General features: G+C 50.5%; 3 protein-coding genes across 6 annotated transcripts; 1 reads left to right on the top strand and 2 right to left on the bottom strand.

Annotated features, from left to right (window-relative positions):
* Positions 1-4,810: 4,810 nt before the first annotated feature.
* On the top strand, positions 4,811-11,794 carry Rab17 (RAB17, member RAS oncogene family). Its single transcript, XM_035439270.1, has 5 exons — positions 4,811-4,967; positions 8,736-8,887; positions 9,824-9,949; positions 11,388-11,481; positions 11,638-11,794. The coding sequence occupies exons 1-5, from the start codon at positions 4,811-4,813 to the stop codon at positions 11,745-11,747; spliced, it is 639 nt and encodes a 212-aa protein (XP_035295161.1). The 3' UTR covers positions 11,748-11,794.
* Positions 11,795-15,916: 4,122 nt separating this feature from the next.
* Positions 15,917-18,148, bottom strand: Prlh (prolactin releasing hormone). Its single transcript, XM_027397538.2, has 3 exons — positions 18,010-18,148; positions 16,683-16,839; positions 15,917-16,206 (listed from the first exon to the last, which is right to left on the bottom strand). The coding sequence occupies exons 2-3, from the start codon at positions 16,780-16,782 to the stop codon at positions 16,043-16,045; spliced, it is 264 nt and encodes an 87-aa protein (XP_027253339.1). The 5' UTR covers positions 16,783-16,839; positions 18,010-18,148; the 3' UTR covers positions 15,917-16,042.
* Positions 18,075-67,385, bottom strand: Mlph (melanophilin). Of its 4 annotated transcripts, XM_027397534.2 has the most exons (17): positions 67,211-67,385; positions 63,499-63,547; positions 54,420-54,553; positions 44,100-44,321; positions 43,873-43,985; positions 41,737-41,840; positions 40,243-40,365; positions 38,792-38,996; positions 37,444-37,583; positions 35,124-35,207; positions 33,048-33,200; positions 32,688-32,843; positions 30,790-30,882; positions 29,135-29,221; positions 27,687-27,738; positions 25,540-25,640; positions 18,075-18,213 (listed from the first exon to the last, which is right to left on the bottom strand). In XM_027397534.2, the coding sequence occupies exons 3-17, from the start codon at positions 54,527-54,529 to the stop codon at positions 18,175-18,177; spliced, it is 1,782 nt and encodes a 593-aa protein (XP_027253335.1). In that variant the 5' UTR covers positions 54,530-54,553; positions 63,499-63,547; positions 67,211-67,385; the 3' UTR covers positions 18,075-18,174. The 4 variants fall into 4 exon arrangements, with proteins under 4 accessions (XP_027253335.1, XP_027253334.1, XP_035297011.1 ...); XM_027397533.2 differs by lacking the exon at positions 63,499-63,547; XM_035441120.1 differs by lacking the exons at positions 18,075-18,213; positions 63,499-63,547 and adding an exon at positions 21,548-22,278 and having other exon boundaries at positions 25,553-25,640.
* Positions 67,386-70,007: the final 2,622 nt, after the last annotated feature.

The raw sequence follows: 70,007 nt of genomic DNA, 5'->3' as shown, positions 1-70,007 counted from the left end.
CTTGGAGAAGCTGCTGGGCCTTTGTCCCATGGCGGTTGTGCCAGGCTCTTAGACTTCCTCCTCATCTTTGGCAGGTGTCTTTGTGCGGGATCAGATGGGCTCAGAGAACATATCCACCCTCTTTCTCTCTGGAGGGCCCTGGCAGCTACACCCTCATCAGCCTTATCTGAGCTATGTACGGGTTGGTCCCACAGTGACCTGTGAAGGTTCTTCAGTGCCTGATGGCAGCTCTGTGTTCCTTTCTGCAAGTACACCAGGCACTCGTCCAACAAGCATCTGCAATGGGCATATGACTGGCATGGGAGCCCAGGGCAGAAAGTGCATCAATCCAGTGAGACTCTGAGGAGCCATTTCTGGGTTCGTTCAGGAGAGTGTGAGCACCTGTTGTTCCCTCAGTGGCTTCAGCTCCCCCAGTGGCTGTGACAGGCTCATTAAAGACATTCCAGCTTCAGGGTGGTGGTCACAACCCAGTGAGAAACCTGAGCCACTGATGAGATAGGTATGCTTATTTACGTGCCGCAATCACTTCAACCAAGGGGTTTGGGAGTGTGGCTCTGTGATGGCGGGCCTGTGTCTATGTCGTTGGTTGTTGGAGATGGAGACATGGTGGAGGAGGAGCTAGGGTGGCAGGTATGACATCAGGCAGGGGCTGTTACTGCTGAGAGTTGCACTGACTCTGGTGACAGTGAGCAGGACCAGAGCTTTAGTGAGGAAGATCTCTGATCTGTTTGGTGTGGAGCTGACAAATGGCTCCTGGCAGAGCCTGAACTCCAAGACAGCATGTCCCTCCTGGTCCCTAGTCAGGATTCTGGACTCTGGCTTGCCATTAGGCTCAAAGGGTACAGTTTCTGGGTGGAGGCTGTACATATCACTCCGTGAGGCTGACTGATCTCTCTGTCTCTGTGTCTCTCTCAGTTCAGTCACATATTTCAAAACATAGGTAGTGGGTAAAATATTCATCCTGTCCATCCACCCTTTAGTCAACCGATTCATCCATCCATCCTCTCCAACCAATCACCCACCAACTTACCCGCCTACTCTCCCACCTGTCTATCCAGCTATCAATTTACCCATCCACCCATCCACCCACCCACCCATCCATCCACCCATCCACCCATCATCCACCCACCCATCCATCTATCTATCTATCCATCCAACCATCTACCCACCCATCTGTCTGTCTGTCTGTCTGTCTGTCTATCTATCTATCTATCTATCCATCCATCTACTCACTCACCTCCATCCATGCAACTATATATACAGCCATCTTTCCAGATATCATTTGTCCATCTACCCACCTGTGTATTCACTCACTCTTGCATCCATCAACTCACCCACATATCCACTCACTACAAACATGCATGCATACATGCATGCATCCATCCATCCATCCATCCATCCATCCATCTATCCATCCATCCATCCATCCCTTAGGTGTGTGTTGAGCACCTACTATGTACTAGGCATTGTTGCCAAACTTGAAAGAAGCAAAGGCAATTCTAGAAGTGGCTCTTGGACTTGGCTTCAGGCTTTGGTCATCTGTATTTTAATTTTAAGTTAATTTTTGAGATGCTGGGTTGTCTTAGTTAGGGTTTTATTGCTGTGAAGAGACACCATGACCATGGCAATGCTTCTAAAGGAAAACATTTAATTGGGACTGGCTTACAGTTCAGAAGTTTAGTCCATTATCGTCATGGCAGGAAGCATGTGGCACGCAGGCAGCTGTGGTGCTGGAGAAGGAGCTGAGGGTTCTACATCTGGATCAGCAGGCAGCAGGAACAAACAGTGAGCCACTCACTAGGCCTGGCTTGAGCTTCTGAGACCTCAAAGTCTGCTCCCACGGTGACACATTTCCTCCGATGAGGCCACACCTACTTCAACAAGGTCACATTTCCTAATAGTACCACTCCATATGGGCCTATGGGGGCCATTTTTATTCAGACCACCACATGGGTGAATAGGGTTTTAAAAGCCTTAAACAGACTACTTAGTTGTTTCTGATCCTGCCCTGAAACTAATGCATGGGGAAACTTTAGAGGTCCCCTGGGATGGGTCCCAAGCTGCTATGATGCTGGTCACTGCTGTGCTGCTGGCCTGAGTTCCTCCCAGTGGCAGAGGAAGCCTGAAGCCTTCTCTCTTGGACTCCAGCTATTTTTCTCTGCAACTGCTCCTTGGAATTAGGATTCTTTGAGACCTAGTATCTGTGCTATGCTCTTTTCTTCTGTCACCACAGTCTCACCTGGTCTGTGTTGTGCTTCCTGTCTGTCTTCCCTGTACAGCCCCTGCCCCCACTCTGTTCCCACCCAGCCTTTGCCCACTGTGGTGGGAGAAAGGCTCTGTTTGAGAGACTAGCCACCCATGTGTGTAGACATTAATTAGGGGACATTCCTAGAAGTGGTCCAGATAATAAACATGGGGGGGGGGAGTGACACCACAGTCTCACCATTCTTTCAATCACTTCATGACACAGTAGAACCAGGCAGGAGGCTATGAACACACAAAAGAGACAGCCAGATAGTGTCTTCCTTCTCTGGGTTGGGGGCACCACACTCAAAAAACTTCTTGCCCTGTGCTGTTTGTATGAGATGAGACCTCTGTTCTGAACCACAGCCCCATGCAGAGCTCATAGGAACATATGTGGCCGTGACAGCATAAAGAGGTCACCAGCAATAGGCCGGGGTACAAGAAACCTGATGTCTTCACACATGGGTTATAAAGAAAGATTCCAGGTGTGGTGGTGGTGCCTTTAATTCCAGCACTTGGGAGGAGGAGGAAGGTAGAGGCAGGCGGATCTATGTGAGTTTGGGCTAGGCTGGTTTACAAATAGAGTTCTAGGACAGCCAGGACTACACAGAGAAACTGTCTCGGAAAGAAAAAAAAGAAAGAAAGAAAAGAAAGAGAGCACACGGGTCTGTGGAGGTTTCTTTCAGGGGCTTGGGAGTTCCTGTGAGAGTGAGCTTTGGGCACATAGCTCCTGCACAGTCTGACGTGCCAGGAAGCTGCTGTCGTTAACTCCATGCAGGGCTTCTGTGTTTTTACTACAGAGCTGAGCACTGAGGCCTCAAAGACAACAGAAAGGATGGGCGTGTTGAAATCCTGCCCCCCCCCCGTGCCTGGCTTCCTTCCTCTCTTCCTCCCTCCCTCCCCTCATTTCCTCCTCCCTCTTGTTTAATGGAGTCTTACTGTGTAGACCAGACAGGTCTCTAATTTGGCATCCTCCAGCCTCAGCTTCTGGCACGCTGGGATTGTAGGGGTACCTTACCATTCCTGGTCCTAGAAGATTACCCTGCCACCCCCCCCCCACTACAGAGAGAAGTTTTAACTGGAAAACAGGATTTGAGGGAAAAGGCAAACCCTGGGAAGCATAGGCTGATGCAGACAGGAAGGGAGCTGCACCTGCTTGGGTCTGGGAGGTCTGTGCTATTGATAATGAGGTGACTTTTTTTTTAATCCTTCTCTCCTGGGTTGAGGGGATTTTCCTAGGTGAAAATTTGGAAACACCGACTTTAATCCAGGAACAATAGAGAGGTTCGCAGGTGCAGGTGCTTTTGACCTCTCTTGGGTGCTTGGGATAAGTTTGTAAGCAGTGAGAAACAGGGCGTGAGCGAATTAGGATAAAAAAGCTGGCAGAGTGATGCTGGTGGAGGCCACTGTAGTGAGGCCCCACAGCCCCTGGTCAAGCAGCAGACAGCTTCCCAGCACAGCTGCTTTTGGATCTCTGCTCAAGGTACCTGGATTCTATCCAGGAAGCAGCCTCTCCCCCCAACTCCGTGTGTGTGTGTGTGTGTGTGTGTGTGTGTGTGTGTGTGTGTGGTGTGTGTGTGTGTGTGTGTGTGTGTGTGTGTGTGTGTATGTGTGTGTGTGTGTGTGTGTGTGTGTGAGTGTGTGTGTGTGTGTGTGTGTGTGTGTGTGTGTGTGTGTGTGTGTGTGTGTGTGTGTGTGTGTGTGTGTGTGTGTGTGTGTGTGTGTGTGTGAGTGTGTGTGTGTGTGTGTGAGTGTGTGTGTGTGTGTGAGTGTGTGTGTGTGTGTGTGTGTGTGTGTGTGTGTGTGTGAGTGTGTGTGTGAGTGTGTGTGTGTGTGAGTGTGTGTGTGTGTGTGAGTGTGTGTGTGTGTGTGTGTGTGTGTGTGTGTGTGTGAGTGTGTGTGTGTGTGTGTGTGTGTGTGTGAGTGTGTGTGTGTGTGTGTGTGTGTGTGTGTGTGTGTGTGTGTGTGTGTGTGTGGTGTGGTGTGTGTGTGTGAGTGTGTGTGTGTGTGTGTGTGTGTGTGTGTGTGTGTGTGAGTGTGTGTGTGTGTGTGTGAGTGTGTGTGTGTGTGTGTGTGTGAGTGTGTGTGTGTGTGTGTGTGTGTGTGTGTGTGAGTGTGTGTGTGTGAGTGTGTGTGTGTGTGTGTGTGTGTGAGTGTGTGTGTGTGTGTGAGTGTGTGTGTGTGAGTGTGTGTGTGTGTGAGTGTGTGTGTGAGTGTGTGTGTGTGTGTGAGTGTGTGTGTGAGTGTGTGTGTGTGTGTGTGTGTGAGTGTGTGTGTGTGTGTGTGTGTGTGAGTGTGTGTGTGTGTGTGTGAGTGTGTGTGTGTGAGTGTGGTGTGTGTGTGTGTGTGTGTGAGTGTGTGTGTGTGTGTGTGTGTGTGTGTGTGTGTGTGTGTGTGTGTGTGTGTGTGTGGTGTGGTGTGTGTGTGTGTGTGTGTGTGTGTGTGTGTGGTGTGTGTGTGTGTGTGTGTGTGTGTGTGTGTGTGTGTGTGTGTGTGTGTGTGTGTGTGTGTGTGGGCTTGCCAAGGTTTCCCACTCACCTCAGTCTTCTGCAGTTGTTTGCAGGCTATGGCGCAGGCTGCTGGGCTGCCGCAGGTCAGCACTACTTCTGGCCAGCCCTGTGTGAGCAAGCTGGTTCTGCTTGGAAGCAGTTCTGTGGGCAAGACCAGCCTGGTCCTTCGGTACATGAAGCAGGACTTCAGCAGCGTCCTGCCGACCGTGGGGTGTAAGTGAGGGGGCCCTGGGAGGGGCAGATGGGGATGTGAGGGAGCCCTGGGAGGGGCAGATGGGGATGTGAGGGAGCCCTGGGAGGGGCAGATGGGGATGTGAGGGGAGCCCTGGGAGGGGCAGATGGGGATGTGAGGGGAGCCCTGGGAGGGGCAGATGGGGATGTGAGGGGAGCCCTGGGAGGGGCAGATGGGGATGTGAGGGGAGCCCTGGGAGGGGCAGATGGGGATGTGAGGGGAGCCCTGGGAGGGGCAGATGGGGATGTGAGGGGAGCCCTGGGAGGGGCAGATGGGGATGTGAGGGGAGCCCTGGGAGGGGCAGATGGGGATGTGAGGGGAGCCCTGGGAGGGGCAGATGGGGATGTGAGGGGAGCCCTGGGAGGGGCAGATGGGGATGTGAGGGAGCCCTGGGAGGGGCAGATGGGGATGTGAGGGGAGCCCTGGGAGGGGCAGATGGGGATGTGAGGGGAGCCCTGGGAGGGGCAGATGGGGATGTGAGGGGAGCCCTGGGAGGGGCAGATGGGGATGTGAGGGGAGCCCTGGGAGGGGCAGATGGGGATGTGAGGGGAGCCCTGGGAGGGGCAGATGGGGATGTGAGGGGAGCCCTGGGAGGGGCAGATGGGGATGTGAGGGGCCCTGGGAGGGGCAGATGGGGATGTGAGGGGAGCCCTGGGAGGGGCATGGGGATGTGGGGGAGCCCTGGGAGGGGCAGATGGGGATGTGAGGGGAGCCCTGGGAGGGGCAGATGGGGATGTGAGGGGAGCCCTGGGAGGGGCAGATGGGGATGTGAGGGGAGCCCTGGGAGGGGCAGATGGGGATGTGAGGGGAGCCCTGGGAGGGGCAGATGGGGATGTGAGGGGAGCCCTGGGAGGGGCAGATGGGGATGTGAGGGGAGCCCTGGGAGGGGCAGATGGGGATGTGAGGGGAGCCCTGGGAGGGGCAGATGGGGATGTGAGGGGAGCCCTGGGAGGGGCAGATGGGGATGTGAGGGGAGCCCTGGGAGGGGCAGATGGGGATGTGAGGGGAGCCCTGGGAGGGGCAGATGGGGATGTGAGGGGAGCCCTGGGAGGGGCAGATGGGGATGTGAGGGAGCCCTGGGAGGGGCAGATGGGGATGTGAGGGGAGCCCTGGGAGGGGCAGATGGGGATGTGAGGGGAGCCCTGGGAGGGGCAGATGGGGATGTGAGGGGAGCCCTGGGAGGGGCAGATGGGGATGTGAGGGGAGCCCTGGGAGGGGCAGATGGGGATGTGAGGGGAGCCCTGGGAGGGGCAGATGGGGATGTGAGGGGAGCCCTGGGAGGGGCATGGGGATGTGAGGGGAGCCCTGGGAGGGGCAGATGGGGATGTGAGGGGAGCCCTGGGAGGGGCAGATGGGGATGTGAGGGGAGCCCTGGGAGGGGCGGATGGGGATGTGAGGGGAGCCCTGGGAGGGGCAGATGGGGATGTGAGGGGAGCCCTGGGAGGGGCAGATGGGGATGTGAGGGGAGCCCTGGGAGGGGCAGATGGGGATGTGAGGGGAGCCCTGGGAGGGGCAGATGGGGATGTGAGGGGAGCCCTGGGAGGGGCAGATGGGGATGTGAGGGGAGCCCTGGGAGGGGCAGATGGGGATGTGAGGGGAGCCCTGGGAGGGGCAGATGGGGATGTGAGGGGAGCCCTGGGAGGGGCAGATGGGGATGTGAGGGGAGCCCTGGGAGGGGCAGATGGGGATGTGAGGGGAGCCCTGGGAGGGGCAGATGGGGATGTGAGGGGAGCCCTGGGAGGGGCAGATGGGGATGTGAGGGGAGCCCTGGGAGGGGCAGATGGGGATGTGAGGGGAGCCCTGGGAGGGGCAGATGGGGATGTGAGGGGAGCCCTGGGAGGGGCAGATGGGGATGTGAGGGAGCCCTGGGAGGGGCAGATGGGGATGTGAGGGGAGCCCTGGGAGGGGCAGATGGGGATGTGAGGGGCCCTGGGAGGGGCCCCTGGGAGGGGCAGATGGGGATGTGAGGGGAGCCCTGGGAGGGGCAGATGGGGATGTGAGGGGAGCCCTGGGAGGGGCAGATGGGGATGTGAGGGGAGCCCTGGGAGGGGCAGATGGGGATGGGGTCTGCTTCGGGATGGCCCCTGTCCTAAAACCCAAGGCTGGGTATGCCGGAACTTCAGGGAGGGACTGGCTGTCCATCAAGGGCGGGCAGGCACAATGTTCTGGAAGTGTGTGTGCAAACAACCTTCACTAGGGGTCAAGTTTCAGCTCAGCTGGCATTTTTGTGTGTGTGGATTCAGGGGCAGAGGCTTTGTCCTAGGAGGCTTGAGTGTGGGGGACTGGCAGTGAGGACAGCCTGCTAATGAGGCTAAAGAGGCTCCCTAATTAACTTACTCTATTGAGAACTTGCTCTATGCCTGACGCCATGTACCTAGGCTTCCCTCGACTTTTCCTGGTTCTCACTGCATCCTTATGATTGTAGCTCTAATGTCACATGGACTGTACAATTCATCAGCATCATATACTGACCCCCTTTCTCTTGGGTTTGGTCCACTAGGTCTGGAGTGGGGCTGTAGATGCTATAAGGGAAGAGAGGGAAAACCTCTCTGTATGCTTGCTGTTATGTATGTATGTATGCATATATGTGAGTATGCATGTATGTATGTAAATATATGTTTGTATGTGAGTATGTATGTGAGCATGTATGTGGATATGTATGTAAGTATGTATGTGAGACAAGGTCTCACTATGAGGCTCAGCCTGGCCTGGAACTCCCCTCATGCTTCTGCTTCCCATGTGCTGTGATGATAAGTGTGTGCCGCCATACATGGCATGTTTTAATTTAGAGAGCAACCCCCTCCCCATGACTGTCATTCTTGTTATTCAATACCATTGGGGGTTTTCTTAGCTCCCTAAGTGGATGGTCCAGCCTCCAGAGGCCCGGTCAAAGAGAGCGAGCCATGGCGTGATCAGGGGTTGGGGTGGGTAGGAGTCCCTCGTGCTGAGGCTCTCTGCTGGGAATGAGCTTCAGGACTGCTTTATGCATATGAGGCTAGCACTCTACTGTGGGCCTGCTTTCCAGCCCTGAAAATTAGTTTTTTAAAAGACACCTCAACAGTCAGTCCTTAGAAAGCCCGGGCTGCCTTTGCTTTTAGCCACTGTCATTAGCTGATGCCAAAATTGCCTGGTTTTTGAGGTTACACATTGGGCAGCATGTAGGGTCTTTCTGCACTTGCATGTGTGTGGGCTGAGATACAACAGGGGTCAGGAGCCATGAAGTCTGCTTGTGCCTACCCCTGATGATTTCATCTCTAATTACGTTCCTTAAAAAAATAGACATATAGGGTTGGAGAGATGGCTCAGAGGTTAAGAGCAGATGGCTGCTCTTCCAGGGGTCCTGAGTTCAAATCCCAGCATCCACATGGCAGCTCACAATCCTCTCCTGGTCTGTAGGCATAGCACTTGTATACATTAAAAAAGATATATTTGAAATCTATTCTTTGAGAATTTCCTCCCCCACCCTAACCCCCTCCCCACCCACTTCCATTTCCAATTCCTCCAGAGGTCTTTTACTGCATCCCAAGGGTTTAGCTCCACCCCAGGTGGAAATCTACGAGCAGTTGCCAGCTGTGCTTGACTTTATTGGGAAGTTCTGGCTTCTGGACCAGGCATTCACTCAGCCTCCATCAGCACGCGCCCCGCTGTCTCTCACTGGGCTGCTGAGCATAGACCACCCTGGCAATCTAGCAGTCACTGATGACCACCTTATTATCCCCAGCAAACACTCACTGGCCTCCTTGCTGCAGGTGCATTCTTCACGAAGGTGGTGGATATTGGCTCCTCATCTCTGAAGCTTGAGATCTGGGACACAGCTGGCCAGGAGAAGTACCACAGCGTCTGCCACCTCTACTTCAGGGGTGCCAATGCTGCACTCCTGGTATATGACATCACTCGGAAGGTAGGGTTACCACCCACCTCCTCCCCTGGCCAACTATACTGTTTCCTGCCTTCTTCAGGGATCAATGGCAACGGAACATGCCTGGCGTCGTGTTTTATGGGAACTGCTCTATCAATGAAAAGGGACTATTAAGCCCATACTACTTACCTCATTCAGGAAGCCCTCTTGGTAACCCCTCACAGGCAGAGTTAGGCTCTGTTTCTCTGCAGTCTCCCGGCACACTCCTTACCCCTAATCATCACTATCAGTGGTGCTGGGGTGCTGCTGAGATGGCAGGGGCCTGTTACAGACGCAGCCCACTGTCAGAGGCCATCCATCTTGCATCACCAGAGGGTGTAGAAGCACCCATGGGGGTGACGCTGAAGAACTGGACTCACATGTCTGTGTGTGTCCAGCCTGGCCTAGGGTAGGGTGAGCTTGCTGCTCCATAGCCTCTAAGAGGAGGCAGGGATGTGGGAAGTAGCCATACTGCATGGGAGGAGGCAGGGAGGCACACTGAGTAGAGGAGGCCTGGGAGAAGGTCTCAGAGAAAAAGTTCCAGTGGATCCAGACAGTATGTCTGGAGATGGGTCCGCACAGCAACCCTAACTCCAGAGGACAGGAGAAAAGTGCCAAAGGATGCAGGGCCAAGTCCCCACCACCTGGCCTATGAGGAGCTGGTCTGGGGCGATAATAGTTCCCTTGAACTCTCTTGCACAAAATGGTGTCCGGAGTGGAGCTCCTGACCCCAATTGCCCTGTGACCTGGCTCTCTGGTGTGTGGTCTGGTTGCACCATCCTCCCCTACCAGGGTCAGCCCATCCTGGCTGCCCTCCCAGGGGACCAGAGTAGTTCCTTGGCATTGCATTCTGGGGAAAGGCCTTGATGTGGGACCTTTGCCTTTCTCTTCTGGCTAAACAAGGAGAACTCCAGCATGGTTTCCGCTCTGTCTCTTTAGGGTTCCTTTCACAAGGCCCAGCAGTGGCTGCAGGACCTGGAGAAGGAGTTCCACCCAGGAGAGGTGGTGGTGATGTTGGTCGGCAACAAAACGGACCTGGGCGAGGAGCGGGAAGTGACCTTCCAGGTGCCGCATGGTGGAAGGCAGCAGGAGGGAGTCCTTGTCTCTGTGGACTTGAGGGCTTTTGAGACCTTGACACCTGTGCACCACACGGGCACATACACACACACACACAGACATACACACAGACACACAGACATACACACACACACACACACACACACAGACACACAGACATACACACACACACACACACACACACAGACACACAGACATACACACACACACACACACACAGACACACACAGACACACACAGACACACAGACACACACACACACACACACACACACAGACACACACAGACACACACAGACACACACACACAGACACACAGACACACACACAGACACACACACACACACACAGACACACAGACACACACACACACACACACACAGACACACACACACAGACACACACACACAGACACACAGACACACACACACACACACAGACACACACACACACACACAGACACACACACAGACACACACACACAGACACACAGACACACAGACATACACACACATACACACATACACACACACACAGAGACACACACACACAGACACACACACACACAGACACACACACACACACACACATACACATGTGCACACACACACACACACACACACGGACACACACGGACATACACGGACACACACGGACACACACACAGACACACATACACACACGCATTCACATACACACACAGACACACACAGAAACGCACACACACACACATACACACATGCACACACACAGACACACACATACACACACATGCATGCACACACACAGACACACAGACACACAGACACACACACACACACACATGTACACACTCACACACCCCCCACACAGACACACGCACACACGCTCACGCTGTGCTTCAGGCACTCATGTGTCCACCTACAGACTTGCACTTGCATACACACCCATGACCCCTCTACCCACATATATGCTCATACTTCATAAGCACACGTGCTCACACACATGTGGAGTCAAGCATGAATATACTCTTCACAAGCACACATACACACGTGTGCCTCCAAACTCATACATGTTAATGCCTCCACATGGAATCCCACATGCACATGCCATCATGCGTGCAGAAATACAGAGGAGTCCCTGTTAGTTCCCCCTTTGGTTGGAGATTGATGTAGGAGGTGTGTGTACACGTATGCACACAGGGATCGTGTATATGGGATAGTCTGTGTGGAGAGTGTGCGCACACATGTGACCCAGCACAACCAGTCTTTTCTCTGTTGTCTTGAGGCGGGTCTTAATGTGTTCAAGGCTGGCCTGGAACTCACGGTCGGTCCTACTGCCCCAGCTTCCTGAGTGCTGGGATTATAGGTGTATTCCAGTTTCTTGTTGTGAGTCAACCAGACGTCCATGGGGGGACTCTCATTAAACACACTGACCTTTTCCTTTAGGAAGGGAAGGAGTTTGCGGAGAGCAAAAACTTGCTATTCATGGAAACCTCGGCCAAGCTGAACTACCAGGTGTCGGAGGTCTTCAGCACAGTTGGTGAGTGATGGGGCTCCACAGCAGAGTGGGAGCTCGCCACTGCGCTCTTCCCCTGCGTCTTCTTCCGGTGTCCTGGGGCTGGGAGGGGCCTGAGGGCTTGGGTCAGGGTTCTGCTGGGCCGGGATTCCCTCTCCAGTAAACCCCTGTTTCCTACAGCCCAGGAGCTACTGCAGAGAGCAGGAGACAGGGGGAGCAGCTCACAGGAAGGTGAGGCGGTGTCTCTGAGCCAGGAACCCGCTGCCAGGAAGAGCCAGTGCTGTCCATGACAGATGCTATGTTGCTGCCACTGCAGGAGATTGTGTGGAGTGACGTCTTGAGAAGATGGCTGGTGGCTGGTCCTCCCTTCGTATTCTCTGTTGAAGATGGATTATGCCTGAGCCCTGGAGGCTTCCAGAACAATAACTGCTTGCCAAAGCTGCTGGGAACTGTCAGGGATAGGATCCAGTCCCAGAACTGTCAGCCCCACCTTACCAGACACCACCCCATTCCTGGGTGCCCTGAGCCAGTGTGCCCGCCCCACCTGGATGGTCCCATTCAGCTGCCTTGCTACAGCACAGGAGAGCTAAACAAAGCAGAGCAGAAGCATGAACTGGGGAAATTCTCTGATCCATGTGATGGGAAGACAGATGCTTTATCCTGGGGCTTCTGGTCCATAACTGGACCACCGTGGTCCTGGGAGTTGCCAGGGGAGAAGGGGCTGATAAAGGCATCACTCAAGGAAGAAATGGAGCGATGAGGCAAAGGTGTCATGTTTCAGTGAGATGACCCTGGAGAGACAGAGTCTGGAGTGCCTGGGATGGAAGTGTCCCTCTTCCAGCTGGGAATGGACAGAGCCGGGCTTCTCTCTGATGGTGCCAGGACTCTAGAGTCTCCCCTGCATTGTCTATGTGTCCTTCTCTCTAAATATTAAATGTCTTGACAATCTGACCACTTCACAGGGCTTCACTAGGACCCATGACCTGACAGTCTTTCTGCACACATAAGACTGTCTGGCTTGTGGGCATTAAACAAGGTGAGGTCTCGGGCAAGTGTAACGAGGGTGGGCATAGGTATTGGCCTGTGTTGGCTGTCTGTCCTGATGGTGATTGTGTTATTTGCATCATGAGTTCTTGTGTTTATAGAGAAACTCAGGTCCTTGTCTAGGGAGGAAAGCCCCAGAGGGTCTCTCTCTTGACATTTGCTATGGCAAGATGGAGGCATTTCAAATGTGGCCATTTAGTGGGGGCAAAGCTGGCTTTTGTTTTGTTTTTTAAAAAAAAAAAACTTTGCTTCTGGGAGTGTGATAAGCTGTTGAGTCTGTAATGACACACCTTTGTTGAGTGTGGTGATATAGGCCTCTAATTCCAGGGCATGCAAGCCTGATGCAGGAGAAAGGCAAGCTTGTTCTGAGCTGCATAGTGAAACAAAGACAAAACAAACAACAAAACTAACAGAATAAAGCAAACCCCAGAGAACACCCCAAAATGGAACATTGTTATGTCACCGAGGAAGGTGGCCCCACTGTGTCTACCGTAAACTCAAATGAACAAACGTGGAATCCTCTTTCCCACTTTACTCCAACTTCTCAGCCAAAGTGAGTTCAGGTTGGCCAGGAGCTAGCCAGTGCCTGAGGTGTCTGGTGCCCTCTGCTCTCATTGGCTTTGCCTGGACAGATCCACCCCAGCTTCCTGCCTTCAAGCTTTAAGTGGGGCTCAGCCTAGGGAGAGCCTTGCCTGAGGTCTGGAGGGAGCCTTCTGGGTCCACTGCACCCCTAGAGGGATCCAGCCTCAGTTCTGGGACCTGGAAACAACCCTGACTTTTTGGGTACTGATATAGTCCTGGCTGGACCTAGAGGAAACTCCTGTGATCACTGGACAGATGTGGGCCTGGCACTGAAGGGCTTGTTCTCATGATCAGCGAGGAAATGTCAAGTGCTGTTGTGCACCTGCTTTTCTGACGGCTAGGGGAGATGGGTAGTGGCCACATGATGCCGCTTTCACAAGTGAGTTAGGGGAAGTGACATCTGGCATCCCGGGCTGTCTCCTTCATCCCCAAGGTGTCCATCAGAGCTGGGAATCGTTCCGCCAGCAGGGGAACCCCTTCTAGAGGTAATGAGAGGCCCTGGCCCCGAAGACCACTAGGTGGCGCTCTAGTATTACCTAAGGCAAATCCTTCCGTCCTGTCCCAGGTGCCTAGACACTCAGGTGCACCTTCTAAGAGCAAAGTCATTGTTTTGAGGAAGTAGGAAGCGAGGAAACACCAGGGAGATTTGTGGCGTGCCTGTCTGTCTGGTTGCCAGTCTTCCCTCTGTCTTGACTGATGAGTATTGCTCCCCTTGACACACTCCACCAGAAAGCCCAAGACCGGACGGATCTGGTACCGTGCTGCTTCCGTGCCTCCTCCCCCACCAGGCAGGTGAAACTCAATGATGCTCTGGAATCACACTGGAGAAATCTCTTACAGCTGAGAGGCAGGGCCCCGAGCTCATCATCAAGGTTAGCATGTCGAGGTGGGAACCAGGGCCTTTGGACAGTGGGACACAGTGTCCAGCTGAGGCCCAGGTCCTTTTCTATGACAGGAAGTGCAGGAGCACAGCCAGGCACACCACCAGGGGGAATTTTAAAAGGGTTATTTTAAAGGTCAGCCCACCAGGTGCTTCCGAAGGTCAATGTATGACTAAAGACAGCAATAAGATCAGCGACCAAGAAAACCAGCGCACACAATTATTGGCTTGTATTTTGTCTTGTTCTTGGGAGAATGTGCTGAGCCATTGGGGGCCACACCTTGGTCACCACTAAGAATCGGTGGCTCTAGGATAAGGATGGGTAGAGGGAAGACAGCATACAGGATAACTGATGAGTCCAGGTGGGATCGTCACTACAGTCATCTTTTGGAATTTACGGCATGTTTTAAAACTGCTCCAAGACTCTGGGGGAAAATGAATATGCCTCCATTCATCTTTCTGGATAAGGAGATGGTCGCTTCCTGGAGAACTGCTGTGCGAGCCAGTCCTCCAAGCACGGCAGGCCACTGTCACCATTGCTGTAAGAGCAGCTGTTGTTACCTGCAGGAAGTCTTGAACACGAGCCAGCCTGCGTAGAAGGAGGGGTGTGTGTGTGTGGGGGGTCATTAGACCTTGTCTGAGATCCCAGGTACTCCCCGTGCCTGACCCACAACTCAGCTGCATGCCATTTTGCCCCAGGTGCAAGTGGTTTAGAAGATGCTGCAGTGCGCAGGGCGTGGGGAGAACAGAAAGGGAGACAGCCTGTCTCCCCAGTAAACAGTCACACAGCAGATGACCCGTGAAGCCTGAGCAGAACAGCTTAGATGGCAGCCAGATGACCCTGGAGGAGGCCCAAGTTGGTCTGTGGGTAGGAGGGCACTTTCTGAGCTGGAGGAGGTGTCGCACTGGCTGATGAGGCTGCTAAGAAGCCACTGGCAGGTGAATCTCATTGCTGCCCCAGCTTCCCATGGAGTGTCCCTAAAATCCTGAGTTTCCCCCTTCTCTAAGGACACCAGCAGTGTTGGGTACTCTGACTCGGGTACCCAAGTAGGGTGTGTGTGTGTGCCCTGATTCCAAATTGTTTAAGGAAGGTCACAGAGACATCCCGTGTGACTTAAAGGGGGACATAAAAGGATCCAAATGATTGGGGTCAAGTCTCTCTGGGATTCTCCCCTGAGCAGGAAGGAGGGTGATGTGACCACATGTGTAAGTGGCTGCCAGGATTCTGCAAGGGACAAGAAGCAGGGTATGTTCATGGTGGTGATACCATGTGTCACTGTACTGGTGAAGCCAAGCAATGCCTTTGCCGAACAGCAGACATAGTGGTGAACATGAACCGAATGGATACTACAGGTTCTGGGTGTTGGCACTATTTGGCTTCGTGGGCCTGAATGAATGTTCCTTGTTCTGCTGGGTGCTGGGAATGGATCTCCAAGGACGGGGCTCCTTGTACCATCCCTGTATCTTCTAATTTTTGCAGCATATCCAAAATAGCTCTAAACATTAGTCTTAGAAATGTTGGGAGAAGGACATGGGTCATGACAGGGACACTGTGCAGCCATTCTTTGGGATCAAGTATCTTAATACTGTAGTATGTGGTCCCCCTGGCTTTATGCAGTGTGCAAGCTGAGTATGCATTCAGGGTACTTTGGGTGGGTAGGAGCTTGTGGGAGCAAGTGACCAAGGAAGGGGCACCCCATTTCTGGGCAGTGGTGTGGCTTTGGGGGAACAAGAATTTACAGGAACACTGATGTCAATTTTCACTCCCTTCCCTTCATGCAGGTTATCAAGGGACCAGGTCAAGCTCTGCAGGGACTGGTGAGGAGGTCTCGGCTGTTTTGGGGGCAGGTCGGAGCCTCTTCTTTCCAAAGAGGATGCTGGGCTCTGAGTTTCTTTCCTGGTTAACCCCCTCCCCCCAGGGAAAACATCTTTGTTATCACACGGCTACAGGTGTACAGTAAACAAGGCCAGCACTTTTATTAGATTCAAGGAAAAGCAGAGAAAAGGGAGGGTGGGGGAGGCTCTGTAGGGAGAGGGAGGGTGTTGGGCCCAGCATCACTGTCTTCATGAGCTGGGCTGTCATCCATGCTGAGAGGACTTGGCACCTCCATCCAGCGTGAGGCAGCTTAGCCGGCACCGCAGGCCAGGTACGGTGACATCCCTCAGGGCTACCCTCCTCCTGCCGAAGCGGCCCACAGGCCTGATCCCACGGCCTGTGTACCAGGCTGGATTGATGTCAGGGGCTGGAGAGGAAAGAGCCAGGGCAGCATATGGGATGCAAGACACACAGGTGCAGTGTCTTCCACACGGAACACCTAAGCTGATGGAAACCTAAGCACCAGGCCATGTTGGCACCCAATGTGATCCAGGGGATATCTGGGCAGTGGTATGGCTTTGGAAAATTAATTCAATGTATACCAGGAGCAATATTTCCTTCTTGTCCCACTCCACCCCCCTTCCCCGCCCTGCCAAGTTCTTAAGGGACCCAGATAAGATGGGTAGGGGCATGGTGAGGACAGGGGGACAGGACCATTATGAGGAGAGGCCCATTCAACAGGATCTTATTACCAAGAGCTCAACCTCCAGACTGAGCACATGGCAAGGTAGCTTTGGCTTAGGAGATGGTCAAGTCCCATTCAGGTTCTGGGCACTCAAGGCATCTAGGAAGGGTACGGAGGGGAGGTCGAGGGAGGCTGCCCACTATAAGCCAGACACTTACTTCGTGTTTCCATGGAGTGCTGGTGGGCTCGGCTGGAAGCTCCTGGGAGGACCAAGGCTAACAGCAGCAAGCACAGGAGCCATGCCCTCAGAGTTGCCATGCTCCTGACTTCCTCGACGATGCTCTGGAGATGGGATCTCACAGGGGATGCTATAGCCTGGGGATAGACATGTAAGAGTAAGTTGTATGCACAAAGCTGGGACCCTAGGTTGTGTATGCAGATGCTCGTGTGCTTGGTACATGCATGTGCATGCCAGGTATACAAATGCATGTGTTTGGGGCACATAGCTACACTTCTCAGGAGAGAGGTGTGTGAGCCGTGCACAGGTGGCTGCCTTGGGACATTCTTGAGCCTGTCTGTCCATCTGTGTGATGAGTCGGGAGGTAGGCACCCAGATCTTGGTGGGGAGCAGGTTTATGTGGCGGTCTGGGGGGCAGCAGAGGCGGGGGAACAATTTGTTCCACCTGAGAAGTAGTTAGGGTTTGGGACCTCACTGCATGGTCCTTCTCCGCACTTGGCCCAGGATCTCCTGACACTGAGAGCCAGGCAGGCAACAGAGGATACTTAGCCTCCTCCATCCCTAGTGAGTGCACACCCCACAGCCCCCACAATAACCCAGGACTTCAGACCTAGCCTGCTGAGACTCCAGAATGAGTCTGCACGCATGCCTCTCCTCACAGAGCCCTTTGGAATGACAGGAGAGGGCTGCTGCTGTGTGCGTGAAGGGGTACTCGTTGGAGTACTCCTCCTGTCCCCACCCCTGACATTTCAGATTCCATTAGAAGATGCTCCAGGCTTCATCTGAAGACCCTTTAGCTGACCTTTACTTTCTAGCCCCTCCTTGACTGTACAGAAAGAGCCGTCCATCAGAGTTTAAAATGCCCACTCTCTCCTCTTCACAGCACTGCTGGGGTGTCCCACATAGAGCAGGGGAGACCCAACTAGAGGAAATGGTGGTGCCATCACGAATCGTTATAAAGACTTCATCCACTCAGGCTAGGTGATGGGTGCTAGTTGACCCTGGTTCCTGAGCCCCAGGAACCCGATCACTGGAGCATTGCAGACCTGTCTGCCCAGTGTGCTCTTTGGGCTCTGCTTGAGATGAGAAGTGTTCCATTGAGGGACACCTTCACCTGCCCTCCACCATGGACAGCTCTGGAGTGTCAGAGTCCCCAGGAGGGTGCATGATCCTGGACCACAGACCATAAGTAGCTCTCTGCTTGGTGCTCACACCTGGCTTCCCAGTAAGCCTGACAGAGAATAGCCTTGCAGAGGAGCTGGCGGACACAGCAACACCCACCCCTCTAACACTGCCAAGCTACTCACCAGCTATCCTTTGAGTGTGGCGACAAGCTGCCTGGGTGTGAGGTGAGGCCTGCCTGGCTGCCCACCTTTTATAAGCCAACAAGGAGGCAATGGACGCCCCCGTCCCCTCCTTGAGATGGCGTCTTTGCTTATAGCCTGCAGCCCCCAACTGCGACTCCTCCCTCATCAAGACACTCCGTCTTTTTTGCTTTCCTTTCTTTTTACCTTAAAAAAAAAAAAACTCTCATCAGCAGTGTGATTTGTTCCTTCCTGAATTATATAATTTCATTTGGGCCAAGTGGCTTTAAAACACATTAACCTCCCCTCTTCATGCTCGCCTTTGGGCAGACTCCACACTTACGTGTCCACCCATCCTCTCAATGGGAGGTGGCCATCAAACTCTCTATGCCATGTTCTGAGTGCTGTCTCCTTTCCTGCCTCACCTGAGCCGGGGCTTCCTGGAATGCTGGCCAGGAAGTCCCTCACAGAAGGTGGGTGCTTCCGGCTGTCCCTTCAGCTAGCTTATCCACACACGGGGTCTTTAGACACATTTCCTCTATTCCATCCTGAGCCTATGACTTAGAATACACCAAGTTTATTTTATTTAATTTTTTATAAAACAAAGAGAAGCCTGGTATTGTGGTGATCCCAGCACTCAGGGAAGGAAGCAGGAGGATGGCTCTGAGTTCAAGACCAGTCTGTCTTGATACAACAACAACAACAACAACAAAAATGAAAACAAAACAGAGAAGGCTACTTCTATGATAAAGTTTAAAGGTGGTGTGTGGCAGTATTTTATCTGTAATCTCAGTGCTGAGGTAGACAGAGCTGGGATGGAAGAGCCTCAAACCCCATTAGCCAGTCAGTTTAGCCAAACTGACAATGTCTAGGTTCAGTGACTCAAAAAACAAAAGTGGAGAAATGCTTGAGGAAGATACCTGGCTTTGATCTCTGGTCCCCACAAATGTGTACACACCCCACCCCCATACATACAAAACAGATCTCCTAAAAAGCAGGTTTATTTTGCTGTAAAAGCAATTTACAAGCAACCGGAAAGAAAATTAATGCACTTAAACATAGAGAAGAGAGCCCAGATAATGTGAATAGGCCAGTGTTTTCTCTTTGGGTGTTGCCTTCTGGTGCGTTCCCTGTGCCTTCTGGGTAGGCTCATCCTGCTTACAAGTGCTGAGCCTTATTCTTCTTACCATCACAGGCTGAAATTGTTAAAATACCTGTAGGTATATGCTGTTGAAAATGAGTCTGTAAGATTCCATCATTTAACTTGGACCCGTCACCACCATGTCAAGAGTTACAGATCATATGAAATATCATTTAAGTACAATAGAACATTCTTGAAGGAACTATGAATGAGAAGAGACAAAGTAGGTGGATTCCCTGGGATCACTATTTCCTGGCCACCACCAGACTTGTAGGAAAAGCTTCAGGTTGCCACTTCATCCTTGGGGGCTTAGTCAATACAACATCCGTGTTCTCGAGGCATGGCTGCCTCTTCCTTGGAGTAGGGCTCTGGCCGGTGGATACCTTGGGAGATCTGGTAGGAGGTGGGTATGGTAAGGAGCTCTAGAAGGAGGATGGCATAGACTATAGATTTGGGTCACAGGCAGCTTTAAATGTTTGCTTGGTGCTTTGGGTCCCTGTGTGGATGGCTCAGGCATTAGCAATGGTGATAGCCTCCTACCTTGGCGAGAACAGCCATGGTGGGGCATGTTCCTGTCTTGGGGGTGGGTCTTGTGGGAGATTTCCCTGGATGTGTGCTCAGTTCTAGGGCCCAAGGGGCCCAAGGGGACTGCTGTGAGACCTTGGGAATGGGAGTGTGTGTCCTGAACATCTTTGTGGGTCTGGGTCTCTCTCTCTCCTCTCTCTCTCTCTCTCTCTCTCTCTCTCTCTCTCTCTCTCTCTGTGTGTGTGTGTGTGTGTGGGGGGGGGCTGGGGGTGTCTAGGATCACGGGTCCTTTTTGGCAAAGTAGCTTTATCAAAGTGTAGTAGGGACATATTGTCCCTTTAAGGTTCCAAATGGGAGCCAGCAGGCAGGGTGGGAGGCAGCACAAGGGTCTTGGTCTCAGCCCAGTGTTCGCCTCACCCCATGCTTGATGGCACCAGGCAAAGGGTCTGCAGACTTGAGGGGTACTTTCGACGCTTGGAGATGTTCCAAAGGCAGGTGGCAAAGTGCAGGTGAGGTGTGGCCTGTGCTCTTGCAGCACCCAACAGAACTCCAGCTGCAGGCCTGGCCTGGGTACCTCAGAACTGAGGAGTGGGTTACATGGAGAGTTTGACCACAGAGGGATCAGGGGGCTTTCCCCATGACTTATTAATGGGCCATGGATCCCAGGACAGGAGAACCAAACAAGGATTCTTGAACCAGCTTTGGGCACAGCAGGGAATTCTCATCCAGCACAGGCCTGCTCTAGGTGGCCAGCACTGAGGATGTACCTGGCCCTAGGTGACTGCCCGGTGCAGTAAGGGATGGTGAGCTGTGCTTGCCAGACTGGGGTAATCACAGAGCTGTAGCCAGAGAGACCATGGGGCATCAGCTGGAATTCTGAACAGTTGACAGACAAAATGAAGAGCAGGGGTGTGGGGAGAGGCAGAGGCTGTGAGGGTATGCCCCACCCTCCTACTCCCCAAAGCTGGATGCTTGTGTCCCTGGACCACAGGAGAAACTCTGTGCCTTTCCCCACAGGTCTACATGGATTTCTGCTCCTTGCAGTAAAGGAACCCCCATTTGAACAGGGCTCCCTGGCCAATGCTCTACCTCTTGGTCTTCCTCTGGCTTTCATCAGAGCGATGAGGATCCCACTGTTTGGGGAGACACTGCAAAGTTTTGAGGTCTCTGAACTCTCAAGCCCTGTAGTGGGTCAGACAGTGTCTCCCCAGTCCACACCCATCTAGAACATCAGGAAACTATGGTCTGTGGAAATAGGGTTTTTGCAAGTATACTGAGGCGGCCACACCCTACGTGCAACAAACGGTGTCCTGACAGGACCACGGCTGTTCAGAGTCACACAGGGCAAGGGGACATGAAGGTGAGGATGGGGACTGAAGTCACAATACAGGGCAAGGGGACATGAAGGTGAGGGTGGTGACTGAAGTCAAGGTGTTTTGGGATGGCTTCAATCCCAGAAGGAGCAACAGGCACCTATGCCTTAGACTGCAAATCCCATGGACACCTTGATTGGACTTTTGTCCTCTGGAAGTCAGGAGGGCTCATTGCATGTGGCTGTGATTGGCTTATTTTGCAGTCCTTTGCTAGAAGGACACAGGGCACAAATGTGGGACTCCTGAGATGTGGGTCTCTGAGCCATGACAGGTTTCTTCCGAAGTTCCTTCTCAGAGCACACTGGGATGTTTGTGGCTGTGGCCTGAGTGTTCTCTGGACTTCTGGAACATGACACAAGCTGATGGGAAAGAGGAGTAGGAGACTGCCTCCTGACAGAGGTGGGGTGGCTGTGAAGAGCAGACTGTGCAGTCATGAGCAAGACTGGCTCTGATGCACCTGGCTTTGGAAAACCTGAATTCTTGATAAATCCCAAAGCCATCATTTGTGTGAGCAAGAAACCTGTGTTTAAAGCATGAGGTGTCTAGGAAAGTGAGGTCCTTATGTAGTGTACCCCCAAAGCCTGTGTTAGAGACTTGGCCTCAATGAGGCACTGCGGCTGGTGGTGGAAACTCTGGGGTGGGGGTCAGTGTTATGGCTCCTGTCTGTGACCCACAAGGAAACGTGGAGAACAAGGTCTGTGGGGTGGGTGAGGAATCTAGCCCTCTTTGTTCACTGTCTGTAATGCTCACTCTCCCATCTTACCCACAGACTCTGGTATCTGCCTCTCTCCCTCAAAGTCAGAAATGTGAACATGCTCAGGGCCCCCACTGGACCATCCTTTCCATCACATCTGTGAATGTGGCCCAACAAAGGCAAGAGACGGGGTTAAAGGGTCATAGGGAAAGAGTATCTGGGTGTTCCTCGGATAGAGAGCATCATCTGAGAGGAAAATCACATCCTTTTGTATCTCCCAGGTCAGAGGCTGGCAGGCGTCCTGGCTCTGGTCAGTGGCCTGGTGACAGCCAGAAGTCTGAGAAACGCCATCTCACAAGTGGATCCACACAGGAAGTTCTTATTTCTCACTGGGAGGGTGACTACAAGCAGCTGTGAGAAGAAGCACAGAGCCCATGGGGATGCGATGGCCACGTGGAGGAGACAGTGTGGGGTGCTTTGTGGTACTCTTCTGTGCTCATGAACTTGCTCTTTCACGGCTGCTGGGCCATCACGGGTTTCTGCAGAGCACAAACACACATTCATCTCGGTGTGCACATGGGTTCATGTGCAAAGTGTACATGCCAATGTAAAAAATATACTCACAATTATGTGACAGATACAGATGTAACAGAGAAACATACATGTGTATAGGCGTTCACACAGGGGGATATAGACACAGACTTAGATATATGTATGTACACACGTGTGCACACATGTTGGCATGCACAGATATACTCACCAGCTTATTCACATAGATATGTCTATGTGGATACAGAGAGACGTGCTGTACACACAGACACACACACAGGCATGTATGCTGCCACCCATGTGGACATGCACAGAATACATGGCATCATGTACATGACACATGGGTACACACATAGACATAGGTATATATGAGGGAAAACACATGTAGGTATGGATACATAGAGACTCAATCTCAGGTATGTGCATGTACACACAGTACACAGGTACACAGGCAAGCCCCTGGTTCTGTGTGTTCCCATGTACACATACTACTCAGTTGCTTGTGTTTGCTTTGCACCAGCCTTAGTCCATCCCTTGGTTGCTTTTTTTTTTTTTTTTTTTTTTTTTTTTTTTTTTTTTTTTTTTGTCTTTTGAAACAGGGTCTCTCTACACAGCACTAGCTGTCCTGGAACTCACCATGTAAATAGTTTGGCCTTGAACTCACAGTGATCTGCCTGCCTCTGCCTCCCGAGTGCTGGGATTAAAGGAATGCACCTCCTGGCTGCCTTTTTTTCTTTACTTCTCTGTAACTCTGTTTTCCCATCCACATGGAAAATATTTGAAAACCCAGAGCTTTCAAAGGCAGGGGGCTCGATTTGAAAGCTGGTTAGGATTTAATTGGCATGCATGCCTTTTATTGTCCTCAGTTCTCCTTGAGGGATGACCACCTCCGTCTATGAGGGTCAGGCAGACTCATTCATTCATTCCTGGCCTCAGTGTGGAGTATTTGGGATCCCTGCCCTAACACTGGCTGCCATGGGCAAGCAGACTCCAGCAAAGGCGAGTTCCCCAACCTCATGAATGTCTTTCTCTTTCTGCATCTCTACCTTGTGACACTCTGGCCTTTAAACATGGAGTTCATGACCATGAGAGGCCATGATTTGTGTGGGTCCCCCAGTAGGGCCTATACACTGAGAGGATGGATTGGGGTACTGACTTCATTCTGTCTCTCGGGGAAGATGAGTTACAGGGTATGGAGGGTTCCCTGAGCCCCTATATGGAAGCTCTCTCTGGAGCCTGGTCACAAGCCAGCCTGGCAGTGGACTCCACTCATTGTGGTTTCTGCCCCAGGCTGCAGCTCTGCCAGAGATGGAGAAGGGAATTAATAGACACCCCGAATTATCTTACTCAGTCCCATTCTGTACATGAGTTTACAGAACACAGTGGACAGTGTGAGCAGAGATTCCCAGGACACAGAGATCGCCTCTCCTGGAAAAGGCTCAGGAAAGCAGAAGTGGATAGCTGGGGGCTTGAGGGACGCACCCCTCCCATCATGTGAGGCCTATGTAAACTTGATTAGAATTGGTGCTGAGTGTAGAATTCAGTTAAAACCTGCTTGCTGAGCACACATTAAATTCTAACTGACAGCAAAGAGCTGAATGGTACACAGAGACTTGTCCTTGGAGGAGGTCCCATTTGGGATCCAAGATACAGAGAGACAGTATTGTCATGAACTATGGACATGACTTATGGCCTGTGCAGAAGGCTGTTGTGGGGGCCACTTTGGAGGACAATGGCTTAGGCTACCCCGGTGCTTTGCATTGAAATACCCTTCCCTAGTCGTCATTAATATTCAGCCTAGATGGCAGGCAGATTCAGACATACATTTTGAAAAAATACTTAGGCCATCCCAAGAGAACTACTGCTTCCCTGTGGCATTGGTGACCAACTCCCGGCCTTATGCATGCTAAACAGACGGCCTGCCACCAAACTACGCCCCCAGCCCAAGGCAACTTTTTAAGAAAACAATAAATTCGGAGCTCAATCTTCTTGGACAAGGTTTGAAGAATTAAGCCAGGAAGGTCTCTTCTCACCCTTGAAACTAGAAGTAAGCTGAGGTGAATATTGGACAGTGTTGGTAAAATAGGGGTAGGGAGAGATATGGGGTTGGCATAGCTCAAGGTTCATATATATTGGAGGTTTGGTACCAGTGTGGTGCTGGACCTTGATGGGCAGGGCTTAGCTGGAGCTTAGGTCACTGGGGGTCTTTGGAAAGGATTAAAGACATTCTCTTGGGGCCTGGTGAGTTCTCACTAAAGCATGGGGGTGGGAGATGTCTCAGTGGTTAAGAGTGCTTCCTGCTCTTCCGGAGGACCCAAGTTTGGCTCTCAGCACCCACATCCAGGTGGCTTACAACCCCAGCTTCAGGGGATCTCAGTGGCCTTTCTGCTGGTGCCCACACACATGGCACATACTGGCATGTACTCACACTGACACACAGCCTCACACAGATACACACTTTTTAAAGTCTTTATCTGGCTCCTGTGACTCCTGAATGGTCCTCACTCTCCTGCTGGTGAAATGATCTCTCCTTACAGATGTCCCCACCATTACAAACTTTTGATAAGAGGTGAGGCTGACATTATGTCCTTGAACCCTGCAGACCCATGAGTCAGGTAAGCCTATTTTCTCTATAAGTAGCCTGCCTGCCTAGTGTTATTTCATTACAGTAATGAACATTGGACTAACACAAAGTGTGTCTAGGCCTTGATTAAGGGCACTTGTCACCATCAACATGAGTATCTCCAAGATGAGGGCCCTAATCTTGTCATCTGACAGGTCACAGTGTCATTTCTGAGCGCAACCATGGGGCATGCTCCTGGTTCAGTGCAGAGGCCTAGGCAGTTGAGTTGTTCTTGTGTCCAGTGCTCAAGTTGATGAATTGAGGGCCTCAGGGGTCAAATGAGGGTCTTCAGGGTCCACCCTCTGGATCCATTGGCCCTGCCTGGCCTGAGGGCTCACTAGAGAGCAGCCTTGTAGCTTCTGGATTGGTCCCTCTCCAGATCTGAGCCTGCCCCTTGGGAACTGGGTGCTTTGTGATTCTGCCATTCTCTCCTCCTTGCTATACTCGGGATACTTAAAGAAATGTTTTCAATTCTCCCTTTGCAGATGGATGGTTACCCCTGCTCCCACCTCTCTTTCTTTCCCAACTAAGACTTAGAATAAAAAGATAAAGCTGACTGGTCACATGGAGAGAGGAGACATTATAAAAACATAAAGCTGACTGGTCACACGGAGAGAGGAGACATTACCGCGAAGACGTGCCTGGCTGTCCCTCTCCTCCCGTTAGGATTCCGCTGTGTCAGTGAGCCACGGTACACCGATTTCCGATCAAAAGAACCACCATCTATGCCTTTGGGAAATTAGAGGGGAGGCGCTTAATCATTCAAAGAATCCAAACGAGTTCCTGTCTATTCCTGTCTACCTCAGACACTGGGCAGCACCGTCGACTTGGACTTATGCTCTGTTGAGAAGTTTCACCCTTGACACACTTTGCAAGGAGTACTCAGTGGTTGTGTGATTTCCAGTCCAGAATGCTTCTTTCTCCTTGAAGAGGCAGGGTTGCCAAGAAAGGAGGCAGGGCTAGTAGGAAAGGGTGGGGCCAGTGATCAGGAGGCGGGGCCAGCAGGAAAGAGATGAAGGGGGTGTCCACTGAGAAAGGAGGAGGGACCAAAGCTTTTAGGTCACTGCTCTGGAACTGGAGTTTGTGCCCTTTTTCTCTCTGGCCCTGGAAGAATAACAGGGACTTAGGGCACTTGGGTCAGGGGCATATGTATCTTCTACCATGCAATTTTGTGACAGGACAAGGGACCTGAAGGGTGCTGGGACTCCGATCCTCGGAGCAGAAATCTTTTAGGCCTATGGCTGCAGAGTTGAGGGCCTTGGCCTCCAGCCTTAACCAACTGCTTGTGTTTAGGTGAGGGAACTGGATGAAAACCTACAATAGCACTGCTCAGGTGGGAGTTTCTTGACTGAGAGAAGTGGGGTTGGCTCACAGTACTCCAGAGTCCTGATGGTCTCTTTAGATCCATGTTCAGTGATGTACTATATTTCAGGCCTGTGCCTCTTTTCCCTCCCCTCCCCTCCCCTCCCCTCTCCTCCCTTCTCTTTCTTCTCCTTCCTTCTTTTTCTTTTCCTTCCTTCTCTTTCTTTTCCTTCTCTCCCTCCCTCCCTCCCTCCCTCCCTCCCTCCCTCCCTCCTCCCTCCCTCCCTCCCTCCTTCTTCCCCTCCCTCCACTTCCCCTCCCTGCTTTCCCCTCTCCTTTCATTTGTTTTTGAGAGCTGACTTATAGACACACAGCTGTGATAGTATTCCATTCCTGGGAGGGTGCGTTGTAAACATAGCTCGTCTCTGGGATTGAGCTCTGTGTGCCCAGAGCTGTTCCAGCGATCACAGCACCAAGTGGAGAGGATTCAGCTGGCTTTGTAGGCCTATGGATTGAGCCCTGAGGACCTGCCATGGTGTTACGCTGGCCCTGGAAGACCCAGTGATGAGCCGCCTTGGCCACATGTTAGTACTGAGATGGTGGTAGAAAAGAGCAGGAAAGGGACACTCGGGGCCTGCAATGGCCAGGCAGTGGGATGCTCTGGCCTTAGGCTGAGTGTGAGCAGCCTCTGGGTGGGACTTGAAGCCAGTCACAAAGAGGACTTGGGGCGTACCTCTGTCTTCTTGTTGCACACACTCCTGTATTCGGAGGTTGGCAGAAGCTGCCCCTTTAAGATTAAACTATGGTGCTCCAGAAACCCCCAAATTTCAACATCAGCTCCTCATTGTCCCCTCTCTAAGTTAACCCTGACTCTGAGGTCCTGGGGTACCAGCAATGATCTTCAGGTAAACTGGATGTGTGCTGGGACCTCAGTGGATGCAAAGAGGAGTCTATTTCTGGGCTCTGCTTCCCATTTGGCAGGAAGAAAGGACCCTCCTTTGCCATACACTCCCACCAGTGTGTACCCGAGCCCACGGGGGAGGCACAGACTCGACCCTCTGAAACCGCAAGCTGGAATAAACCATCATCCCTTTGAGATTCTCAACAAGGATTTTCACAGTGATAGATGTAACTGGTGCATTTCCATGTGCCCAGGACAAAGCTGATGTCGTCATCACCAGGAGACTTCAAGGTCTTCTAACTGCCTCATATTCTGTGCTTTCTGCAGGGACTGCTTATACTGAAACCATGGAAACAATAGCACTACCTTTGCACTTGCTTAAAGCCACCCAGAACACCACACACTGCCCTGGGTGGCACAGGGGCCTTTTTGGGGTGTTCTACAGAGACAGGGCCTAGGGTGGGTCCCATTGACTAGGGAGGAGTGTGCAGAGCCTGGCTGGCTGCCTTCCTCCCTGAGTTCATTTCTCAGCAGCAACCAAGCAGGAAGTGGAGCAGGCAGGTGGTTCTTACCTTGACTGTTGGGGGAATACTTCTTCCTCAGGAGATAGGGCATGGCGGTCTCCTAGGAGGAAGAGAACATTTCTGGGCATTCCTGAAGTATAATTTGAACTAATTTTGGACTTGTTAAAATTCTGTTTTCTGTTCTCTGACAAATACTCGAACTCTTAATATGGGAATAAGGCATCCTACCTTTAAAGTATGCACCAGTGCCAATGTGGAAGAGAAGCCAGAGCACCACCCGCTTTGGGTGGTGGGTTGGAAAGAGTTCAGGGACCTGGGTTCGAATCACAGTGCTGTTGCTTACTACCGTATGCTAGAACTCATACTCTGTGAACACCACTCTCTCCCTTTGAAACACATCAACTCACAGCTGTAGATTGTGTTTCCTGTGGCTGTTGTTCCCCCCTCCCTCTTTTCCACGCGACCAACTCTCTACAGCATGCTAAGAAATCCATTCTGTCTGATTTTTTCAGGAGTGGAGGGAACAAATAGCCCACTTGTAGAAACATTCCCCAGTGTCTGGGAAGCTCCAGTGTGTCTAGCAGTAGGTCCTGCAGGTAGAGAGAGCTTGGATCCTGTCAAATGGATTTCTTGGGACTCATAGAGATCCCATGGATGACAGGACCCAAGGCCTAGTTATGACCATGCTGTCATCTCCACACATTTGACCTTGGCCAGGCACCCACTGTCTTGAGTGGGGTTCATGTACCATTATTACAAGGTGTCATTGCCCACCCAACCAGGTTCTGTAGTGCAGGTAAAGGGTGGAGAGAAACCAACAGAACTTGGAACTGGTAAGCTGGACTAGCCCTATGGCACTCAGTGGGTACCTGGGCCAGGGTGGGCAGGGCCTGGAGTAGGCTTGGAGACAGTGCTCCAATCTTGTTCCTAATATCTCCTAGACACATGGAACTTTCTCCTCTCAGGCATCTCCTTCACTCACACCCCATCAGAATATCTTCTCTGTGCCATTCTTATCCTTGGGCCATTTTCCCATACTGTGGTTCCTCTGTGTTTTCACTCCCAACAACCAGCAACTGGACAGACACAGGACAGGTGACAGGCTGCTACACCAGAGCTGGGTGGCTGAAGTATTCAGAAACACATGTGACTCTAGAAAGACCCTTGCCCAAGACTGATAAGTACAGAGGGATAAAAGCTCCAGCCCCTGAGTAGGATAAGTGGGGTGTGACATCCCTGTCCCCAGAGTTGCTTAAAGAACTGGGCCAGGGAGCCTAGGTGTGCTTGACAGAAGTTCCTTCCGCCTGTGCCCCCATCTCTGCATCTTGTTGGGATCTCTGGGATTTCCCCATCAGGTGCTACCCTAATCTCCCCCAACACCCCTCACCAGTCTGTAGACTCTTCAGGCATTGTTGAGCTGTTGGGTCACTCTCCACACCCTCCCCTGAACTTGTCCCTCTGAGGGAGTTGCCTTGGAAGTGGGTGGTGGAGTGTACCTCGGGCACCTTGGCTTCATCCTCAGGGTCGGCAGAGGGGTCCTTTGGGATCCTGTCAAATTTCTCGGCAACCCGGGGAAGAAAGATCTGGAGGCCGAGAAAGAAATATGTGTTATTATCATCTTGTTGCATCATGTCACCCATAGTGGGAGTCAAGCAAGACTGGCACAATGCAGGACAGTGGTCCCTGTAGATAGTGGTCAAGCATGCGGGGACAGAGCATGGCGCTACACCCCAACCAATTACCACCTGGGGTTCCAGACAATGATGTGGAATAGTTGTTACATTTGTTCATGCCGCATTTGTTAAATATGTAAAGATGTGTTTCATTTGCCTTGGCTAAATAAAATTAACCTGGGCTCAGAGAGGTGAGGTAAGCAACTGGTTGACAGGAAGTAGCAGGGAGGGGCTTAGCATGGTTGGTGTAGTGTGGAAGGGAGTGGCTTCTGGGATGCCAGCCTCTTAAGAAAGTTAGCCAGTTGCTACTCTAACTGTCTGAGCTTTCAGGTTTTCACCTTAGCCTTTGAATCTCCAGTTTTATTAGAATGATAGAGATTTAGTTAGAACTACCTTTAACAGCAGCATAGAACCATTGTCTGGGGGAACAGAATTCCCCCCAGGCCACGGCCGGCCGGGTGCCAGTGGTTCAAAGCTGTGACGAAGGGGAAATTACAAAGCAAGGCTGTGGACTCAGCAAATGAAATACACTTTCCAGTTAGCTTTCTATTTTAGATACCAACAGGCAGTTTCTTGCCATATATGGACTTGCGGTTCCATGGGGGATACGTAACATATGAAAGTCACTTATTGATTGATTGATTGATCTGAAATACCACATTGACTGGTAAGGATTTCATCACTAACCCTCCCTAAGGCACTGGAGGTCATTCTTTATTTTTCTACCTTGATAGCCCCAGCATGGCTCTCTCTATCTGAAACTCGTGACTGGACTTGGGGAAGGATGCTTAGTTCTGGTCACCAATTCAAGGACAGGTCCAGTGGCAAGAGCCTTCCCTGCAGTTACTCTAGCCACGCCCATCTCTAAGTGGCAATTTAATGAAGATCTCTGTCACCAGATGAGGCTTGACCACCCAAGGGCTGGCCCCCCCCCTCAGGGAGTTTTGTGTGTGAATGGCTGTGCTGGCACTATGTGTGTGGGTGAGAGAATAACCTTGGGTGCCACTCCTCAGATGCTCTCCACCCGTATTCTTACTTTTTGGAGGTAGGGTCTCTTACTGCCCTATAGCTCACCAAGTAGGTTTAGGTAGCTGGCCAGTGAGTCCCAGGGGTCTTCTGGTCCATGTGTCCCCAGACCTGGGATTACAAGTCTGCACCAGCACCACCATACCTGGCTTCCTCCCCGCCCCTGTATTTACAAGTTTGCTTGTGTGTCAGGCACTTTGTGGCTCTCCTGTCTTCTCAGCCCATAAGGAAGTGGGTTTTTTTTTTTTTTTCAGTTTCAAAGCAATGAATGATTACAAAACTCCTGTATGGATCCAGCTCACCAACTGGCTGCGGGAAACATAATTGGCAGCCTCAAGAAAATCAGGGCTTTTACTCCTGGGTTACCGGGAGGTCCTAGGTGGGCAGTGTAGGCTACAGAGGAAGTCCTGGAGGGACACACACTTGGTGCTCCACACCTCTACCCAACTCACTGGGATGTTTGACTTTCTCCGGGGCTTTCCTGAGGGTTTCACTGTGAGCCCTGCTGCCCTCAGGGCTGCAATCCTGGACTCGATGTCTGAGACCTAGAAAAGAGAAGGACAGATGACAGACATGACAGAAGACAGGTAGACAGACAGATGTCACTCAGTGTCCCATCTCAGATCATAAAGGTCAGAATCCCAATCGTAGCCTGGTCCTGGGGTCTTTCTCTCTTCCTCCCTGGTTCTAAGAGTCTTGGAGGATGTCTCAGGGTGCTGTGCACTTTCTGGAGGCACATCTGGAAGGCTGTGTACATCTGGAAGGCTGGCTCCCACTAGTAGGATATGTGTGTGCTGGGGTGGGTGGGTGGGGAGGGTTGGGGGAGGTGGGGGTGTCCCGGATCAGCTTGGACTAATCTGACCTGACTAATCCTGACCTGGTCACTCCCTTCTGCCACCACTGGAGCCATCCTTGTCCTGTTCTCATCTCTTTGGTCACCCTTCCCACAGAAGCCAGGGGAAGCATCTAGATGCGGAAGCCAAGTTAGCCGCCTCCTCCTGCATATCTTTATATTGTGGAATTAGGGATTGAACTCTGGGCCTTGCACATATTAGTATGGGCTGTACCACTGAATCCCAGCACCAGTCCCTCCCCTCGGTTTGCCTCTCTGGTCCCCAGGGTTCTCCATCCACCATCCTCTGGAATAGTCCTCTTAGCTTCCCCATCACTGTGTTTGGGTGTTGGGCTTTCACAGCCGGTCCATGAGCTTACTAAGCTTGACACCACCCCGACACCCTTGCACATTCTGCCCTGTCTGCCTGGACTCCAGTCCCCTAGAGCAGCAGTGGTTCTCAACCTTCCTGATGCTGTGACCCTTTACTGTAGTTCCCCATGTTGTGGTGACCCCCAACCATGAAATTCATTGCTACTGCGTAACTGTAATTTTGCTACTGTTATGAATCTTATTGCCAGTATCTGATATGCAGGAGATCTGATATGTGACCCCCCCAAGGGATTGTAACCCATTGGTTGAGAACCACTGCCCTCAAACTTCTGCACTGGAGTCTCTTCAGTGCTCCTCCCACCACCTTCTCTAAGCATCCCTCCCTGGGCACTCTGGGGCAAACTTCCATGTTGTTCTCATAACTATTTCATGATGTAACGGTTCAGTTTGTTTTCACTTTTTGTTATGTGTCTCCTCCCACAAAGAATCTAAGCTCCATGGGGGCAGGAACTTGGGCTCAGGTCTTCACAGCTGTCCCCTTTGTGACCTACTCATGTCAGGCACATTTTAGACGGGAACCCTTGAAGAAAAGGCCTGGGCCTGCCTTGCCCCTTGGATGTGGGTGGTGTTGGCTCAACCCTCCTTTCCTTGGGCACTGGCAGCCACTTGCTGCTAAGGGTAGGGGCACTGACTGTTCCCATAGCCTGGATGCTGACCTCTCTTCTTTACTGGATTCCAGGAGGAGGACACTGCAGTCCCAAGCTGTACCTGGAAAGCCTGTACATGCTGCTGCCTTGGCCTGGACCTGTGCACTGTTCATGTATCTCTTCCCCAAACCCCAGCCCTGCAGTCACTGATCAGTCCAGGAGAGTCCTCTGCCAAGTCCAGTTGTGAGCCTGGCTGTCCTCATCTCAGCCTGTGTCTAGGCTCTGCTCATAGGATGGGAGATAGTGACAGCATGTACCTTTTCATGGCTGAAACACTGCTCGCCTGTATTCCCCAGGTTGAGCAGAGAGTGGAGAGATGGGAAGAACACCCAAACTTTTACTCTGCCCTTTCCTGGCTGCCAGGGAGGCCCCTGTGAGCCCTTAGGTGGGCTGTTGGGTTATCAGAGCTCTGACTGGGTCCCATCACCGGGACATTGTCATCTTTGGGGAAATTCTGTCCAGGAGGGTGTGAGGTTACCTCACTCTCAGACTGCTGAACTTCAGAGGCTGTCATGGCCACTCTGTCCTCCATCTCTGACAGTGCCTCATCTGTGCTCATTGTAGGCCATGTAGGGTTCCCAGGCCCCCGAGGGCTCCTTCCCTGTGTCTCCATGTGCCCTGTGTCTGTGCACACCTAGGGACAAGAAGGGTCACGGTGGTGATCCATGAAGCAGAGCACTGCCTCACCGTGGAGTCCCCATGGCTGGTCTCCAACCTCTACACCTGCGTGAAGCCCTCCAAAGCCTGTGGCTAGGTAGCTGCCCCCCATGAAAGGCTGGATGGCTATCTGGGGCTGTCCTTCTTGCCCTGCCCTTTTCCTGGGACCGTGAGACCTCACCTCTGGGGACACCGCATGGAGGGTGCCACCTGGCTTGGTCTCATCTTCTGATGAGGTGCCAGGGTCACTGATGTTGCTGGTCAGCTCCTCCAGCCTCCTCCTGAGAGCCTCCTCCTCCGTGTCTGCACTGGGCTGTGATTCCACAACTGGTTCCTGATGGGGCCAGGCAGGAGCAGGGGCTCAGAGGCAGCTTGGGGAGGTGGGCCAGCCTGAGGAGACGCCAGCACCCAATTCCCATTTAAGACCCACGCTTTGCCCCGATTCCTCATTCCCCAAAATATCCACCTGGGTAAAACAGGTATGTAAAATCTATCGTCTTACCATTTTTGTTTGTTTGTTTTTTGAGACAGGGTTTCTCTGTGTAGCTTTGGAGCCTATCCTGGCACTCGCTCTGGAGACCAGGCTGGCCTCGAACTCACAGAGATCCACCTGTCTCTGCCTCCCGAGTGCTGGGATTAAAGGTGTGCGCCACCAACGCCTGGCTCGTCTTACCATTTTAAGGCACAGGGCTCAGATTTTCATCATGCACCTAGCACCGCCCTCTCCCCACAGAACTTTCCCTTCTACCTACACTGAGACTCCATCCCTCTGGACACTCGCTCCCCAACCTTCCTCCAGTCCCAGGCATTCCTCATTCCTTTCTGTCTTCCTAAATCTGACCTTGCTGGACTCCTCGTCTGAACAGCACCACGTAGTCTGCTTTCTGGGGGCAGCTCACTTCACTTAGCCTAAGTTCTCCGAGCTGACCCATGTTGAGGCAGAACATCTTTTAAGGATGACCCATCAGACCACAGGGTTTGGACAAGACATTGAGCTTTCTTTGGGGGAAGTGCTCATAAGTGGAGGGCACCCTCCATCACTTGAGCCCACGAGCCCCTTCCATTTGTTCCCAGCTCTGGTCCTATGTCCATGTACCCAAACTACAGCCCTGGGCATTTGGCTGGGGCTCACGGGGCTGAGGACAAGGCTCTCTGGCTCACCGCACTCTCCCTTTGTGAGACTGAGGTGTGCCACAACAGTGTTATCTCAGCACTACCTAGATAGTCTGTGTTCCCACAGGGTTCTGGGATCTGTCCTGTACTCCCGCAGCAGCAAGGACCCTCGTATTTTCCAGTTATTGTGAATTCAGGGACAAGGTGGAGGTGCCACTCCATATCTTCATGTCACTTTTGCCACAGGGACTAACCCCCTCAGGCCAACATCAAGTTGCTGACAGAAGAAAGAGAAGGTGGCCTTGTGTGGTGACTCTGTAGCAAGTCATAGGTGAGTCTTCTTGAGTTCAGATCAAAGGAGGCAGCCTGCATAGGTGCCGTCTCTTTGTCTTAGACGAGATTTTAAGGACTTAGAATATCTATTTGCTCCAATTGGTAAAAAAAAAAGTCCAAGAAAGCCCACGTGCATGTCTCAGGCTGGCTTTGGACCAGACAGCGGCCATTTCTTTGCTACTCCCCAATACGATATGCTTCAGCAACAGGTCCTGTAAGTGGCATTATGACTTCAGTTGAAGTTGGGTCATGAAGGGACTAGCAAGGAACTACTAAGAATGATGTAACCACTGCCAGCGGGATGCTGCACATTATCCTGGTCTGTCCTTGACTTAGGGATGGGAAGAGGTGTGAGAGTCACGAGTTTCTTCAGTGAGGTAGTGTGGGCTGGGGATGCTGGTCCAGCTTCGGCACCCATGGTGTCTACATCTGGATGAAGATTCATCTCACAGCAGTTTACATGATACCTACCCGTGCTGAATCACCTTGTTATTAGCCACAGATGGCTTCATGTCGGTGGGCTATGTAGGAAACCTCATCTATCCATCCTTGGAGTACTGTGAACCAACTAGCTGCAAGATCTCTGAGATGCTACCCCTGAGTTATAGCTGGTTCTTTTTTAGCTTTGGAGCCTATCCTGGCACTCGCTCTGGAGACCAGGCTGGCCTCGAATTCACAGAGACCCGCCTGCCTCTGCCTCCCGCGTGCTGGGATTAAAGGCGTGCGCCACCAAAGCCCGGCTATAGCTGGTTCTTTAACATTCCTTAATGGAGGGTTGTGTGGACTGATCTGGCATAGCCCAGGGTGTTACCTGGGCTGAGGGTGGCAGTACCACGTTCTCCAGGTGGACCAGCAGGTTCTCCACAGCTGACATGCGCTTGTTCAACTCTAAGATCTGCAGCAGAGGGAGAGGAGCATTGGTCTGGTTATAGCGGAGGACCTCACTGCAACTCCCACCAGCACAGGTGTCTTCCTCTTCTGAAGCCCCAAGTCCGGCTGTGACATGGCCCTGGAGGTTAACTGTGAAACCATGCCTTTATGACACCAGGGGCACTGGAACCCAGAAAGGAGGGGAATGGGGTGGGATGACCCTGTAGGAGAGATGAGAAACCCAACCAGACACCAAGGCAGCTGAAAGAGGTGACTGTGTCTGTCCCTGGGCAGCTCCTGCCCCTGTCCTGTCTGGTCAGCACAGGAAGATGTGCATTAAGTTGGACACAGTGACCAAAGCCATTAGGTAGCAAGAGTACTGGGTCACTTGTGACCCAAAGCACAGCTTCCTAATTCTTTGAATTACCAGACTCTTGAGTCAGCTAGTCTATTAGCTCCCAGACAGAGCCCAGAAAATCAATGCCTCTTTGCTTTGCTTCCTTGCAGGCGGCCTCTCTGTCCCGCATTATCTCATTTTCTGCTCGCCTGGCCTTATGAGAGGGAAATGACGCGCACAGGGGTGGGAAGCTGCCATTGTTGGTGGGTAATTACCAAAGCACCGAGGACTTGGAGTGGAGGAAGACCACTCACTGGAAATGTCACCACAAGTGTCTGTGAGCCCTCTGACCATGCTTGCCCTCTGTGGGCAGCCATTGACTGAGGGTTCATATGGCCTGGCCCATTTGGTGTTTGTTGTGGTAACAATGATCAATATCCTTGGTAGATCGCTCAGCACATGGCCTTTGTCTACTGGCCCAGGAGGCACAGGTGGGGACTTGGAAAGAGGAAAAGCCACTCAGGCCTGTACTGTCATTGTGAAGGCCACATGGAGTGAATAAGAAAGGAAGCCGCTAAGGAGGCTGGGAAGCTGATGTTTAAAAGGAAGGCAGATCCTGGGAGGCACAGCAAAATAACAGATTGGGCAGTTGTCTCAGAGGGCTCAGCTTGGCTTTCTGGAGGTGTGTGTGTGTGGGGGGGGCTGGCTGCAGCTAGGTTCCTTGGAGAAGTGGGGACCACCAGGCCAGTGAGACACACAGGACACATCCAACTCCAGCTTCTGTCTGGTGACTAGAGCCACTGGTACTTTGCAGACAAGCCCACATCTCAAAGGGTCTCATGAGGGACCACGGTTTCAAGGAGGGCTGGAGTCTCCCAATTTTCCACAATGGAGGCAAACACAGGAGGAGGAGGAGGAGGAGGAGGAGGAGGAGGAGGAGGAGGAGGAGGAAGAGGAGGAGGAGGAGGAGGAAGAAGAGGAGGAGGAGCCTCATTTTCCCTGTGGAAAATAAAATACCTGTGTGCAGCATGACACTGTAACCCAGCACTTGAGAGACTGAGGCAGGAACATGGCAAACTTAAGACCGGCCTGAGCTACAAAGAGAGAGCCTGTCTCACAAACCCAAGGGCTGGGACTGTTTGTGACTCAGTGGCAGAGAGCATACTTGGGTCCTGGGTTCCCTCTCCAGCCTCGGGTGGGGATTTCTCCTAGCCTTTATGTCAGAATTCCCTCCTCTATCCATTTCCTGTGTGTGTGTGAACCTTCACAGCAGGTTAAATAAGACCTGTTCAGGCTCAGAACTCTGGGCACAGCCTTTTTGAAATGCCAGCGTCACCATCTCCTGCAGGAAGCAGCAGGTTGAGTGTAGTCTAAACCTTGCTTGAACATGGAAATCTATCTCTTGTCTTAAAGACAGGGGAAACAGGTTCATCTCTGGCTAAATCAACACAGATTATATGGCTGTCTCTTGGGGGCTCTGCTTTCAATCTTGGTGACCATGTGATCAAAATTAATTGTAATTCTGTGTTTTCGCAGAAGAACCAGGTGGTAACTATATTTTTAATTTCTTCTTAGAGATGGATTCTGGATATGTAGCCTAGGCTGGCTTTGAACTTTAGATCCTTCTATGCCTGTTTCTCAAGTCATATGATTAGCTACCATGCATGACATTTTTCTTTCCCATCCTTCTTTCCTTCCTTCCTTCTTTCTTTTAACATTTTGAGGAACTGAAATACTTAGTCAACTATATGTTATACAAATCCACTGCAATAAAGCATATACATATTGACAAAGCCCTATGATATAGGCAATTTCATGTCAAAAAGTCCTGAAAGCGTCAACTTCTCTAAAGTGACTTGGTGTGGAGGAGGGAAACAATTCATTCAGAGAAGCACAGAGGTGGAATTCTCTCAAACCCCATTACCTGAGTGTCTGGCACAGCCCGGGCCCTTCTCTTGGAATGCTGGAAGGCTGCCCTGGGATCCTGGAGACTGTCTTCATCAGAGGTGTCCACATCAGCCAGGTACTGTGAGGGGAGCTGTTTGCTTTTGACACCATCTGTCCCTTTGGAGAAAGAAGGGGTTTGAATGGAGTGTTTGACCCTCTCCTGTGTCTGGTGCTCAACAGGTCCCACCCTGCCCCGGGAATCCTGTCCAGAAACTTCCTGAGTGATACTGCATTCCCTCTAACACAGCCTGGGAGATGTGTGCCAAGGATACCCAAACCCAGCCCATACTCTGACTCCCTGTGAGATCACACTTGCCATTGCTAATTTGGTGACTATTTGTCAACAACACATGTGACTATCTCATTTAGTCCTTACAACTTCAGGGTGAATTAGAAATCACTGCTCTTCCTAGTGGCAGGGAAGCCATATGACCCGGTGGCCTACCATGTCATCATGTCCCTGATACAGCCTGCCTGGGTTCCATTCTTAGGAACCCCCCCCCCCCAACACAAGGGCCTTTGCTTGGCATTGCTAGGTCTTTTGCTCCTGGCTTGCCTCTTCCACATGCTCCAGGGTCATGCCATCATGGGAAGGAATATAAAGTCTTATCACTGGGCAGGCTTATTCACTCATAGTTTTGGGAACAAGTGAAACTCCACTTATATCCCTAGGAACCCAATCACTGCATGGAACATGCAGTTATAGTCTCTAAGGACCAACAACAACGAGGAGGCAGGAGCAGACAGGTCTCCCTGAAGCAGCTGCATGCACGCACGCACGCACGCACGCATGCACGCACACACGCACATGTGACGTTAGAAGGCGAGGTGCTGCTGTGACCTCATTTACTCTAATTAAATCTGTGTCTGAACTGCTGAACCCGGCACACCAGCACCCTTGGGCACAGGAAGAGGCATCCTTGGGGATTCCACTTGGAAGGCTAAACTGTGGTCAAATCTAATGGAACCGGTTTCCTTCTCTTGCTTTGTCTCCCGATGACCAGCTATAGGTCTCTCGGTGATCTTGCAGTGTAACTTTGGACTTGGTGGGACTGTAGCCATTTTGAGGACGTTGACTGGTCCCTACTCTATACCAGTGGATATGGACTGGAGATGGCTTAACTTCTTTCTTGATATTTCTAGATATCACAGGGAAGCATGGAGCCCAGGGAAGAAAGGGTCTATGAGGTTTGCTGAAGGACAGTTACCCTGAAAGAATTAACCCGTCTGTCTATGTAAACTATGGGGAGGGACTGGCTTCATGGCTTCTTGGGGACTCCTACCTCCAGAGCCCTTCTGAAAAAGAGATTGGCTAGAGTACCTACCAGGCATAGCTATGGTCCCTAGGGCCCTCTTGCAGGATGCTCCGGGTGGGTCCAGCTCAGTGTGAGCATCCTCTCTGGAGGGCAAGAGGCTATATGGCTGCTCTTCTGGACTGGAGTGACACCCCAAAGCCCTTGCATCAGTATCCTCCAGGCCCTCGGGCTCCAGGCAGGCGGTATCCTCAGAGCAGGGCTTGCCTGAGAGGGACTGAGCACATGAGCTGTCAGCTTTGGCTGCTCCAATGGTGCTGAGTGAACACTAGACAGCCATCTGTCCTGGCACAGTGCTTGCTATTCGTTTCTGTTTTCAAACACTGTGCCAAGAGCGTTTACTGCCCTTCTGCTTCATGTCTGTGACACTAGGGTTCCCCGGGACACTGTGCCTGGGCATCGTACAGGAGACAGAAGTTGGGGCCCAGGCTCACTCTGGCTGAAGCCATGAAAACATTCCTGCATAGATTTTACTTCTTTCTTGGGAGAGAGGACATGATTACTGTGTCTACTTTAACAGTCCTTGATGGTCAAAGGGTGGGGGTGAGGTTTCCTGAGCAGACTGTCCCCGGGCTGAGGGGTCTGCACAGTGTCACCATCCCTAAGGGATCTATGTGTTGTGGGATCCCGGAAGTCACTGCCCCAGTACCTGTGTAGTTTGACCTTGGATGGTGGAGTGGCATAGTTTCTGGGGGAGGGGAAGTTAGAGGAGCAGGGTCTATGGCCCAATGTCCCTTAGGGGCTAGCTTCTGTGGCCCTCGCTCTTTGTCTTCTCCTTCTGTGAGGGTCAGAAGGCCCAACCATACCTAGCTCAGTGCACCACTGCCTAAGCCCAAGAGCTGCTGGAGGGTTAGCAGTGAAACCGGACCTTCCTGGCCTTGTGCTAACAACTGTTTTTTTTACTGCCCATCTGTGTGTCTAATGCAGGCTGGGCACGGCCTCTCATCTCAGAGTCAACCCTGAAAGGCAGAAGTTATTGGCCTTCTTCCAAAATGAGCTGATAAGGTTTCAAAGAATTCCCAAGGACCAAGGTCACATGGCTAAGGAGTAGAATGCAGTAACAGCAGGAGTTTTCCCTCTCAAGACCAGCCTTGTTTGAACAATGAGGTGCTTGATGTCTCTCAGCAAGGCACAGGTGCAGCTCAAAGCTAGGTCTTGTCTGGCTTCTGAGCAGATGCCATTGTCCACTCGGCTCTCTCAAGTCCTTATTTCTAGGCCTAGCACCAATCATCACATCCCAGGCCCCCAACTCTCCAAGTGTCATCTCAGTGTCCTGAGATGCTGCCTTGTGAGGATGGGAAGTTTCTGGATCTTATGATCCCACATCCTGTCTCCAATTGTCTCTACATGGCTATATGACACTGTGTCCCCAAGTGCAACCCCAACTGAGGCCCAGGCACCTGCCCCTTAGCTTCAGTTCCTAAGAGAAATGGGGGGATGGGCAGATCCCAGAGTGCACTGACCTGTAGGCTGTGTGTAGACTCAGGGACAGAGGACAGGCCCAGGGTATGGCTGTAAGGTTTTGTAGCGTGCTCCGAGTTTTCCTCAAAGTCCACATCACTGAAGGAGAGCAGGCGCTTTTTCTTCTGGGGTAAGATAAGCAAGACTGGTCAAACAAACCGCAGCCCCACACGCAGACAGCCCCTCTAGACAGTCAGCAGCTTCCCCCGAGGGTACCCACCTCTAGCTAGAAACTGATTCAAAGGAGCTCTGAGGTCAAAGGTGGCCCCAGAGCCCACAGTGTCTATTCCATCAGAAGTGACATGGTACCCAGGATCCTAGCTATGCTGTAAGGAAAGTGAGTTCTTGGCCTGCCAGGTGCTCCTGGGGTCAGGGTTGCCGTAGCCCTGAAGGCACCATGCATCCTGGGACTTTAGGATGTGCAGCTCACTGACTATAATATGGGGTGAAGGAAGATGAACACTGCCACCACCCCTCAGTACAATTACTCCCATCCTTTTTTTTTTTTTTTTAAGATTTTTTATTTAATTATTATGTATACAGTCTTCTGCCTGCATGCCAGCAGAGGGCACCAGATCTCATTCAAGGTGGTTGTGAGCCACCATGTGGTTGTCGGGAATTGAACTCAGGACCTCTGGAAGAGCAGTCAGTGCTCTTAACCGCTGAGCCATCTCTACAGCCCCACTCCGATCCTTTATGTGTATGTTTTATTGTAGAATGCTCTAGACCCTGGTGGGCTGTATGCTGTGAGTTCAAAAAATGGTATGAATCGGATGTTTTGCAAAAGATGACCAAGTGTCCTTGGAGCATTTCTCAGATCTGATTCTACAGCCCTGTCACCTTCAAAGGGTTCAAGGTCAAACTACTACTGTCTAGCCCACTTCCTCCTCTGACTCACCACTTTCATCCTATCCCCAAACCAAGGCACCACCTGGCCTACCTATCTTTAAATAACTTAAAAGATAAACAAGAAGAGAAACAACCAAGTATAAAGACAGGTTCCGTGATCTGAATGGTGCAAGAGCGACTCCCAGGCAGCCCTTGAGCTATGTGGACACAGGTCTGTCCTGCACACTCTTTGTCACAGCATCTGGGTCCCCAGAACTCCAGTCAGTCAGGCCAGGCCTGGCAATGGGGATTTGTCATCTGTATCTTGAAGTTTTGGAGGTTTGAAGTGAACACTTGGGCTCCCATGCTTAGAAGGGAGGGCCTCATGAGGGAGGGGCTCAAGAGGGAGGGGCTTATGAAGGGAAGGGCTCAGGAGGGAGGGGTTTAGGAAGGGAGGGGCTCAGGAAGGGAGGGGTTCAGGAAGGAGGGAGCCCATGCTGGGGATGAGCAGCCACTGAGGGCACAGAGGTTCCCAGATGGGTGTGGGGTGGGACTAGGGGAGAAACGCAGGTGCCTGAGGTATGGAGCGGCTGGGAGCTGAGAGGCCTGAGGATGGGCCAGAGAGGTATGGCAACTGGGGCCACAGACAGTGCCTGAGGAGGACTTACTTTGCTGTTGAGAGGCTGGGCCTGGGCCTCTGCATCCAGGTCTTCATCCTCATCTGTCTGTTCACTGTTTCCACTCCCTTCTTCCAAGCTTGGCTCAGATCCACCTGCAATACACAGGTGTATGGCTCCGCCCTCAGATGACCAGACTGGGAAACCACTTAACTGTGTCTCATCCATTCTTCCACTCACCTGCCAACTACCCATCTGTGGTGGTTTGAATGAGAATGACATATATATATATATATATATATGTTTGTCTGTATAGCTATAAATTATGACAAGATATTTCAACTTCATATACATACATATATATGTATATATATACATATATCAAATTTATATACATTATCGAATATATATTTATATTTGAATATGTGGTCTCTAGTGGTTGGAACTGTTTGGGAAGGATTAAGAGGCGTGGCCTTGGAGAAGCTGTGTCACTGGGGGTAGGGTTTGAGGTTTCAAATGACTAGTGCCATTCTTAGTTACCCCCCTCTCCACCTTGTGTGTGTTCTTAGCTACTGCTCTAGCTCCAAGCCTGCCTACCTGCCTACTGCCATGATTTCCACCATGAGGGCCGTAGACTCTAACCCTCTGAAATTATAGGCCCCAAATAAACTCTTCTATATGATGGTGTCTCTTCACAGCAAAAGAAAAGTAACTAAGACACCTTTGGTGTCTCTCCTTCCCTCCCACCTTTCTTTCTCTCTCTTTCTTTCTTTCTTTCTTTCTTTCTTTCTTTCTTTCTTTCTTTCTTATATATCCACCTACCCATACACCCAGCCAAGCACCAGTTCATCGCTATATACTGCCCATCTTTCTTTCCATCCATCCATCCATCCATCCATCCATCCATCCATCCATCCATCCAGAAAGCCTGCATGGGTTTCTTTTGTCATTTCCACAGCAGGATACTGTTCTAAGGTGGCCCAGGCCTCAGATAGCTCTGGTTCCTCAGGGTGTGTCCTAATTCACAGTGGCCTTGGTCAGTTTACACTCACTTTGATCTTTTATCCTGCGGGTGGCTCTGCTGCCTATGAACAACCACCTGGGAACGTGCTGGAGAGACATAGGGCACCCGCTCCCTGCCTTGTCCTGCTGGGCTCCTGACTGGGTCAAGGGCCTGGGAGGCTCTCAGTTTGCTTTCTCTCCATCCCTCTACTACCCATGCCTGCTCAGTCTGAGCCTGAGCCTGCAGGGAGCATGGTGGGCAGAGCCACCTTTGCAGGGTGGCAGAAGCAAGCGTGCAGGATGTGGATGCATCAGCTGACTTCCTGGGGTGACATCAAAAGCTAAGCACCCCCTGCCAAAACTTCAGAATCCTTTCAGATATGACATCTGTCTTCTCTCTACACTGAGCACTGAGGACACAGGTCCCATCTACACTAGTCACCTGTCTCATTAGCTCCTGTCACACAAGTGCTCAAGTGATCTCAGGATCCATGGATCTGCACTTACGTGTGCATTTCTCTCTCTCTCTCTCTCTCTCTCTCTCTCTCTCTCTCCTCTCTCTTCTCTTCTCTCTCTCTCTCTCACACACACACACACACACACACACACACACACACACACGCAATTAATTTTAATAAATAGTCTAAGAAAATGCCAGCTGCTTCCTTGCATTGGGTCTTGACTTGCTTTGTTTACAGGAGCCCAGCAGGGGAGAATAAAGATGTAGGATTACAGGGTAGGGGTGGGGTGGGGTGGGGTGGGGCTGAGATCTGTCTTAGCTGGGTTGTTACACTCCTTGCAAGAAGTAGCTCTGTTGTTTTCTTGTTGTCCCACAGCGCCACCTCCTGGCCCTCATAGAGACAGTTTTGAGAATGGCAGGTTATCGAAGGCAGGAAGCGTTAATTCCCACAACTCTCAGGATGGCTAAGCTGAAACTCTGTCAACTTCTAAGGGACAGACAGCTCCCTAGCTACGAGTCCTCAACATGGTGTAAAATTTTAGAAAAAAAACCCACAAAAACATTGACTTCAAATATTGGGGATGTTTATAGCAAGCTGGAAATCCCGGGGGCTGGAGCTCGACCCAATTGCTCCAGAGGTCTGTCTGTGCCAACCTACCACACTCTTAAGGGTTCTTCAACATTAAAGCAAGCCCGGAACATCTCCAGGCCATCCCTCCCCTTACCTCCACCCTGCAGCCGCCCACAGAGAGACCGGATCACTTTGGCACTCCCAAATCGCTTAAAACGAGCTCTCACGTGCTGGTAGTACCATTCCAGCGAGCCAATCTTCACGACTCTGTGGGGAGATGAGTGCAAGCCTGAGGCTGTGTCTTCCCCGCCCGCAGCCAGCCCCACCAAAGGGACACACCAGGCTTGGACACCATGAGGGACGCTCTGCCTCCAGGCTTACCTGGCCAAGTGGCAGGGGTCGCAGAGCCAGCCCTGTTCTTCTGGGTGGACATGGCTGCAGCTTTTGCAGACAAAGAGACCACACTCTAGACACCGCCTTCGGCTGTTCACAAGGAGCCGGTAGGGCTGCAGGCATCGGGCGCAGTGGGTCTCATTCAGATGGGCTGTGTCAGACAGCAGCTCCCTCTTCGAGCTCTCTTTTTGTATCTTTCCCTTCAGTCCCCTGGGGAAAACGTTTTGTTTCTATATGAGGTGTGTGAGTGCACGCAGTGTGACGATGCACAGACAGACAGACAGACAGACAGACAGACAGACAGACAGACACACACACACACACACACACACACACACACACACACACACACCACTTCCATATGCAGAAGACAGTGGCCCAAACTGAATGAAGGCACTCTCCGGTATCCTGATCATCCAAAGAGTGCCAGCCCTCTTCCTGGAGGGGACAAATAGGTCAGGCTTAATCACAGACAATTTTGGTAGGCTAGAGTAGAAAGCTATGATTTTCACAGAAATGGCACTGCCCTTAACCATTGCTGTGGCATTTACTGTTGTACTCTGTGCCCTCTCTTGCGGGTCAGAGAATCCTGAGGAAGGCCAGGTGACGTTTCCTCAGCAAGTGGTTTTGGATGTCTTCCAGCACGCACCAAGCTGAGGCCCAGGGTTGTTCCTGCAGAGCCTGGCCTAGGTGCTTGGCTTGGAGTGTCTCCAGACAGGAATCACCCTGCACCCGGAAGTCCCAGGAGAAACCTGCTCTTCGAGTCCATCCAGTTTAAAGTAACACAGCTTCCTGGCAAGCTTGCCAAGGGGAACCAGCTTTGACTGGAAAATGGGCCCCTTTGTCCTGAGTTTCATGGAATACCTGCCAGGCATAATGTTTTTAGTTTTAGGTGGGGTAACGGTAATCTGTCCTGAGTGAGAAAAATTAGCAAGACACTGGGTCGACTGTCTCCTTTCAATTTCTGTGGGGACACCCCAGTGTGCAGAGGTGTGAGGGGTGCTGGGAGGTTACATCTGGCCTGAAGTGGGCTGGGGTGTACAGACAGAGAGTCAGAGAGAAAAATCATATAATTTTAAATATTATATTGTTTTTATACATTTAAAAATTAGACTACAAAGCATTTGGCTTCATCATGGCATTTTCACACATATACTTTGATTGTATTTTGTTCTCACCTGTCTCCCTCCCTGCCACTCCCACAAACTGTTTCCTTTTCTTTTCTTAGTGCCTGCTTGGGCTTTTCTTTTACATGGGATCCATTACCCTCTCTGTTTCCCACCCCCTTCCTACCACAGGGTGGGTATAGTGGTGCACATCTTTAATTCCACTTGGGTGACAGAGGCAGGCAGATCTTTGTGAGTTGGAGGCCAGCCTGGTCTACATAGAGTTCCAGGACAGCCAGGGCTACATACAGAGACCCTGTCCTCTACCCGAAATAAAGCCCCAAACCAAACCAAGAAAAAAAAAAAAACCCACAAAAAGTAAGATTTATTTCTTCCTCCCCTTTCATGATCCTCTTTCTAGTTTTGTGACCTATAAACACACAGGTGTAAACACGAAAAGATGCATACAAATAGAAACACTTGTCTTTCTAAGCCTTTAGCTTAGAAATTTATGGTTGCATCCCTATTCCTACAAAAGGCATGATTACAATTTTCTGCATGGCCATGTAAAATCCCACTGTATACATATACGACATTTTCTGTATTGGTTCATCTGTTGATGGACATCTAGACGGGTTCCACTTTCTGAATGTTTCAAAATCTGCAGCAATAAGCACGGCTGTGCGAGCATTTCTGTGGCGTGTTGACTTAGAACACTTTGGGTGTGTGCCCAGGCCTGGCATAGCTGAGCTCTATTTTCAAGAACCCCCATATTGACATCCATTGTGGCTGGAACTAGTCTATATTTATGACAGCAGTGAATAAGCATTTCTCTTTTCCACATCCTTGCCAGTGCTTGTTGTCAGTTGTTTTCTTCTCAATGGTAGCCATTCTGACTGGGGCGAGTTTTTCATTTGCATTTCCCTGATGCCCACGGATGCTGATCACCCTTTTCAAGTATCCACAGTATTTGTAGTTCTTCTGAGAGCTCTCCATTGAGGTCATTGGCTCACTTACTGATTCCTGATTTTTTCATATTTAATTTTTATAGTTCTTGTGATGTATTTTTATAACCATTCTATTCAATTTTTAGCTAAGCTGTCACTCCCTTCCTGTACCACCTACCTAGTCTATAAGTTCAACTGTATCTTGGGTATGGACATCTGGGAAGTGTCACAGTGTCTACAGGCTTGGCTCCATCCACCATTTCAGACATTGGAATAATACATCATTTCTGATCAAGAGTGACTAGCTACTTGTGCTGGCTAGTTTGATGTCAACTTGACACATGCTTGAGTTATCTGAAAGCAGGGAACCTTAACTGAGAAAATGCCTCTGTAAGATCTGGCTGTAGGACATTTTCTTAATTAATGATTGGTGGGGGGAGGGCCTAGCCCATTGTGGGTGGGGCTACCCCGGGTTGGTGGTCCTGGCTTCTATAAGAAAGCAAGCTGACTAGCCTTGGGGAGCAAGCTAGTAAGCAGCACCTCACCATGGTTTCCACATCAACTCCTGACTCCAGGATTCTGTCCTGTCTGAGTTCCTGTCCTGACTTCCTTTGATGATGAACAGTGATGTGGAAGTGTAAGCCAAATAAACCCTTTCTTCCCCAAGTTTCTTTGGTCATGGTTTCATCACATCAATAGTGACCCTAACTAGTACAAGTTGCTGGGACAGACCTGAACATGTTCGGGGAGGACTGTGGGAGGGTGTTGAGACTTGGCGCTAGGAAAGCCATTGCATCTTGAGAGCTCAGTGGGATGCTCTGTGGGAGCTTGGGAGGTAAGAATATTGAGGGAAATTCGAAAGATGGAGGCCTGGTTTATGAAGTTTCAGAGGGAAGTTTAAAGGCTATTGGGGGCCATTAGTTATTTTGAATTAAGACTATGTAGTTCTGGTTAGCTGGGGCTCAAGAATCAGCTGTGATTAACAAGATTCCAGAACTACTAAAGTGAAACCTTTGCGTTACTGGGATACTTGATGCTGGTCAGCTAGAACTGATAAATTAGCAGTGATTTAAGAAGAGGCCAGTCTGGTTGAGGTGAAAGCTGGAAGTAGTTCCTGAGGCTCAACACACAGAAGCTGTTTTCAAACACAGCCAAGGTTGTACCTTGTATTGGCAGCTGAACTTGGTGGTGTAGGCATCACCCAGGTGGTACTGGTTTTGAAGGCATCATGGAGAGCAGCTGAGGCTTGGCACTATGAGAGGCCAGGGGAAGCCATTGGCGAAGGTGCAGCCTCAGTAGCAGTTGAAGGCCCTGGACTGAAGGGGTCATGCAGGGAAACTGAGGCTTAGAACCATGAAGAGAGCCCAGGGGAGGCTACTGGTGAAAGTGCAGCCCAGTTGTAGCAAAGTCTCCAGAGTTTTGGAAATGCCACTACCATGGGACCAACACCAAGAACAGCAGCAGCTGTGGAGACAGCCAGAGCCTGGAAGACAAGCTGTGTGTGCTGCAGAGGGCAGAGCTGGAGAAATGACCCAAGCCCAGGAGCCCAGGAGATCGTGAATGAATCTCAAACAACTATTTGGAGTTGGTTTTACTTTGTTCAGATTGTGACTGTGTCCTGGTTCTTCCTTCTGGAAGTAAGGAAGTATTTTTTATTTTACAGGAGCCCATGGTTGAGAGACTTCTAAAAGACCAGATCTTGAAAGAGATTGGCTGTTTCAAAGAGACTGATTTTTTTAAAGTGTCTGAATTTTTAAATACCTTTAAAATTTGGAATGTTTATATTGTAATATTGATATTAGTGTGTGATCTTGGGGAAAAACAAGAAAGGAAAGGTTATGGCTTAACAGTGTTGTGTTTATCAAGTTGACAAAGAGTTAATTGTGCTGGCTAATTTTGTGTCAAATTAACATAAGCTAGAGTTATTCGAAAGGAAGAAACTGTAACTCAGTTTCCTTTTGTTGAATGGACGTGGTACCATTTGAAGGTCAGAACAACTCAGAGAAGCCATGCTTTTCCAAAGTTCAGTTTCAAAAATTACACACAGGCAGAAGATTCTCTCCAAGGGAAAGACAGACTGGACATCAGTATGAAAATTTCATCAATAAGGTTCCAAAGCCCACATCAGAACCAACTCACAAGAAACTATACGGAGTGACCAAAATTAATGTCCAGAATTATACAAAACAAAATCAAACAAGTAAACAACCAACAACAAAACAACAACAACAAAAAGTCACACACCAGTAATCCCAGCTCTCTGTGGCTGGAGACCATTCTAGGTCTCTGTAGCCCCTTTTGCTGACTTTCAAATGAGCTGATATGTGTGCCTGTGTTTCACACTGACAGGTCTTTCATGGATTATTTTAGGAATTCCTGTGTGTTTGCAGAGATTAAAACTCCACACTACCACCTATTTGCCTTTGGGAAGGTTAACAGGTCTAATATTTGATTACTGGGCTGTGTCCATTGGACAGGATGTGCCATTTAAGCATACTTCAGTTCCTCCCTTTCCAAGGACATGAGTCACTGAGGCTGGCAATGCATCAGCTGGTTGCTCTTCCTGGGTTTTAGGACAATCCAGTGATTTCCAAGACAGCCTCAGCTGAGCATTGGACCCTTACACATGGAGGGAGAGATGCTGACGACTTTAAATATTCAGGGTGTGAGGCAAGACCAGGGTGCAGGCTCTCAATCCTCACTGAGGTTGCCTTCTTTGTACATAGTCCCAGGCCACGGAGGTCCAGGGTGGGAGTGTCCCAAGAGGGAGGCACTAATGAGTGGAGGCTTAACTGGGTGTTCCCTCCAAGGTTTGCTTTGGCAAAGCTGTGTTTGTATAGCATAAAAACAATAACATGTGATTATATTTTCTGTACTTAAAGCTTTTAAAGCCCCAGGTGACACATGAGTGAATATGGGATGCATGGAAGATAAGAGACTAAGAGACACTTTTCTGGAATTCTCTCTCAACTCGGGAAAACAGGACAAAGGAACCTTGATCCAAAGGTCAGAGGGACGACGTTAGCTAGGAAACTTCAGATTGTGGAAGACCACAGAATTAAGCAACCAGCTCCTTCTATGACAAGTTTCAAAAGGCAGGGGAGAGAGACACACACACACACACAGAGAGAAAACAATGTGTTTGTATGGTGTGTGTGTGTGTGTGTGTGTGTGTGTGTGGCATGCATGTATGTGTGTGTGTGAGATGTGTGTATATGTGTATCTTATAGACTAATCATGACTGAAAGATAGGACACTGAGCTGGACACCAGATGAAAAGTTTCTACAACCCGATAAGCCTCTCCGTCAATGCAGCAATCCAAATCAGACCAAATCAAACTGAATTAGAAAAAGTCCACGTTTAATGGATACAATGCTCCTGGATGGCCTTCCAGTCCCCCAGAGAGGAGATGGGAAAGGGAAAGGAGACTGGAAAAAGCACCAGTCTGTTCTCTGGGGGACAGTTTAAATCCCCTGTGGAAGTATCCTTGAGCATCTCTGGGGGAGGGGTCATCATTTGGTGGGCTTTCTGAGATGCAGCAGGGTTTGGAGAGAGAGAGGGGAGAGGACTTGGTGGAGCTTCCAGCAGAACATTCCAGACTCTGGGTGTGTGGACACCAGGGGCTGGGGCAAAGCTTTCACCACCACCATTTTCATATAAAGCCAACACTGAGGAGGCTGAGGCAAGAAGATCCTGAGCTACATAGTGAGACCCCCTCAGAAATAAGAGAAGAGGGAGGAGGGTCTGGAGAGGAAGAGGGGGGGGAGAGGGAGAGAGAAGGAGGGACAGAAAAGGAAATAGAAGAGGAGGAAGGAGAAAACTAGCCACTAAATGCAAAGTCTGGACCTTATTTGAAGGTAGATGGAAAGCCTGAGCAGGTTGGACACTGATACTGTGATCCACTTTAAATGACATTGCTGTGAATTATTCTAGCTGGAGTAAAGATCACATGGGCAAATCACTGAGGATAATAAAATAATATAAAACCCTACAGCTAGTCATTCCCTCCTGACATTCCTAAGAAGCACTCACAGGGCATTCTTCACCCCTGGGGAACCTGCCTCCTTCTTCGCCTTCCCCTCTGTAAATCAGGACAACAGCAGCCACATCACAGGGTCACCTGGGGATGAAGTGTGTTACACAGATGGAGCTCAAGTGTCCTAGTGCAACTCTGCTGGGCCTGCCCACTCGTGCCCAAGCCAGACACTGGGACATACAGCAAGCTTGTGCAGTGAAGACACAAGAGGCTAAGAAGCAAGCCACTCAGTTCTGTCAGATAAGGCTGTGGGACCTCACACTGGGCAGGGGTGAGGCCCATGAGCCGCTGAGAAGGCAGCTGCATCGTTAAGCCCTTAGAATGTTCTTTAGAGAATATGAGTGTGACGTGACTTGAGTCCTGGTTTTAAGCCATGACACTGGGGTCTGTGAGGAGGGTGGACAAGAGGGCAGTGGTGGTAGAAAGAGGGTTGAGTGGGCAGGAGTTTCCCTCAGCTGGTGTGGCCTGACTTGGGGCTGGGATTGAAGGCAGTAAACTTATGCTGCACTGGGAATACATTCTAATGGGCTTGTGGATACATGAATGAGAAGGGAGAGGAATAAACATGACTTCTGGCAGCTTGACTTTAGCAACTGAGGAGGGAATGAGGTCTTGGTGGGGGGGGGTGAATTATAAGTTGTTGACCAGATGTCCAATCTGAGGGCTGAATGGGTTCACTGAGTCAACAGTTTAGAAGGGTCTTGGCTTGCTGTCCAGGCCTGTCGTGACACCCATTGACCACTGGCCACAAGTGTTACTTAAGTTCCAAATAAAATAAAAGAGGGGCTGGAGAGATGGCTTAGTGATTAAGAGCACTTGCAGAGGACCCAGGTTTGGTTCCCAGCACCCACATGGCAGCTCACAACTGTCTGCAACTCAAGATCCAGGGTACCTTATGCCCTCTTCTGGCCTCTATGGGTACTGCACACAGGTGGTGCACATACACATATGCATATGAAACACCCATATACATACAGATTTAAGAACTATAGAAGAAAATCAAACAAAAAAGTTAATCCCATCAAACGCTCTTAGCCATGGAAGTGGGTGAATGGCTGCCATACTGGGAAATGGTCTGTACAATATTCCTTCCACTGTAGGTTGGGCATTTGACCTTGGGCATGGCTAGGTATGTGTTTCAGTGGTAGAGTAGCCTGAGTAAGGTCCTGGGGCCAGTCCTCAGCACTGCAAAACAAACAAAAAAACCCAACACTCCCTTCCGTCCCTCCCCCAAACAAAAATAATCCAAACCCCTTAATGCTGGACAAGGCCACAGGGGAGTGAATGCACCAGAAGAAAGATGGGGCCCTTGGACCCTCCCCCCCCAAAGTTAATATGTAACAAGTCTAGACAGCACCAGCAAAGGAGTCAGAAAAGGGAGAGACTAGATATCAACCCACACCCTGTCTTGGAAGGCTCTGTGAGTGCTAAGCCTGCTATTGTTATATATAATATATTCCAAGAAAAAACTGTCTTTTCATCACTTGCTTTTTCTGCTCAACCGTATCAGTTTATTTTTACATGTATTTTTAAGGATGCCAAGAAATCTGTCATGAAACTCATTGTTAAATTTGCCATTTTGGGGGCTGGAACAATGGCAACCACAACATGCTCTCACGGCTTGGGGACACTTGAAGAGTGGCTAGCGAGACCGAGGACTTAAAAGTCTTTCACTTAACTTCAGTGAATTCAAATAGCCACATGTGGGTGGTGGCTTCTGTCGCCTGCCTCTGGGAGGTCACTATGGTGACTTCATCAGGCCTGTCCTTTTCTTTCTTCTTCATCAGTGGACAGCACCGGGGTGAGGTTTGCAAACACACTCTGGTATGTAGCCGTTTGAGTAGTGCAGGATGATTTTGTTCTTTGAGCGGCTGACAGATTGTTCACAAAAGCACCTGACGCCAGCCAGTGAGGGAGACGCGGTGGGTATGCTGTCCCATGATCAAGCAGGGAAGAACACTGCTCATGGGACTCTCTACCCTGAAGGGTGACCTATGCTCACACCCAAGTACTGACCAGTAGCGAGTAACATGGGTTAGCACAGTAGACATTGCAGGTGTGCTGTGCCTGTGAATTGCAAGAAAGGATTCCAGGCCACAACAGCCACATGGCAGACACTACTGGAGAGGGCACTGGGACAAAAGGAACGGGACTCTTATTTAAGTCAACTCACTTTCCTGAACCAATTTTGCCACCAAGAACCTGGTTTTGATTTTGTGCCTGTTTCAATATTCCCCTTTCAGAGTCAGCCCGGCCCAGTTTGAGCAGAGCCTAATTGTCCTATTGTGACCTCACTGTGCTCCTCCCAACCTGCCTCAGGACCTATGCCCTGTCCTCTGCAACTTCCTGCGGTCAGGCTGGACTTACAAAGAAGTTAGTCACAGGGCAAAGCAGGGCTACCCTTTAGCCATAGACTTCCCAGGACAGTGAGCACAGGACTGAACAACAACCTCAAGAAGAACCACGAGAAGTCCTTTTGTCAACCCTCTGCCACGTGACTGTCCCCCAGGTCTGTCGCCAGCTATTACATTAGCTGTTGATACAGTGAAAGCCAGTGTGCCTCTCAGGTCTCAGGGATTTTGCAGCTGACTTACCATCACTCCCCCTTTGGAGATATCAGTCACTCTGGTCATCTGTGATGTGAGCATTGTAAACAACCTCTCCCCATCTGATAGGCATTTGGGATTTTAAAAATACCCAATCCGTAGTCCCAAGGCTGCTGTGGGGCATAACATCCTTGGTCAACTGCATCTATCTCCGCTGGCTCATCCTGTGCAAATGGCAGGGACCCTTACTGTGGCTAGCCCACCAGCTGGGGAAGTCCTCTAAAGATGCTTCCTATCCAAAGAGAACTTAGAAGTAACCCGGGGGTCATGGAATATGGAAGGCCAGAGTGATCAAGTGGCATACAAAAACACCTGGAATTTCACTAAACTTGGGGTGGAGGTCGGACCTGACCTCTTCCAAGTCCCTGGGAAGATGATGCCTGCCTGCACCCCTGTACTTTGTTCCCTGCAAAATGAATTCTCCTCTTGCATGTCAACATGCATGAAGGTGTAAGTAGACATTTATTTAAAACCAAGACACCTGGCCTTAGCCAGGTCTGCTCTAGAGACAGGGGTGCAGTACCAGTTCTGCTCTAGTGGTAACTTGGGACGTCAGTTGCTTGGAAAGTGGATCCAGGCTGCCATGCCCATCAGGTCTGTGCTAGAGATGGGCTTTGCTCCAAGCCAAGCAGGGGTGGTGGGGAAGGAATTGGTTCAAGATGGAGCTGATTCATGAAGACCATGGGTGACAGGCAGAGCAAGGCAGGAAGGAGAGAGGAGGTGACTTGGAGAGATGGTGCTGACTGCCCCTTCTCATAATACTAGAACCTCTTACTGTGTGTGCTAGCCTCGAACTGGGCTTGTCTTTGGTGATTTGTCCTGGACTCTGCTGTGTTTTGGGACCCAGAGGCTCCTCCTTGCCTGACATCCTCTTTTCTGGGCTTTATCTGAGACCCCGCCCCAGGAACCTCCTACAACAGTCTTTCCTCCCTGCTTTAAATATTGGGTTCAGATGAGCCATGTCCCCAGTCTCAAGACTTCTACATGCCAACCCCTAGAGCCTGTGTGGTCTGCTTATACCCTCTGCGTTTTTCAGGGTTGCCTTCCTTGGCTTCTGCTCTGTCTTTGCTCAGGGTCTCCTCCCAACTCCTCAATAAGCTGACCACAAAAGACAGGGAAGGGAATAGTTCAGGCAGACTAAGAACCTTTCTTTGTGGGCAGAGGCAGAAGTGAGGCAGAAGGAGGTGTAGGCAATGAGGTAAATTTTGGATTAGGTGGTAGGGAGAATGAGGTACACAAGCTGGGGTCACCCAGGAAGAGGGGTGCCCTTCACATCACTGAACAGGATGGAAGTCAGTCTCTGCCCAAATCCCAGTGTCCAGGAGATTCAGAGCCATTCCACACTCCCCACATAGCACCATTAGTTCCTTTTCTCCCTTCAAGGTGTGGCCTTGGGACTGTGTGGCTCATGAGATAGCACCCAGACTGGGAGTCAAGTTCAAATTCATGATGGGGACCTCCAAGCTCGAAAGGGGAACTAGTTCCCAGATCATGGCTTCCCATTCATTCTGCTCACCCTGTAGCTCTGGCCACGTCCCCACCCAGGGCACCTGACATGACAGCTGGATGGGACAAAGAGGACCTGATCTCTGTGGCTCAGGCAGACACTTACTCCAGTCTTTCTTCTTCTCTCCTCCTTAGGTCGAAGTCCCGCTGAACCACTGCCCATACATGCTTGGCTTCCTCATCTGTGAGCTTGGAAAGGTCCAGCTTTTTCCCCATCTCTGTGCCTCATCCAGGCCACACCTGGAAAGTCATAGGATCACAATCAATCAACTCCAGAAGGCCCAGGGACACTGACTAAATCACAGAGTATAAGGCAGATCATCAAAACATCCATGGATCCCTCAGGATGTCTGTGCACTGGGCCAAATGGTTTTTTAAACGGATGAATACCTGTCTAGAAACTAGGGCTATTTATTAAATTTTGCACAGTTAAATGAATGAAAGTAAGTAGATGTGTAAGGGAATTAGTTCTTGCCCCTGGGACATAGATAGTTGCCCCCACTGTTCCTACTGTGAGATGGGTGCCAGTGGTTCCGCATTACGTTTTCTCAGAGCAGAGGGGAGCATACTTATTTCTAGCCCAGCTCTGAGTCCCTGGGGCCACTGCCTGTGACATTCAGAGCTGACAATGCTGGTCTCAGAAGGCAGGGGAGCTTTGGAGACTGTCCCCATGTAGGCCTGATGTCTAATCTCCACTGTTGGTGTGACTGGATTTAAAGTCATCTAGGAGACACACCTCTGGGCATATCTACAAGAGGTTTAGGTGAGCAGGAAATAAATATCCACCCTGCATATGGGCAGCATCACCCCATGGGGTGGGGTCCCTCACTGAAAGAAAAAAGTAGAAATGAGAAAGAGAGCTGAGAGCCAGCGTTCGCCTCTCTCCACATCATGACTGCGGACCGAGTGTGACCACCTGCCTTATGCTTCTGACACTAGACTCGACACATGATGGACTGTGTCCTCTGTGAGCCAAAAATCAGTTTTTCCTTCCTTAAGTTGCTTTTGTCATAACAACGAGGAAAGTATTAAACACCGTAGGAAAGGTGAGATGATTCCTCACCATCTGAAACATTTATGGCCTTCTGGGGTGGGGCCTGCTTGCTTAGGGTGTCCCCTGGCATCAAAAGCACCCCTTTTGTCATACTAGCATGATGCCAAATGTGTTTGCTCCAGGAACATTCATGCATGGCCCACAGGGAGACTAAAGGAATACACACCCGAATGGGCAGGATGGTTAGGGCCCTCAAACTTGGCTCACTGGGAGAGGTCAGCAGAGGGACTGTCCAGTGGGAATTCTTGTGCCCACTGCATGTTAGGGTCACCTGACAATGACAATAGCCAGAACTTTCAGAGATTCTGGATGGTTCAGTTGCGGTCAGAGCTGCAAGCCCCTAAGTGTCCTGGTGTGCTGTGTTTCTTGATGATCCAAGGGAGTGGAAGTCAAACCAGATTTTCGATTGATTGATTAATTAATTAAAATTAATTAGTTAATCAAAATAAAATAAAAAAATAATTTTACTTAAGACTCAGTCTTGCTGTGTAACCCAGACTAGAATGAAACTCTCAATCCTTCTGTCCCAGCCTCCTGAGATTTGATATTATGTATTTGAACCTTCACTTGGATTCAGACTTCAGATTTTGAAGTTCTCCAAACCGGATATCCTTGTTAATGCCAGTGCCAATGGACACAGACAGAAAAATTCAGGCGTCAGAAAGAAAGATGGCAGAACCTGGTGACATTACTCTAAGTGTGGTCCATGTTGGCTGGCAGCCTGTCTTAGAAGCTGATTAAGATGAAGATTTCCAAGCTCTGCCCAGTCCTGCAGACTAAAAAGCTTCATTTTAGCAAGCTCCTCAGGCAGTTTGTGTCCATGTGAGACTATGCTAGTCTGCAGATTCCTGTGGGTGGCAGTACTGTGGGGGAGAGTCATTCATTTAGTGCTTACTAACAGATTCAGTCTGCATGTTCTGTTGGGTAGGCAATGGGTGTGAGGCAAGCCAACCACATGATAGTGTAGCTGAACAGAGAAAGACAGGCTCTCATACTGGCTTTTTGTAGAGGAGTCACATGGTTCTCACAGGTCATATCAATGTGACACTACATCTGGGTATAAAACTTGGGGCATCACTGACAACAGAGGACGCTCCCTCATGCATCTTCACTGAGTACATGGCACAACTCCACCTGTGATCAACAGAGGGCTTCTCTGACCACGCAGTGGGCTCCACTCCTTTGCTGGTCACTCCCTACTTCCACCCTTCTGAAGTTTCTCCATACTTCCTAATGGTCAGTGTGGTCATGTTACTGTTAATCTCCATGGGGACAGTAACTCTATTTGTTCCTGGTATATAAGTTCTTTCTATACTCCTCACTGTTTGCAGCAGGTCACACAGGGAAGCCCATGGGTGACCCCTAGTCCAGCTGGCTTCAGAAATGGTTCTTGAGAGACCTGTTTTAGGTGACAGAGACTTGACTAGCACTGGAGACCCTGGAAAAATCTTCCTTGAGGATTTGTTCTATTTTCTTGAAAATAATAGAGTAGGGGACAATTCAGGTGCTCTCACAGGGGACCTCCCAACCTGGAAGTCTTCATTTTGCTTTCCAATTCTGAAATACATCCCCTTTCAGAGCTACCAAACAGTCAGAAGCAATCAGCATGAATATTTGAGAACAACAGTCTCTGTGCCACAGAAGTACTTTAATTTGGCCACACAGAGGTTAATTATGGCCCACAGCCTCAGTACTCAGTTGCTGAGGCAGGAGAATCTCTTGTTGGAGGTTAGCCTGGGCTACATAATGAAATATGTATATCTCACAAAAAATTCAAAACCAGAAACAAAAAAGGCTGTGATGATTAATCATATTGTCTGGATATGGGATCTGAGGGCACACACCTCTGGGCATGTCGATGAGTGCTTTTCTAGATAGATTTAATGCGGGAAGGAAGACCCACTCTGAATGTGGGGAGCACCATCCCATGTGGTGGAGTCCTGAGTCAAAAGGAGGAAGTGAGCTCCATGTCAGCGTTCATCTCTGCTTCCTGACTGTGGGTGCAATGTGACCAGCTGCCTCACACTCCTGCTGCCATAGCCATGGCTGCCTTGCCTTCCCCCACCACCATGGACTGCATCCTCAAACTGAAAACGAATCTAAACCATCTTTGGAGTGGCTTTTGTTGGGTATTTTTTCCACAGCAAGGAGAAAAGCGAGTAAAAGCAGGTTAAGAAGAAGAAGTGACCCTGCCCAGGCAAATGTTACTAAAGTGAATTTCCAGAGCCCACCGCTGTCAATTAGAATAGTCCCTGACCCCAAACATTCTGCGTCTTCAAATTGGTGAAAGATCATTTCTCAACATTTTTTTCAGTCTGCCCTCAATATTCCCAATCCCCAGCACAGAGGTGAGTATGAGGAATGTGTTTAGAGGGGGCCTTGGTTGGTGGGGGCAAGACAGTTCCACAAGGAGCCAATCAATGCATTCTTTAGGCACCCCCCCCCCACAGAACACGTGGTGTCTGGCTTCTACAGAGCAGAACAAGAAGTTCTTATTAGATGGGTGACTGAGGCTCATTCATTCTGCATTCTCATCATCTTAAAGCCAGTGTCTTATGGGGCAGTGATCACTCAAGTTCTATTCTTGGAGCCAATGAGCAGCGTGACCCTCAGCTGAGGGCTCTCTCTCCCTCCCCCCACCTCCTGGAGTAGAAATCAAAGTCTCTGGGTACTTAACTCCTGAGCGGGAAGGAAAAGCCAAAGGAAAAGCCACCTCTTTGCCATCCTCACAGTTCGAATTCTTTTTTTAAAATTAATTTTAATTATTAATTTTTGAGGTTAGCCTAATGAAGTAATGAGATTCATCAAGGAATCTTTGATATATATATTTGCTATTATACTTTCTCAGAGGCTGCTCAGTGTCAGGGGATGTACAGCAATATCAACACACATCAGGACCAAATCCAGAGGCTGCTGCACACTGATGCCATGCATCTCCCAGCCCAGGCTGAGGCTGTTTCTCCTCCTTTGATGCTTGTTTTTCATGGGTGTCACTTGGTTTCTTAGCCAAATGCCAATGATGCTACCAGGAGGAAAAGGGCTGGGGAGTTCCCTGAGCCTGAGAGGAGTCTGAACTCTTGTTATTTAGGATGCTGCCAGGATGAAGCAGGAGAAGGGTCCAGACTGGTGCTGGGACAGCATGGCTGGCCACCAGCGGCGGAGCTGAGGGTAGGTAGATCCTTGCTAGATGTGTAGGGGAAGCAGTGTGGAGGGTCAGGAACTCTGTCCCACACCGGGCTGGGATATGTGTCCCATGAAGCACTTCTTGAAGGATCTCTGACCCCCAAGCTCACTTTGCTCTGCGTAGGAAATCCAGGAAGGGTGGAACTCAGTGTTTGGAAAGCACACACACACCTGTTGCTAAGCTAAGAACAATGTGTTGGTGCGTTGCGGGTTGGAAGCTTTATGAAGTTTTCCTCGGATGCCCTTTTTTTTTGATCAGGTCCCAGGTCCTTGATTTCAGGAGGCTCGAGGGAGAACATTTTGAGTTTGTCTGATGGAAACTTTGTAGGGTGGTACAGCCACAGGACAGCACTTGTTGAGGGCATCTTTGGACAATTCGAGGCTGAGAGCCTGTGTCCACAGAATGGTATGCATTTTTATCCACTACAAGAAAATCGTCCTATTTACTGAATCAATATAAGACCAAGGCTTAAAGCTTTTAATCAAAATAACTATTTCTGGAAAATGTTCTAAAATCAAACGAAGAATTTGTTTGATGCCAGTGCTTTAAAACACACAAACTAAGGCAGTGAGTGGCATTTTGAGGACATGCGGATACCTTTACTGACCAGCCCTGGCTAGCACAGGATATGCTCATTTGCATGGTCTGCAGACTCCAGCAAGTCCGTGATCCCCTGTCATCCCTGCTTTGCTGGCTCCTCATGAACGAGTCTGTTCTCATGAATCTATACTTGAGACACTGAAGGGCAGGGAATGGACCAGACCCACGGAAGGGCCAGGGCTGCTCGTGTCTGGCTAGGCAGGGGGGATGGGCCTGTGTTAGGGCGGGGCGATGCCTCTGGGCTCTGACTGTTCCTTGTCTGTGCTGATAACCCAGTCACGAGCTTCCTGAGCCCCAAAGCACTCTCAAGTTCTCTCTGCTCCACCGCTCAGCTTTAATCCCATCCCAAATCACCCAGATGCCAGTTGTCCCCAGTTACTTAATGATTATAATGGGGAACAGGGCGGCACTGGAAAAAGTGACCAGCAGGAAGGAGAGATAAAAACTAAGAGGGACCGCTCAGACCCAGCCTCGGAGTTTCAAGGAAATGTTGTCTTTAGCTATTAAAGATTCGAATGAACACTTCGGTCACATTGAAGGGAAACTTGTAGACAAAGACCCGACTTATCCACTTGTAAGGTCACCTGCCCAGAAGCTGGCACATCAGTAAGTGTGGGCAAACAAACTGGGAACAACTCAGCAGACGCCAGCTGACAGTGGCAGGTATACCTGCTGTCTGGACCAGGCAGGTCCTGCTGATAAGGTGCCCGCTATGACCCCTTTGGGGCTGTCTCCTGAGCTTCTGGGAGTGGTTATGTGCGTGGCCAGGGCTCACACCACAGGGTACTGGGGTCTCTAGTCTCCAGAAGCAGGATGAGCACAATGCCACCCCAAAGTTCTCCCTTCTCCACGGCAGTGCCAGATGCCACCGGAAGCTCCAGAAAGGCTCCCACAAGCCAGGAGGCCTGCTGTCACTTCTAGTTTGATTTTGCTGTTCTTGGTGTTCCCTTGGGAGCCTCACTTTCTCTTGGCCATCGGTTTTGACCTACATGCAAAGGCTCTGGTCCAGGCTGTGGTGAGAGTTGAACCGAGTACAACTGCAGAGTTTGCAGCTGGGCTCCCAACCCCGTTCAGGCATGGCCAGTATTGCTGCAGACAGGGACTTCTCTCAAGATCTCAGTTCCCTGTCTCTATTGTGAGAAGCTGGGCTCCATGGCCTCTCTGGTCATCTCTAACCCAGCATGATGCTGGCATCTTAGACTTAAGAGGCACCATGGTGGTAGGGTAGGATGCTCATACATGTTGGGGATCAACTTCTCCCAGAACATGATAGTGAGCCCTAAAAGTTGGTTTAACCGATTGACCAGGTCACCTGCCCACCCTGCATCAACACCGAGGGAAGGGCAAGGCGTCATTACACAGGTCTGGGGACCTCTTTGCCTGTCCCCAGCCTCTCCTCCTCCCTCAGTGCTCTGCAGCTTTTCAGAGTCACTATGCTTCCACCAGGAAGACCCACCAAGTTCTTGCGCGTGGCCTGGACCAGGTTCTCAGTCCTGTGAGGCACCTGCCATGGTCCCCAGTATGGAGATGGGACACTGACACTGGGAGAGATGGAGGAGCATGCCTCCTCCTCCCCTGCCTGGTGTTGCTTGGATTCTAAAAAGTGACACCTTGGAGACTTGGGCAGGGGTGGTGCTTATGGCCCGGAAAGCTGTGTGTAATCAGTTGGGGGATGGGTGTCAAATGACACACGGGCAGGCAGGGGGCCATCAGGTCCAGGGGTGCACCAACCTCACTGCGCAGCTGATCCTTCCAGCTCACCCCTTTTCCTGATACTTTATGGCCAGAGCACTAGGGAAGTCTTGAACCCCCATTATCACAGAAAGCCCCCCATAAAGAAACTTGAGTAATCACACTGCCTGGAAACAGAACAGGTAAACTTGCCAAGCCATTTCAGACGAAAGCAAAGAGCCGAGTTTTTAATTCAGGTCAGTAGGGTATAGGTGTGCGCTCTGTGAAATCTTCCTGGATCTGTGAGACTCAGCTCCCTCACAGGGGAGAGCCTGCCATGCCTACAGCCCACTCATCTTTCTTCTCACATTTTCACAACAAGCAGGTGGACCCAGGGAACCTATGGTCCACCAAAAATAAAAAAATAAAAAATCCACTCACTCTGGTGGTGTTAGAGGTCTGCAGGAAGGCAGGTGCCTCTTTTAGTCTGGGATCTTTTTCTTATTCCCCCAAGACCAGCTGGTCAGCCAGGAGGAAGTCTCTCCAAACAGCTTCTCACCCTGAGCTACAGCCCAAGTCTCCCGGGGCTCCAGCTTTTACCTCAAACAGGGCTTTTGATGAAAATCAACTGTTGAGCACCAAATAGACTCCCCAAAGATTTAGCCACTGTGATCGTGGCATCCGGAAGAAGCCTGGAGTTGGGGGTTTCCTGAGTGAGTGCTCTTCTCACCTAAGCCCGAGGGTGGGGCCGCACCCTCCCTGAGCCGGGGTTCCCTCTCCTGGAGGCGTGTGAGGTCCTGCAAGCCCCAGGTTCTCACATTCAGCACTCACCGGCCTCTCTCCTGGGAATGCTCAGCCTCTGGCTCTGGCACTTGAGTCTGGGGCTCTGCTCCTTGCTCTTAGGTCCTGAGAGAGAAACCCCAAGCACCAAGGCCGGTGTTGGGTCACGGTGCACTGAGCTATACAGAGCGGAGCGCAGGGAGCCTGGCAGCTGTGGCACAGGACCTGCCCAACTTGCCGCCGGCTCTGATCACATGGGCTACTCCCCTTCCCGCCCAGCTCCGGGATCACCCGGGGCGCTCAGCAGGCCAAGCACAGGGTGGAAGCCAAGGGCTCTCCAGAGAGGCGCCTGTGCGGTTCCGAGGACATGTCTCCTCATCTCCCAAGCTGGTTGGGGGAGACTGGGCGGGCAGGACGGGAAGAGCCAGCACACAACTTGGAGTTCTACTACTCCACCACTTCCCTCAGAGGAGGGACCCGCATCAGCGCACATCCTCAGGGAGCGCTTTTTCTCCTTGAATACCCATTCTAACTCTTCAAGAAGACAGTGTCACAGTTAGGGAAACTGAGGCTCAGAAGAGTGCCCTACCCAAAGTCACCTACTCAGTGAGACTGAACCCACGGTTTCCACCAGCAAGAGCCACGCATCGCTCAGGGCCCCAGATTGCAGGACGCAACTGGAATCACAAGACCCTCTCAACGGGCAGTCCAGAAGCAGGAAGGGAGGTGGGCTTTAACTACCAAAAAAAGCCCAGTAGGTCTCTGGTCTGCTACTTCCCACCCAGAGATCTGCGAGGGAAGACCTGGTGATGGATGGGAAAGGCTACCACATCAGTAAGAAGCCAATGCGTTTTGCTTGCTTCAAGCAGCTTCAAGGTCAGCTTCTCTCAAGCCCAGGAGCCCTCCCTATCCCTTAGGGGACTTAGCCCAGCTAGTCCTTCTGAACTGCCCTGGATGTTGAGAGAATCTCCCCAACCGCGCCCCGCCCCAGCATCAGTGCACCCTAACCTGGCTCCCCGTTGCTCTATTTAGAAAGGATCAAACACACAATACCCAACACTTGAGAGGCAGAGGCAGGAGGATTGCTGAGAGTTTCAGACCAACCTGTGCTAGGATTGAGTTTCAGCCTGAACTACACACACACAGAGAGCCTGTCTCAAACAAACAGTGACCTCTATTCTTTAGGGACAACTTTTGCAACTCAGTTCCCCTGTCTGCAGAAATAGAGATGGGGCATAGATAATAAAGAGCGGCAGCGTGGACAGATGTGATAGCAGTGGCTGCTGGCTGTCAGTGGGAGAGGAAAGGGAATCTTAGCGGTCCGTCATGCACTAGGTCATCTGCAGAGAGCTTTCAAAAGCCACAGTGTGTGCCAGGGTGTGTATGCATGTGTGATGGTGTGTGCATGCGTGTTCATGAGTGTGTGCATCTGTGTGTGTGCATGTGCATTCACGTTCGTTTGTGCGTGCGTGCGTGCGTGCGTGCGTGCGTGTGTGTGTGTGTGTGTGTGTGTGTGTGTGTGTGTGTAGATGGGTGGCAATACCAGGGCTGACTTAAGGTGTTCCAGTGGGTTGGGTGAAATTAACCGTGGAGCTGTTATGGATGCCCATCAGTTGGTGTGTGTGACCCAAGAGCCTTACATGCTGGGCAGCTTCCTACAGCCAAGGCTCTGTTCTTGCGTCTTAATGTCCTTACCCTACAACCTGCTACTGTGTGACAACTTAGTACTTTCAAGTTAGTATTAAGACTGTGAAGAAGACAGACTTAAGTTTCTACTTTAGTGCTTACTTATTTGAACTAGTTTGTTTTGTTTTGCTTTAATTAACAGGGCTGGAGAGATAGCATTGAAGAGCACTTGTTCTTACAAAGGACACAGGCTGCATTCCCAGTACTCACATGGCATCTCACAGTCATCCAGGATCTGTCTGGCACCTCTTTCTGGCCTCTGTGGGAATTAGGCACACATGAGGTGCACATACACACATGCAAGCAAAAGACCATGCATACACAATAAAAATAAACAATAGAGACATTAAAAAGTTTTAGATGGATTTCAGGTGTTATACATTAAAGTGAAGATATATGGCACAGCATATAAAGAACAAAAGTTCAAATTCCTCCTACTTTCAGTTTTTAAACGCAATTGTTATTAATAATTTATGTGATGTTTCTGACTTGTTTGGTGTGCATGAATGTGTGTATGTGTGAATATGATTAAGCATATAACTCTCTGTGTGCATGTGTGCATATGATTGAGTATATGACTCTGTGTATATGGCTGAATGCATGACTCTCTCTGTGTGTGTACATATGACTGAGTGTATGACTCTCTTTCTCTGTGCATATGACTGAGTATATGACTCTGTGTGCATGTGTGCATATGACTGAGCATATCTGTGTGTATATATAACTGAGTATATGATTGTGTGTGTGCACACGACTGAGTGTATGACACACACTTGTGTGTGTGTGTGTGTGTGTGTGTGTGTATTTTTTTTTGTGTGTATTATTTGTGTGTGTGTGTGTGTGTGTGTGTGTGTGTGTGTGTGTGTGATTAAGCAGATATGTGACTTGGGGTTCCCGGGGAAGCATGACTTTCTGGCTGCCTCACCCTGGGCAGGCTGCCTCGGTCAGGCTCAGTGCTCTTCTACACTTGGTAGAGTAACTAAATCAATGCAGTAAGTTCTTCTGGACTGAGTACACACAGTACACAGTAGAGTCTGCCTCATGGTAAGCTCCTGGTAAATATTCACTACAGCTGGCAGAGATCTGTTTCATCCTGTCTGATAATTGCAGGGCACACACAGCAGGGCCACTAGCTGACTGTTGATGGGCAGATAATTTTTTAGATAATTCCTGCACAAATATCATCATATAAACACTCTGTGTTTATAGTGATTTATATAGTACAGACATGATCACAATTCTACTTACACATTTAGAATAATAGCTCTGGAATAAAATGGAAATTTGAAATTTTGATCTGAGTCAAAGAGTATATGTGGTTTTAAAGAAAATATTTTAAAATTAGAAGCGATTTTAAAATTGTTGAAGCAATCTAAAAATTACAAAATTACACAAAGAATTCCCCACTTGCCACTTGTGAAGGGCTTGATGATGGACACATGTCAGTGTGTTCTGGGTTTAAACCAGAATGACTGTCTGCAGAACAAAAATCCAGATTTCAATCAGTGAAGCAGAGCTTTGCCCACCAGGACCTTCAGTCTTTTGCAGACTGTGTCCGTAACATTCTTTGGGGCCACAGGATCTGGCCAGAATCAGCTGCATCTAGCAGCGCCCTCCCCATACATAAGTGTGTGCTTGCACGTGTGCTAGTGTGGTGAATACAAGTGTATGTATGTGAGTGTGCATGAGGAGGCCAGGAGAACGCGAGGACCCTGCTCTCTCATTCTCCACTTTATTCCCTTGAGACAGAGTCTCTCACTGAACCTAGAGCTATGCTGGCTGCCAACAAGCTACACAGATCCTCGTGTCTCTGTTTCCTACAGCACTAGGCTTGTGTGTGTGTGTGTGTGTGTGTGTGTGTGTAAATATACACATATGTATATGCACATACACATATACACACATGTGTGTATTTGTAAATGTTGAATGTGCACATTCCTTCCCACAAAGAATTTATTTATTGCAAAGAGGAAGAGAGAAGTTTGACCACAGAGGAGATAAGAAGACAGAGCCTTTAAGCAGGGATCAAATGAGCACCCAGAGTAATGAGGCTGGTCAAGTCACACACGAGCAATACATACAATATGTATTCTATAACATATAATACATAATGTGTAAGACATATATTTATATATTATACAAACTCTATATAGTCCTGGATGGCCTCGGACTCACTGTATCGAGCAGTGTTGCCTCTGAACTCACAAACACCTGCTTCTGCCTCCTAAGTGATGTGATTAAAGTGTGTGCCACTATGCCTGCTTATGACTAACTTAGGTAGGTGCTGAGGCCTTGAACTCAGGCCCCCATGTTTACTCTGCAATATTCTTACCCACTCAGCCATCACTCTAGCCCCATTGGCTCTTAATATTCAGAATGGATCCTCTTCTCAACTTTCTTTGGCTTCTGGGCTGTGTCACACTTAAATTGTACAGGTTGCTGACTTTTGTAGATCGTCCCTAACTTTGCATTTGGAAGGAACCTTCCAGAAGCAAAGCTAGGTTCTCTCTGCAGTCTATCAGGTGGCGGGTAATTACACTTGTCTCGTTATTCTGGTTGTTCATTACGAACCCTGCCTGAAGGCTCTGCCTTCCAGGCTTCCCTGTAGTCGAATTTCTCTCTTCCTCTTTGCAATCAATAAATCTTTGTGGGGAGGAATGTGTGCACTCAACATTTACATGAATAACAACCCTGGTAAATAACATTTCCATAAACAAAGTCAAACAACCGCCAAGAGAACTTTTTGTGTCTTTGCACTGCTACTCCCTGGGTGCCCTCAGGAGGTTCCCTAGCTCCCCAGCATTTTAGCCTGCCTTGCCACCTACCCTTCCTTGTTCTCTTTCTGGGGGTGGGTAGCTTTCTCTTTCTAAAGCTGTGTGAATCAATCTTGCATCTTCAGGTGAGGAAACTCAGCCCCCTCTCCACTACCCAGCTGGCCCCAGCAAGCAATGTGTTCCTATGATTAGCAGTGACCACAACAGGCCATCATAGCCCTGCTTCATAACCTGGCACAGGGATCCAGTTTCTTCTATTCACAGAATGGAGGGAGCCATATGCCCCCATTTAGTGGCATAAGGGACTGGGCCCAGTGTTTTCTGACCCTCCCCTAGAAACTCACTTAATGACAATATGTGGCCCAGGGACGTATCCTCTGTCCTCTCAGAAAACATGAGAAAGAAGAGAATAAGGCAAGAACACAATAGACACTACTAACATGGCAAAATTTCAGAAGAGACAGTTGTCATTGATGTGAGGCACACAACAGAACCTAACCTACCCCTACACAGGGTAACTGACCACCAATATAGAAGATTTATTCAGCTCAAGTCTTCTGATGCAACAGCCCAAAGGCCCAGGGGACAGAGCAAAGCTAATGGTCATATCTAGAGGCAGGACAACACTTGGACAAAAAAAAATGACAGTTAGTAGAATCGGGTACTAGGATGCATCAGATGTTGGAATCATGGCAAAGATTTTATCCTAGTTTGAATATGAAATGTCAGTCTGTTGAAAGTTTGGTCCCAAACTGGTGGCAGCATTCTAGGAGTTTCTGGAAATGTTAGGAGGTGGGATCTAGCAAAGGGAAAGTGAGTACCTGGTATTGTTTCTCTGCCTCTCTGCTTCCTATCTACCAGGTGGGTGGCTTTAAAACATTCTCCCCACCATAGTGCCCAGCCTCATGGAGCAATAGAGTCAAGTGACAGGACAGAAAGTTTGAGCCACACTAACTCTTCCCTTATTTTAGTTACTTTTTCTCAGCTCGTCATAGTGGCAGAAGGTCCCACTAACACATACTTTACAGCAGTTATCATAAATGGGCCTCACAAATCCATATCGTAAAATAGTCCAGCAGCCAATTTTGAGCCACTAAGCAATCAACCACTAATCCCTAAAGGCAGGAGGCCAGGGTGTCACCCATTACCTGTGCCATCTTGGAGAAGAATTTCAATCATACTGTGCCTCAATTGCTCTGTCTACACAGTGGAAATCTCGGGCTTCACCTTGGAGGCAAGGCACAGCACAGAACAGCACCACCAATGACCATGTCTCCTTTGAACCGACAAGTCCCAATTCCATTGAGGGGAGGGACACTGCTGGAAATGAAAATCCATGTGTTTCCATTGCTCTTATAATAGGATTCATGGGATACATTTCTGTACAGCGATGGTGGGTAGGGAGAGGCCCCTGGGGACAGTGTGCCTTCACTAAGAGAAACTTCTTAGCCATTCTCTTCCTTTTCCTTTCTTCTTGCCTGGAACTTAGATAGGGGGAGTGCTCTGGAGCTGTGGAAAGTGTCTGGCAACCAGGAGGAGACAAATGAGAGGCCCCTCTAGGATCCTGGTTTGGAAAGACAGGTTTGAAGCCCTATGATACCACTGAGCTGTCTTCTTAGCAGGCCCTCTACCTCTAAACCCCTTGCTAAGGGAACAAAAATAACAGCTCGTGTAAGCCACTGTCAGATGGGTTTGCTGTCGTGAAGGTGAATACAGCTCGCTCCATGGAGATGAGTAGGAGGAAGGTGGATCTTTGTGTTCCTTCAGGCTCACAACTATCAAGTAAGGGGGCTTCTTCCACAAATGGTCCCCTGGCAGCAGAGGCGTGAAGACAGAACTTCCTGCTGCCTGGCTTAAGACACAGGGGTTAATATTTCTCTTGTTGTAGGTACCTTTTGTGATCCCCCTGCCTCAGCCTCCTGAAGGCTGGAATTGCAGCCTTGCCTTTCCCTATTGCTTTCTTCTCTCCTTCCCTGGGTCCTTCCTGAAAGCCTGCCATTTGTTCTGCGCCAGGAGACAAGGGCCTGGGACACCTTGCAGGGCCGGTCCCCCACATTCCCTACCAGGCCGATAGGTCAGTGCCAGGCCCCATTGACATCCTTTAGTGGCAGGACCCTCCTGGGAGTATATGGGGATGGGGTGGGGTGAGGGGTGGATTCTCCCCAGGCTGGCCTTGGGGACCCAGTCCTGTGCAGAATAAAAGCCGTCTCCTGCTGTAACTCCTCCACACCGAGAGGGGGCGACAGAACCACAGCTGGTGGACCTGGGGCACAGTGCCAAACCAGCACCCGCAGGAGGGCGGTCACATGTTACAGTCAGCTGGCCGGAACCAGCTCCTGTCTAGTCTCCCTGCTTTAATTTAGGGACACCTTCCCCAGCCCGACTCCTTTTTAATGATGGTGAAGTGTTTTAGCCTCTCACCCTCCGCCTCCCTCATCTCCCAGGGTCCCCCTACCCGTGCCCCTCCTTCCCATCCTGGCTTCCCTCGAAGCCATTTGGTGTGCAGCCAGCCATAGTGACTCACGCAGCCCGAAGGGCAGGGCTGCGGCTTCTGTGTAGGGCGCCCGCCCTGTCGGTCCCCGCGGTGGTGGCCTGGAGCCCACCCAGGAGGGAGAGGGAAGCCACCCACTCTTGGGACACTGTTGCCTTTTGTCAGGAGACCTTCACTGGGGAACATAGTCCCACCACTCTGTGTACTGGTGGCCCTGTCCTTTTCTCTGCCCTGCACTTCAAAATGAAGCCATGCTAAGCCACAACTAGGCGACGAGCTTGGTACTCCCATTCAACAGTTCTCATCCCAAAACTTCTTAGTGCTCAATTTTGATCCCCCCTCCTCTTTTCCTTTTGTTCCCCCTTCCCTTCTGTCCATCCCCCCTCCTTTCTTTCTTCCCCCTCCCTCTCCTCCCAATATTAAATTAAACAAACAGACAAACTAATTCAGCTCCTGATGCTCTGGCCCTGGTTGCTGGCCAGCCCAGGGGACTGTTTTGCAGAGCCTAGGAACTGTTGAGTCATTTGGTTCCACTCCGCTTCTGCGTGGGGAGTCCCTTGGTAGGGGTGGAATGCTGGGATTTCCCACCACCAGGATCCCTAGCCCATTTCCTATACAGACCCTAGGACCCCTAGGCCTGCAGGGACCCAACCACACAATCCTCCTGGGGACTTAAGGCCAGGAAAGCCCCCATCTCTCCATTAAGCTGCTACTGCTGGGAAGACGGGGACCCCAGCTGAGCCCTGGACCCTGGGAAAGTCCTGCCACCCCAATGGGCCAGCATCCAGGGGCATTACTGCTGGCAACAATATGGCAGGTAGGGCATCACTGCCGGTCGGTTGGTGCTGGAGGTAGGTTCAGTGGGAGGAGGGGACAGGCATTGTTTCCTAGTGGGAAGTAGAGCCACCATAGGGGCTTTCCAGTGGGGGCACTTATGCTCGGGTCTGAGGTCTGGTAGACTCAGCCTTCCTTCTGGATGCTCTGGGATGTTCTCATTTTCTGGTACCCATCTTGGACCAGGATAGAGTCAAGCCCTCACAGAAGGGAGTGCATTGTGGGACACAGCCCAAGACCATTCAGTGCTTGCCTTCTGGGGGCCTTGGTCTGTGCATCTCAGTTATAGCCCGAGATGGAGATGGTGCAGGAGTGTTGCCTAGGGACTCCTGACCAAGGTTTGGTATAGATAAGCCAAGCAAGGGCGGTGACCCCCCTTTCATCTGGCCACAGCAAAAGCCACCCACCTTAAGACCATAAAAACAGAGGAGAGTGTAGCTTCTGAGACAGGACAGTGTATCCCTGAGGCTGCTGTCATAGAGCTGTGGGGCACAGGGTATCCATACCTAGTTGCTATTACGGCTTTCTTTTGCCCACCAAGCCCTTCTGACCCCTCACTGGCTGAGGCCAAGGGTGGTGGTGTTGATATTGCCCATAGCAGATGGAGTCAGGGAGGCAGA

The sequence above is a fragment of the Cricetulus griseus genome, chromosome 2 (genome assembly GCF_003668045.3).
Source record: "Cricetulus griseus strain 17A/GY chromosome 2, alternate assembly CriGri-PICRH-1.0, whole genome shotgun sequence".
NCBI lineage: Eukaryota > Metazoa > Chordata > Mammalia > Rodentia > Cricetidae > Cricetulus > Cricetulus griseus.
This window is presented reverse-complemented; position numbering and strand designations above follow the sequence as displayed.

Excerpts from the sequence above, each read along its gene's own strand:
- Rab17 (XM_035439270.1), top strand. The coding sequence starts at position 4,811 with ATGGCGCAGGCTGCTGGGCTGCCGCAGGTCAGCACTACTTCTGGCCAG. Across the intron at positions 8,888-9,823 it reads TATATGACATCACTCGGAAG|GGTTCCTTTCACAAGGCCCA; the intron begins GTAGGGTTACCA and ends CTGTCTCTTTAG. Across the intron at positions 11,482-11,637 it reads GGAGGTCTTCAGCACAGTTG|CCCAGGAGCTACTGCAGAGA; the intron begins GTGAGTGATGGG and ends TGTTTCCTACAG.
- Prlh (XM_027397538.2), bottom strand. The coding sequence starts at position 16,782 with ATGGCAACTCTGAGGGCATGGCTCCTGTGCTTGCTGCTGTTAGCCTTG. Across the intron at positions 16,207-16,682 it reads GCACTCCATGGAAACACGAA|CCCCTGACATCAATCCAGCC; the intron begins GTAAGTGTCTGG and ends TTTCCTCTCCAG.
- Mlph (XM_027397534.2), bottom strand. The coding sequence starts at position 54,529 with ATGGGGAAAAAGCTGGACCTTTCCAAGCTCACAGATGAGGAAGCCAAG. Across the intron at positions 44,322-54,419 it reads AGAGAAGAAGAAAGACTGGA|GGGACTGAAGGGAAAGATAC; the intron begins GTAAGTGTCTGC and ends CGTTTTCCCCAG. Across the intron at positions 32,844-33,047 it reads TCCATGCGGTGTCCCCAGAG|GTGTGCACAGACACAGGGCA; the intron begins GTGAGGTCTCAC and ends TCTTGTCCCTAG.